Here is a 70,631-nt window from a genome sequence, read left to right on the forward strand (position 1 = left end):
GGAGCAACGCAGCGATTCTTCCTCTATCTTGAGGACAAGCTATGTCCGGATTCCTGAGCTCTCTAAGCCGGATAACCGTCTATGGGAGGACATGGCCCAAGCTCTAAACCTAGAATCAGACAGCGGGCCAGACCTATTGGGCAACAAACCGGAACCCGAACTTTCAAAATCGGAAATTCCGCCGCTCCCGGGTCTCAGATCGGGTCAGGGTTCGGACCTAAATCTACCCACCCACCCAGACATAAGTGATATTTCCCACATTAGACAAGAGCCCCAAGAAACAGTACATCACTATTGGGCCAGATTCCTCCTTGTAATGAGCAAGGTCAGGGACTGTCGCGAGGAAGACGCAATTTCATTCTTTTGCAAAAATTGCACGGACAAGGGAATCCTCAACGCCATAAGTCGTCGTGACATAGCACACTTCGCTGACTTGGCGGCCATAGTACAGAAGTACTGTGCGATGGAAAGCTCCTAGAAAACCCAAACAAAATTCTGGGATCCTCCGGCTCTCACTAAAACCCCCGTTCGAATTAAAAGGGTGTACTCTCATAAATCACCCGATCCAATTACAAAGAAACAAAAGCCCACTACAGGGCGTGGAACCGTACTGGAGGGATGGCTCAACGGGCCATGAAAAATTCACAGTACAGCGGATACCATACCAACACACAGCCTTAGAGCATGTTGGGTACTCCGGCAGGTGGCCAAGAGTGGTGAGGATATCCTCATCAACAATACCGCAGAGCACCATCCCGTGGAGAACAACAATACAGTATTGACAGTCTTCGAGACCTTCACCTCAAATAATAGGCATAAGCGAGCACTCCGCAGCCTTGCCGAAGTCTGCCATGTAGCAACAATAAATCCATGGAGCGACACGGCTATCACCTTCAATACAAGTGCTGTTGGAAATATGCCCTAGAGGCAATAATAAATGGTTATTATTATATTTCTTTGTTCATGGTAATTGTCTATTGTTCATGCTATAATTGTATTGTCCGGAAACCGTAATACATGTGTGAATACATAGACCACAAAGTGTCCCTAGTAAGCCTCTAGTTGACTAGCTCGTTGATCAACCGATAGTCATGGTTTCCTGACTATGGACATTGGATGTCATTGATAACGGGATCACATCATTAGGAGAATGATGGGATGGACAAGACCCAATCCTAAGCATAGCATAAAAGATCGTGTAGTTTCGTTTGCTAGAGCTTTTCCAATGTCAAGTATCTTTTCCTTAGACCATGAGATCGTGCAACTCCCGGATACCGTAGGAGTGCTTTGGGTGTGCCAAACGTCACAACGTAACTGGGTGACTATAAAGGTGCATTACGGGTATCTCCGAAAGTGTCTGTTGGGTTGGCACGGATCAAGACTGGGATTTGTCACTCCGTGTGACGGAGAGGTATCTCTGGGCCCACTCGGTAATGCATCATCATAATGAGCTCAATGTGACTAAGGCGTTAGTCACGGGATCATGCATTGCGGTACGAGTAAAGAGACTTGCCGGTAACGAGATTGAACAAGGTATTGGGATACCGACGATCGAATCTCGGGCAAGTAACATACCGATTGACAAAGGGAATTGCATACGGATTGATTGAATCCTCGACACCGTGGTTCATCCGATGAGATCATCGTGGAACATGTGGGAGCCTACATGGGTATCCAGATCCCGCTGTTGGTTATTGACCGGAGAGGCGTCTCGGTCATGTCTGCATGTCTCCCGAACCCGTAGGGTCTACACACTTAAGGTCCGGTGACGCTAGGGTTGTAGAGATATATGTATGCGGAAACCCGAAAGTTGTTCGGAGTCCCGGATGAGATCCCGGACGTCACGAGAGGTTCCGGAATGGTCCGGAGGTGAAGAATTATATATAGGAAGTCCAGTTTCGGCCACCGGGAAAGTTTCGGGGGTTAACGGTATTGGACCGGGACCACCGGAAGGGTCCCGGGGGTCCACCGGGTGGGGCCACCTATCCCGGAGGGCCCCGTGGGCTGAAAGTGGAAGGGAACCAGCCCTTAGTGGGCTGGGGCGCCCCCCTTGGGCCTCCCCCCATGCGCCTAGGGTTGGGAACCCTAGGGGGGAGCTTCCCCCTTGCCTTGGGGGGCAAGGCACCCCTTTCCACCCCTTGGCCGCCGCCCCCCCCCCAACCCTAGATGGGTTTTGGCCGGCCCCCCTCCCAAGGGGGCCTATATAAAGGGGGGGAGGGAGGGCAGCAACCTACAGCCTTGGGCGCCTCCCTCCTCCCCTACAACACCTCTCTCTCTCGCAGAAGCTCGGCGAAGCCCTGCCGGAGACCCGCTACATCCACCACCACGCCGTCGTGCTGTTGGATCTCCATCAACCTCTCCTCCCCCCTTGCTGGATCAAGAAGGAGGAGACGTCGCTGCACCGTACGTGTGTTGAACGCGGAGGTGTCGTCAGTTCGGCACTCGATCATCGGTGATTTGGATCACGGCGAGTACGACTCCGTCATCCACATTCATTGGAACGCTTACGCTCGCGATCTACAAGGGTATGTAGATGCACTCCTTTCCCCTCGTTGCTAGTAGACTCCATAGATGCATCTTGGTGAGCGTAGGAAAATTTTAAATTATGCTACGATTCCCAACAGTGGTTTCAGAGCCAGGTCTATGCGTAGTTACTATGCACGAGTAGAACACAAAGCAGTTGTGGGCGTTGAGTTTGCCAATTCTTCTTGCCGCTACTAGTCTTTTCTTGTTTCGGCGGTATTGTAGGATGAAGCGGCCCGGACCGACCTTACACGTACACTTACGTGAGACAGGTTCCACCGACTGACATGCACTAGATGCATAAGGTGGCTAGCGGGTGTCTGTCTCTCCTACTTTAGTCGGAACGGATTCGATGAAAAGGGTCCTTATGAAGGGTGAATATAAATTGGCAAATCACGTTGTGGTCATACGTAGGTAAGAAACGTTCTTGCTAGAAACCTACAAACCACGTAAAAAACTTGCAACAACAATTAGAGGACGTCTAACTTGTTTTTGCAGCAAGTGCTATGTGATGTGATATGGCCAGAAGATGTGATGAATGATATATGTGATGTATGAGATTGATCATATTCTTGTAATAGGAATCACGACTTGCATGTCGATGAGTATGACAACCGGCAGGAGCCATAGGAGTTGTCTTTATTATTTTGCATGACCTGCGTGTCATTGAATAACGCCATGTAAATTACTTTACTTTGTTGCTAAACGCGTTAGCCATAGAAGTAGAAGTAATCGTTGGCGTGACAACTTCATGAAGACACAATGATGGAGATCATGATGATGGAGATCATGGTGTCATGCCGGTGACGAAGATGATCATGGTGCCCCGAAGATGGAGATCAAAGGAGCATGATGATATTGGCCATATCATGTCACTATTTGATTGCATGTGATGTTTATCATGTTTTTGCATCTTATTTGCTTAGAACGACGGTAGCAAGTAGGATAATCCCTTATAATAATTTCAAGAAAGTGTTCACCCTAATTGTGCACCGTTGCGAAGGTTCGTTGTTTCGAAGCACCACGTGATGATCGGGTGTGATAGATTCTAACGTTCGAATACAACGGGTGTTGACGAGCCTAGCATGTACAGACATGGCCTCGGAACACACGCAATACACTTAGGTTGACTTGACGAGCCTAGCATGTACAGACATGGCCTCGGAACACGGAGGACCGAAAGGTCGAGCATGAGTCGTATAGAAGATACGATCAACATGGAGATGTTCACCGATCTTGACTAGTCCGTCTCACGTGATGATCGGACACGGCCTAGTTAAACTCGGATCATGTTTCACTTAGATGACTAGAGGGATGTCTATCTGAGTGGGAGTTCATTAAATAATTTGATTAGATGAACTCAATTATCATGAACTTAGTCTAAAATCTTTACACTATGTCTTGTAGATCAAATGGCCAACGTTGTCCTCAATTTCAACGCGTTCCTAGAGAAAACCAAGCTGAAAGATGATGGCAGCAACTATACGGACTGGGTCCGGAACCTGAGGCTCATCCTCATAGTAGCCAAGAAAGATTATGTCTTAGAAGCACCGCTAGGTGATGCACCAATCCCACAGAACCAAGACGTTATGAACGCTTGGCAATCACGTGCTGATGATTACTCCCTCGTTCAGTGCGGCATGCTTTACAGCTTAGAACCGGGTCTCCAAAAGCGTTTTGAGAAACATGGAGCATATGAGATGTTCGAGGAGCTGAAACTGGTTTTTCAAGCTCATGCTCGGGTCGAGAGATATGATGTCTCCGACAAGTTCTTCAGCTGTAAAATGGAGGAGAACAGTTCTATTAGTGAGCACATACTTAGAATGTCTGGGTTGCACAACCGCTTGTCTCAGCTGGGAGTTAATCTCCCGGATGACGCGGTCATTGACAGAATCCTCCAGTCGCTTCCACCAAGCTACAAGAGCTTTGTGATGAACTACAATATGCAGGGGATGGAAAAGACCATTCCCGAGGTATATTCAATGCTGAAATCAGCGGAAGGGGAGATCACAAAAGAACATCAAGTGTTGATGGTGAATAAAACCACCAAGTTCAAGAAGGGCAAGGGTAAGAAGAACTTCAAGAAGGACGGCAAGGGAGTTGCCGCACCCGATAAACCAGTTACTGGGAAGAAGTCAAAGAATGGACCCAAGCCCGGGACTGAGTGCTTTTATTGCAAGGGAAGTGGTCACTGGAAGCGGAACTGCCCCAAATATTTAGCGGACAAGAAGAAGGCCGGCAACACCCAAGGTATATGTGATATACAAGTAATTGATGTGTACCTTACCAGTACTCGTAGTAGCTCCTGGGTATTTGATACCGGTGCGGTTGCTCATATTTGTAACTCAAAACAGGAACTACGGAATAAACGGAGACTGGCAAAGGACGAGGTGACGATGCGCGTCGGGAATGGTTCCAAGGTCGATGTGATCGCCGTCGGCACGCTACCTCTGCATCTACCCACGGGATTAGTTTTAAACCTCAATAATTGTTATTTAGTGCCAGCTTTGAGCATGAACATTGTGTCTGGATCTCGTTTAATTCGAGATGGCTACTCATTTAAATCCGAGAATAATGGTTGTTATATTTATTTGAGAGATATGTTTTATGGTCATGCCCCGCTGGTCAATGGTTTATTTTTGATGAATCTCGAACGTGATGTTACACATGTTCATAGTGTGAATACCAAAAGATGTAAAGTTGATAACGATAGTCCCACATACTTGTGGCACTGCCGCCTTGGTCACATTGGTGTCAAGCGCATGAAGAAGCTCCATGCAGATGGACTTTTGGAGTCTTTTGATTACGAATCATTTGACACGTGCGAACCATGCCTCATGGGTAAGATGACCAAGACTCCGTTCTCCGGAACAATGGAGCGAGCAACCAACTTATTGGAAATCATACATACCGATGTGTGTGGTCCAATGAGTGTTGAGGCTCGCGGAGGATATCGTTATGTTCTCATTCTCACTGATGATTTAAGTAGATATGGGTATGTCTACCTAATGAAACACAAGTCTGAAACCTTTGAAAAGTTCAAGGAATTTCAGAGTGAAGTTGAGAATCAACGTGACAGGAAAATAAAATTCTTACGATCAGATCGTGGTGGAGAATATTTAAGTCACGAGTTTGGTGCACACTTAAGGAAATGTGGAATAGTTTCACAACTCACGCCGCCTGGAACACCTCAGAGAAATGGTGTGTCCGAACGTCGTAATCGCACTCTATTGGATATGGTGCGATCTATGATGTCTCTTACCGATTACCGCTCTCATTTTGGGGCTATGCTTTAGAGACTGCCGCATTCACTTTAAATAGGGCTCCGTCGAAATCCGTTGAGACGACACCATATGAATTATGGTTTGGGAAGAAACCTAAGCTATCGTTTCTAAAAGTTTGGGGATGCGATGCTTATGTCAAGAAACTTCAACCTGAAAAGCTCGAACCCAAATCGGAAAAATGCGTCTTCATAGGATACCCTAAGGAAACCATTGGGTATACCTTCTACCTCAGATCCGAAGGCAAGATCTTCGTTGCCAAGAACGGGTCCATTCTGGAGAAGGAGTTTCTCTCGAAAGAATTGAGTGGGAGGAAAGTGGAACTTGATGAGGTGATAGTCACCCCTTCCGAACCGGAAAGTAGCGCAGCGCGGGAAAATGTTCCTGTGGTGCCTACACCGACTGGGGAGGAAGTTAATGATGATGATCATGAAGCTTTGGATCAAGTTACTGAACTTCGTAGGTCCACAAGGACACGTTCCGCACCAAAGTAGTACGGCAACCCTGTCCTGGAAATCATGTTGTTAGACAACGGTGAACCTTCGAACTATGAAGAAGCGATGGCGGGCCCGGATTCCGACAAATGGCTAGAAGCCATGAAATCCGAGATAGGATCCATGTATGAAAACGAAGTATGGACTTTGACTGACTTGCCCGATGATCGGCGAGCCATAGAAAACAAATGGATCTTTAAGAAGAAGACGGACGCGGATGGTAATGTGACCATCTATAAGGCTCGACTTGTCGCTAAGGGTTATCGACAAGTTTAAGGGGTTGACTACGATGAGACTTTCTCACCCGTAGCGAAGCTGAAGTCCGTCCGAATCATGTTAGCAATTGCCGCATACTATGATTATGAGATATGGCAGATGGACGTCAAAACGGCATTCCTTAACGGCTTCCTTAAGGAAGAGTTGTATATGATGCAGCCAGAAGGTTTTGTCGATCCTAAGAATGCTAACAAAGTATGCAAGCTCCAGCGCTCAATCTATGGGCTGGTGCAAGCATCTCGGAGTTGGAACATTCGCTTTGATGAGATGATCAAAGCATTTGGGTTTACACAGACTTATGGAGAAGCCTGTGTTTACAAGAAAGTGAGTGGGAGCTCTGTAGCATTTCTCATATTATATGTGGATGACATATTATTGATGGGAAATGATATAGAATTCTTGGAAAGTATAAAGGCCTATTTGAATAAGTGTTTTTCAATGAAGGACCTTGGAGAAGCTGCTTATATATTAGGCATCAAGATCTATAGAGATAGATCAAGACGCCTCATTGGTCTTTCACAGAGTACATACCTTGACAAGATATTGAAGAAGTTCAGTATGGATCAGTCCAAGAAGGGGTTCTTGCCTGTATTGCAAGGTGTGCAATTGAGCACGGCTCAATGCCCGACCACGGCAGAAGATATAGAAGAGATGAGTGTCATCCCCTATGCCTCGGCCATAGGGTCTATTATGTATGCCATGCTATGTACCAGACCTGATGTAAACCTTGCCGTAAGTTTGGTAGGAAGGTACCAAAGTAATCCCGGCAAGGAACACTGGACAGCGGTCAAGAATATCCTGAAGTACCTGAAGAGGACTAAGGATATGTTTCTCGTTTATGGAGGTGACGAAGAGCTCGTCGTAAAGGGTTACGTCGACGCTAGCTTCGACACAGATCTGGATGACTCGAAGTCACAGACCGGATACGTGTATATTTTGAATGGAGGAGCAGTAAGCTGGTGCAGTTGCAAGCAAAGCGTCGTGGCGGGATCTACATGTGAAGCGGAGTACATGGCAGCCTCGGAGGCAGCACAGGAAGGAGTCTGGATGAAGGAGTTCATTACCGACCTAGGGGTGATTCCCAATGCGTCGGGCCCAATGACTCTCTTCTGTGACAACACTGGAGCTATTGCCCTTGCGAAGGAGCCCAGGTTTCACAGGAAGACCAGGCATATCAAGCGTCGCTTCAACTCCATTCGTGAAAGTGTTCAAAATGGAGACATAGATATTTGTAAAGTACACACGGACCTGAATGTAGCAGATCCGTTGACTAAACCTCTCCCTAGGGAAAAACATGATCAACACCAGGACGCAATGGGTGTTCGATTCATCACAATGTAACTAGATTATTGACTCTAGTGCAAGTGGGAGACTGTTGGAAATATGCCCTAGAGGCAATAATAAATGGTTATTATTATATTTCTTTGTTCATGGTAATTGTCTATTGTTCATGCTATAATTGTATTGTCCGGAAATCGTAATACATGTGTGAATACATAGACCACAAAGTGTCCCTAGTAAGCCTCTAGTTGACTAGCTCGTTGATCAACAGATAGTCATGGTTTCCTGACTATGGACATTGGATGTCATTGATAACGGGATCACATCATTAGGAGAATGATGTGATGGACAAGACCCAATCCTAAGCATAGCATAAAAGATCGTGTAGTTTCGTTTTCTAGAGCTTTTCCAATGTCAAGTATCTTTTCCTTAGACCATGAGATCGTGCAACTCCCGGATACCGTAGGAGTGCTTTGGGTGTGCCAAACGTCACAACGTAACTGGGTGACTATAAAGGTGCATTACGGGTATCTCCGAAAGTGTCTGTTGGGTTGGCACGGATCAAGACTGGGATTTGTCACTCCGTGTGACGGAGAGGTATCTCTGGGCCCACTCGGTAATGCATCATCATAATGAGCTCAATGTGACTAAGGCGTTAGTCACGGGATCATGCATTGCGGTACGAGTAAAGAGACTTGCCGGTAACGAGATTGAACAAGGTATTGGGATACCGACGATCGAATCTCGGGAAGTAACATACCGATTGACAAAGGGAATTGCATACGGATTGATTGAATCCTCGACACCGTGGTTCATCCGATGAGATCATCGTGGAACATGTGGGAGCCAACATGGGTATCCAGATCCCGCTGTTGGTTATTGACCGGAGAGGCGTCTCGGTCATGTCTGCATGTCTCCCGAACCCGTAGGGTCTACACACTTAAGGTCCGGTGACGCTAGGGTTGTAGAGATATATGTATGCGGAAACCCGAAAGTTGTTCGGAGTCCCGGATGAGATCCCGGACGTCACGAGAGGTTCCGGAATGGTCCGGAGGTGAAGAATTATATATAGGAAGTCCAGTTTCGGCCACCGGGAAAGTTTCGGGGGTTACCGGTATTGTACCGGGACCACCGGAAGGGTCCCGGGGGTCCACCGGGTGGGGCCACCTATCCCGGAGGGCCCCGTGGGCTGAAAGTGGAAGGGAACCAGCCCTTAGTGGGCTGGGGCGCCCCCCTTAGGCCTCCCCCCATGCGCCTAGGGTTGGGAACCCTAGGGGGGAGCTTCCCCCTTGCCTTGGGGGGCAAGGCACCCCTTTCCACCCCTTGGCCGCCGCCCCCCCAACCCTAGATGGGTTTTGGCCGGCCCCCCCTCCCAAGGGGGCCTATATAAAGGGGGTAGAGAGGGCAGCAACCTACAGCCTTGGGCGCCTCCCTCCTCCCCTGCAACACCTCTCTCTCTCTCTCGCAGAAGCTCGGCGAAGCCCTGCCGGAGACCCGCTACATCCACCAGCACGCCGTCGTGCTGTTGGATCTCCATCAACCTCTCCTCCCCCCTTGCTGGATCAAGGAGGAGACGTCGCTGCACCGTACGTGTGTTGAACGCGGAGGTGCCGTCCGTTCGGCACTCGGTCATCGGTGATTTGGATCACGGTGAGTACGACTCCGTCATCCACGTTCATTGGAACGCTTCCGCTCGCGATCTACAAGGGTATGTAGATGCACTCATTTCCCCTCGTTGCTAGTAGACTCCATAGATGCATCTTGGTGAGCGTAGGAAAATTTTAAATTATGCTACGATTCCCAACAATCCTCATCAACAATACCGCAGAGCACCATCCCGTGGAGAACAACAATACAGTATTGACAGTCTTCGAGACCTTCGCCTCAAATAATAGGCGTAAGCGAGCACTCCGCAGCCTTGCCAAAGTCTGCCACGTAGCAACAATAAATCCATGGAGCGACACGGCTATCACCTTCAATGCAAGTGACGAACCTAAATTCCGAACAGCCCGAGCACCAGCCGCCCTGGTCCTTAGTCCAATTGTGGATGGCTTCCGGCTTACTAAAGTGCTCATGGACGGCGGTAGCGGACTAAACCTCATCTACGAGGAGACCCTTCGAAAAATGGAAATAGACAGTAGCCGCATTGAGCAAAGCAGCATGACCTTCAGAGGAATCATCCCTAGTCGGGAGGCACGATGTGCTGGCAAAATCACACTAGATGTGGTATTCGGCACGCCGGAGAATTATAGGTCCGAAGAAATCACATTCCAAGTGGCCCCCTTGAATAGCGGATACCACGCCCTTCTAGGGCGGGAGGCATTCATGATCTTCCAAGCTATACCCCATTACGTGTACATGAAGCTCAAAATGCCCGGACCCAATGGAATCATCACTCTAGCAAGTGATCCGGACATAGCACTCTGTGCCAAAAATAAAATAGCCGCACTGGCCCTCGAGGCGTTATCCGAAGCCCTCGTGGCTGAGGAATTAACTACGCTGCGCTCCACAGTGAACAGGGACGGCGTGATACTCGATAAAAGATCCAACTCCACCTCTTTTAAACCAGCAGATGAAATAGTCAAATTTCAAGTCCATCCAACGGACCCTACAAAAACAGCATCCATCGGGGCACAGTTAAACCCCACAGTAGACGCCGCACTACGGGAGTTCTTGCGCGAGAATTGGGACATCTTCGCCTGGCATCCTTCAGACATGCCAGGAATCCCACGCAGGCTGGCCGAGCATAGCCTTAACATCCTAAAGGGATTCAAGCCGGTCAAGCAAACTCTTCGGCGCTTCTCTGAGCCTAAGCGACAAGCTATTGTTGGAAATATGCCCTAGAGGCAATAATAAATGGTTATTATTATATTTCTTTGTTCATGATAATTGTCTATTGTTCATGCTATAATTGTATTGTCCGGAAATCGTAATACATGTGTGAATACATAGACCACAACGTGTCCCTAGTAAGCCTCTAGTTGACTAGCTCGTTGATCAACAGATAGTCATGGTTTCCTGACTATGGACATTGGATGTCATTGACAACGGGATCACATCATTAGGAGAATGATGTGATGGACAAGACCCAATCCTAAGCATAGCATAAAAGATCGTGTAGTTTCGTTTGCTAGAGCTTTTCCAATGTCAAGTATCTTTTCCTTAGACCATGAGATCGTGCAACTCCCGGATACCGTAAGAGTGCTTTGGGTGTGCCAAACGTCACAACGTAACTGGGTGACTATAAAGGTGCACTACGGGTATCTCCGAAAGTGTCTGTTGAGTTGGCACGGATCGAGACTGGGATTTGTCACTCCGTGTGACGGAGAGGTATCTCTGGGCCCACTTGGTAATGCATCATCATAATGAGCTCAATGTGACTAAGGCGTTAGTCACGGGATCATGCATTGTGGTACGAGTAAAGAGACTTGCCGGTAACGAGATTGAACAAGGTATTGGGATACCGACGATCGAATCTCGGGCAAGTAACATACCGATTGACAAAGGGAATAGCATACGGATTGATTGAATCCTCGACACCGTGGTTCATCCGATGAGATCATCGTGGAACATGTGGGAGCCAACATGGGTATCCAGATCCCGCTGTTGGTTATTGACCGGAGAGGCGTCTCGGTCATGTCTGCATGTCTCCCGAACCCGTAGGGTCTACACACTTAAGGTTCGGTGACGCTAGGGTTGTAGAGATATATGTATGCGGAAACCCGAAAGTTGTTCGGAGTCCCGGATGAGATCCCGGACGTCACGAGAGGTTCCGGAATGGTCCGGAGGTGAAGAATTATATATAGGAAGTCCAGTTTCGGCCACCGGGAAAGTTTCGGGGGTTACCGGTATTGTACCGGGACCACCGGAAGGGTCCCGGGGGTCCACCGGGTGGGGCCACCTATCCCGGAGGGCCCCGTGGGCTGAAAGTGGAAGGGAACCAGCCCTTAGTGGGCTGGGGCGCCCCCCTTGGGCCTCCCCCCATGCGCCTAGGGTTGGGAACCCTAGGGGGAGCTTCCCCCTTGCCTTGGGGGGCAAGGCACCCCTTCCCCCCTTTGGCCGCCGCCCCCCCTTGGAGATCCCATCTCCCTGGGCCGTCGCCCCCCCCAGGGGGCCTATATAAAGGGGGGGAGGGAGGGCAGCAACCTACAGCCTTGGGCGCCTCCCTCCTCCCCTGCAACACCTCTCTCTCTCTCGCAGAAACTTGGTGAAGCCCTGCCGAGACCCGCTACATCCACCATCACGCCGTCGTGCTGCTGGATCTCCATCAACCTCTCCTTCCCCCTTGCTGGATCAAGAAGGAGGAGACGTCGCTGCACCGTACGTGTGTTGAACGCGGAGGTGCCATCCGTTTGGCACTCGGTCATCGGTGATTTGGATCACGGCGAGTACGACTCCGTCATCCACGTTCATTGGAACGCTTCCGCTCGCGATCTACAAGGGTATGTAGATGCACCCCCTTCCCCTCGTTGCTAGTAGACTCCATAGAAGCATCTTGGTGAGCGTAGGAAAATTTTAAATTATGCTACGATTCCCAACAGCTATGGGAGAGAAGCTAGCCAAGTTACTGGAGGTCGGATTCATTCGGGAAATAAAACATCTGGACTGGCTAGCAAACCTGGTGATGGTACCAAAGAAGGACAAATGCTGGCGCCTATGCGTCGACTTCAAGGACCTTAATAAGGCTTGCCCAAAGGATCCCTTCCCCCTCCCTCGCATCGATCAAATTATCGACGCTACCGCAGGACACGACTCATTGTGTTTCCTCGACGCATACTCCGGATACCACCAAATTAAGATGGCGGAGTCCGATCAAGCCGCAACGGCATTTATCACTCCATACGGCCCCTTCTGTTTTAACACCATGCCTTTCGGGCTCAAAAACGCCGGTGCAACCTATCAACGCATGATTCAGACATGCTTGGAGACACAGATTGGCAAAACAGTGGAGGCATACGTAGATGATGTGGTCATTAAAACCAAACACATCGAATCCTTAATAGACGACTTGAGGCTCACGTTCGATAATCTCCGAACATACGACATCAAGCTCAATCCGGAAAAATGCGTCTTCGGCGTGCCCGCCGGAAAGCTCTTAGGCTTCATCGTCTCTAATAGAGGAATCGAAGCAAACCCGGCTAAAATCCGAGCTCTGTCATAGTTGGCTATACCAACAGACCTCAAGCAAATCCAGAAACTAACTGGATGCGTGGCTGCTTTAAGCCGCTTTATCTCCCGATTAGGAGAAAAGGCACTACCCCTTTATCGCCTCCTACGACGCACCGAACACTTCGAGTGGACGGATGCGGCCACGGCCGGATTAGAAGAAATAAAAGCCATTTTGGCCACGAACTCAATCTTGGCCGCACCTAACGTCGGCGAACCAATGCTGCTATACATAGCGGCAACACACCAAGTTGTAAGCGCAGTCCTCGTTGTCGAACGAGAGATGGACGGACATAAGTTCCCGCTTCAAAAGCCGGTATACTATGTATCCACTGTCCTCACTCCATGCAAATCACGGTACCCACATTATCAAAAGATAGCATATGCGGTCTTCATGGCATCCCAGAAACTGCGACACTACTTTCAAGAGTGTTCAATTACGGTGGCCTCTGAAGTGCCACTCAACGACATAATAAACAACCGTGAGGCCAAGGGCCGGATTGCTAAATGGGCTATTGAGCTCCTCCCGTTCGACATAATATACAAACCACGACGAGCCATTAAGTCACAAGTCCTGGCTGATTTCGTCGCCAAATGGACAGAAGCCAAACTCCCTAAAGAGTACGGCGCGTACTCCAACTGGATTATGCACTTTGAAGGCTCTAAAATGCTGGCTGGTCTGGGGGCCGGCGTCGTCCTGACGTCCCCCACCGGAGATACAGTCCAATACGTACTCCAAATACTATACACAAATTCTAACAACGCGGCAGAATACGAGGCCTTGTTACATGGTCTCCGGATGGCAGTCTCCATGGGCATTCAACGCCTGGAGGTGCGTGGGGACTCGAACCTCGCAATATCTCAAATAAATGGAGACTTCGACGCCAAGGATCCAAAAATGGCAGCTTATCGCAACGCCGTCCTCAAAATGTCAGCTCGATTCGAGGGGCTCGAATTCCACCATGTGGCTCGAGAAAACAATCAGGCAGCGGATGTCCTCGCCCGCATCGGCGCTAAGCGCGAACCCGTCCCACCTAATATCTTCTTGGAAAGGCTATTTAAACCATCCGTGGTATGGGAAGGGGAAACCGGTAATAATAGTCCGGACCCGGCCACAACGACAGATACCGAACACTCTGACATAATTGGAGGCTCTGCCACCGAAATAACACCTTCCGCCCACGTAATAATGGCTGTCATCGCCCCGTGGACAGAACCATTCCTGGCCTACCTAACGAGGCAGGAACTACCCGAAGACCCAAACGAGGCGCGCTGCATTGTGCGGCGGTCTAAAGCCTATAAGGTCCACGAGGGAGAGCTTTATAAGAAAACGCTACCGGAGTCCTTCAAAGGTGCATCTCCGAAGAAGAAGGACGGCAACTTTTGGCAGAAATTCATGCTGGACTTGGCGGCCACCACGCCGCAGCTCGGGCCCTTGTAAGCAAGGCCTTCCGTACAGGTTTCTACTGGCCGACGGCCCGAGCAGACGCACAGGACCTCGTTCAGCGTTGCGTCGGTTGCCAGCTTTTTGCAAACCAAAGCCATATGCCGCCTACCGCTCTCCAAACAATCCCCATTACTTGGCCCTTTGCGGTCTGGGGGCTGGATATGGTCGGACCCCTTAAAGGGGGAAGCCATAAGAAAAAATACTTATTGGTCATGGTGGATAAATTCACCAAATGGATAGAAGCCAAACCAGTTAAAACGGCCGAATCCGGACCAGTGATAGACTTCATATCTGGTGTCGTACACCGTTACGGCGTCCCCCACAGCATCATCACCGATAACGGCTCGAACTTTACAGCCGACGAGGTAAAACTTTGGTGCAGCAACATGGGCATCACGCTCGATTATGCTTCTGTCTATCACCCGCAAACTAACGGTCAAGTCGAACGAGCAAACGGTCTTATCATGAGCGGCATCAAACCCAGATTAGTGCGATCCTTGAAGGAATCCAATACGCACTGGGTAGAGGAGCTCGACTCCGTACTATGGGGACTGCGGACCACGCCAAATCGCACTACCGGATACACACCGTTTTTTATGGTGTACGGCGCAGAGGCGGTACTGCCCTGCGACATAATTCATGACTCACCTCGAGTGCGCATGTATGAAGAGAAAGAAGCCGAGCTTGATCGGCAGGACAGTTTGGACGCCCTGGAGGAGGAGCGTGACGTGGCAAAAGCCCGTTCCGCATTCTATCAGCAACAGGCTCGAAGATATCAAAGCAGAGAAGTACGGGCCAAAACTTATAATGTTGGCGAACTCGTTCTACGCCTACCGGAGAAGAAAAAGAACAAGCTCAAGCCCAAATGGGAAGGTCCCTTCGTTATTGACCAAGTTCTGACCGGTGGAGCGTACCGTGTGCGGGATGCATCGGACAATCGACTCGAGCCAAACCCATGGAACGCAGCCAGGCTCCAAAGATTCTACGCCTAGCGCCGGACTCGATGTTCGTCTCCTTACCTCTGTCAATTTTTTGTATATGCGTTATCTGTCTTTTCTTTATTTCTTTCTTACCCTTTTTTCTTCAAGGCCTTAAAAGGCTAAAATGTGTCTTGACTACACAATCTTGACGCGCTAGTTGCGCCCATGATACCTGGGGGCTTCTTATACAGAAGCTTAATATAACTATCTTCCGGGCTCTATGCCCCACACATGTGTTATCCTTCCGCATGGACCTTTTTTCGCCATTATATGCATTGATATGACTTAAGTTTTGGCCAAGATGGGTTGCCTGGCTCTTGTATTTATGCCCTACGTTCCCGTTAATTCGGCTAGGGCATAAGGGGAGCACCTCTGCGATTGTTACTGCCGGGTCAGCCGGATGTGTACCTCAGACTGGGTGAAGCCGAAAGCTAGCGTTCTTAAGGGAATACTCGGTCGGTGAACAAAAGATGACCTTTACTTATTGTAAACACATGCCCCCAGATGTTTATATCCCGCGTCTCATTTCGTAGCTCGGACATGCACATTAGGGCATGCGTACCCAGGGAAAGGAACCCTTAACGGAACTATTCTCCCTGGAAGATGTTTCTTACTATCCATGTAATATAACATAGCTAGTTGGGTACTTGTCTGTTCAAGCACTTATGACCCCTACGCCTGGTTTCCACGCATACCCCGGTTTCGACATAACTGAGCGGGTATTCGGATACACTCTGGACTGTCGGGTCCAGAGGTCGAAGCGAAAAGGTCCGCCATGACAAATGATTTACAATCCGGCTAGGGACAATACATGTCACTTGAAGTACATAGTCACTTAGACTGACTAAATTCTTCTTCTATACCATCCAACAGGACGTCTAGCCTACAATCCTGTTGGGAATACTTTGTGGCTAATTCTACTTGGTCATACACCAAACTGACAGGGATCTCTTTCCCATCAGGCCCCACAGGTCCGACCTCGGCCATGTGGTTCGGGTCAGCCTTGGTATATCGCGTCTTCACCATGGCCCAGGCTTCCCTCGCACCTTGTCGGCAGGCCGATATCTTCCATAATCGGAAGCGCCGCCGCGCTCCCTTGAGCTTCTCTATAAGCTCCCCCATGCCTCATGGCGGGGAGGCGGATGGCCACAAGGCTTGGGCAATACCCTGCATCACCTGCCGAACTTGTCCGTGCAGTTGGGAGAGCTCTGGCAGAAGATCACCCGCAGACCCGGGCATCTCCTCCGCGGGACGACCCGTCAGCATACCTGCAGACATAACTCTGTTAGCCGGCTTCTTCGCCGAACTCTCTAAAATTTCGTTCAAGCACTTACTGAAAATGCCGCGTCGAAGCCGCTTATTCTCCTTCACGGAGTCAGCAAGCTGGGCTCGAACATCTTTCAGTTCCACGCCCAGCTAGATATTGGCGTCTTGGAGATCGTTTTTCTCCCGCCTAACTTGCGTAAGCACGCGCTCACTAGCCTTTAGCTGTCGTAGAACATGTTGCTCATCCGGATTCACTCCGGGATCATCTGCACAATCTATTGTTAGATTTGCACGCATACCGCATACTACCTGGTACATGACATTCTTTGCAATGAAAACAAGTGTTACTAGAGGGGGCCTTCTCGGACTCCTTCACCGCGGCAACTGCGGCTTGAAGCTGGGCTTTGCACTCCTCCAGCTCTAGAGACAACTCGGTATTCTTCTCCGTAAGAACCTATGCAAACAATGATCCTTAAATCAGTTGTGTCAACTGCTTCAAGTCTCAGGGGCTACTGATATACATAATTATTAGATTTCCTTACCCGTATATCTTTCACATACTGGTCCGTGGCTCTGGCAAGACCACTTTGAGCAGCTCGGATGTACGCGTCTCCTGAGTTGAAGGCATCGAACGCCTCTTGGGAGAAACAAGCGTCACGGAGTACGGCCCGGCGACGCCTGTGATTCATGGCGCTCTCCACTTTGGAATTTGTAGCGGATAGCCTATCCGCATCCTCTGTAGGAGGGACATCCGGCGTTGGCCCTATGTTAGCGTCCATGTCCGGCTCTGGAGCTCGACTGGTGGAGGCGTGACCGGCAACCTCTCTGAATATAGTCCGGCGAGCGTTTTTCCTACCAGGAAACATGGGCGTTATTATATTTTAAAAGACAACCACCACGGAGCGGGATTCTCTTTCGTACCTCTGCGACAGCGTCTCAGTCCTGACCGCCTTCCTTTTAAGCCTACCCGGCTTCGGTGCCCCTTGTTGACGAGTCACTGCGGGTTCGTCATGGCGTCCCGAGGGCCTTCCCAGTAAAACACCATATGTGTGTGGTAGGTGAAGTGCAGAAAAAGGGATCCTTCTTTGAAGTCAGGGCTCCGGTTTTACTTACATGCGAGGCGGGGAGTAGTCCAGGATAATCGGCTATGATAGCCACCAAGGTACCGTCACAGCTCAACTGATAGAACGTTCTGTCGATGAGCTCCACAAATGTGTCTGGATCTTCCTCAAGTCCGGGGTCAAGGGCCCGGTCAGGGTCCTCTGGTTGTGGAGACGGGCTGTGGACCTCCCTCACGGCTTTTCGCAGTTCCTGTTATGAAATAACAAGGTAAATATTTATGACAAAGAATGCGGAAAGGACTGGAGTAGAAAGTAGCAGCTCACCCAGCTTGGGGGTTGTACATGGAGAATCCGTCCCGTGGCTTGATACGGGCGAACTCCTCTTCTTCTCCTTTATACAAGTCGGCCAGTATCTTCGCTAGTGCAGCGATGGAGTCCGGACCTTTACAACCGCAGCGGGTGGCGTCGTCTTCCCCATTGAAGTGCCACATGGGTTGTCCCCGATATTGAAGTGGCTGCACCCCCCGCATTATGTATATGGACATAACCTCGGTTATTGTCAATCCTGATTTGACCAGCATATCTATCCGGCCCATCAGATAAAGGACTTCCCTGTTATCTTCTTCCTGGGGGCTCCGAGGGCGCCAGCTGTGGCGTTTCTTCAAAGGGGCGTTGTCGAACTCAGGAAGGCCCATCCGAATAGGATCTGGAAGGGGGCGTCCTCCATATAAAACCACTCCGAAGGCCAGTCTTCGGACGTCTTCTTCGGTGTACCGGACAGGTATCCGGTACCGGCGATGCGCCATATTTCGGCTCTGCCCACTTGATATAGTGACCCCTTCTGTGTACGGGGCACGAGGCAGAATAGCCTCCGCCATAGCTCAAAATGAGCTTCGCAGCCCAGGAACAGCTCGCAAAGGGCGACGTAGCCAGCGATGTGTAGGATGGAAGCGGGGGTAAAGTTATGCAACTGGAGGTCGTAGAACTCCAGGAGCCCGCGGAGGAACGGATGGATTGGGAATCCAAGTCCCCTTAGTAAATAAGGGACAAGGCATACCTGCTCCCCCTTGGATGGGTTGGGGGAGCTCTCTGCTTGCTCCCCGCCATTATAGGTGGCGAGCCCGGCTCGAACGGGAACCATATACGCTGGCAGGAGAAATCCCTGGGTCTGTAACTTTACTAATTGGCTGTGAGGGACGGAACACCTCTTCCAATCGCTGGGCTTAGGGCTACGGGAGCGAGAGGAGGAGCTGCGATGGCCGGCCATGTTGGAATGGATTTTGCCAGGCGCGCTCCGATGGATACTCGATGTGGGAGGGTGGTGTGATCTGGATCTAAGAATCCCCGTCTCTTTAATAGACGGTTTACTCACATGGCTAGGGTGGCAAATGTAAAAATGTCCTGGCTTCTCGCATTCGCTCGACACGTGGAAGATAGCCATTATTAGGCATGGAAGCCAAGGAGTGCAACATTTATGGGAAGCCGGACACTACTCAACGGGTACTCAGAATTTGGAGAAGAACCCGCCTTGCAATGCCGAAGACAATCTGCGCGCCGGACTCATCATCATTGAAGCCTGGTTCAGGGGCTACTCAGGGAGTCCTAGATTAGGGGGTCCTCGGATGGCCGGACTATATACTTTAGCCGGACTGTTGGACTATGAAGATACAAGATTGAAGACTTCGTCCCGTGTCCGGATGGGACTCTCCTTGGCGTGGAAGGCAAGCTTGGCAATACGGATATGTAGATCTCCTCCCTTGTAACCGACTCTGTGTAACCCTAGCCCCCTTCGGTGTCTATATAAACCAGAGGGTTTAGTCCGTAGGACAACAACAATCATACCATAGGCTAGCTTCTAGGGTTTAGCCTCTACGATCTCGTGGTAGATCAACTCTTGTAATACTCATATCATCAAGATCAATCAAGCAGGAAGTAGGGTATTACCTCCATCGAGAGGGCCCGAACCTGGGTAAACATCGTGTCCCCCGCCTCCTGTTACCATCCACCTTAGACGCACAGTTCGGGACCCCCTACCCGAGATCCGCCGGTTTTGACACCGACAAAAGCTACCCAACATAATTATCAATGTAATTTTCTTTATTGTGGCATGAATGTTCAGATCCGAAAGATTCAAGAAAAAAGTTTAATATTGACATAAAAATAATAATACTTCAAGCATACTAACAAAGTATTCATGTCTTCTCAAAATAACATGGCCAAAGAAAGTTATCCCTACAAAATCATATAGTCTGGCTATGCTCCATCTTCATCACACAAAATATTTCAATCATGCACAACCCCGATGACAAGCCAAGCAATTGTTTCATACTTTTAATGTTCTCAAGCTTTTTCAATCTTCACGCAATACATGAGCGTGAGCCATGGATATAGCACTATGGGTGGAATAGAATGGTGGTTGTGGAGAAGACAAAAAGGAGGAAGATGGTCTCACATCAACTAGGCATATTAATGGGCTATGGAGATGCCCATCAATAGATATCAATGTGAGTGATTAGGGATTGCCATGCAACGGATGCACTAGAGCTATAAGTGTATGAAAGCTCAAAAGGAAACTAAGTGGGTGTGCATCCAACTCGCTTGCTCACGAAGACCTAGGGCATTTTGAGGAAGCCCATCATTGGAATATACAAGCCAAGTTCTATAATGAAAAATTCCCACTAGTATATGAAAGTGACAACATAGGAGACTCTCTATCATGAAGATCATGGTGCTACTTTGAAGCACAAGTGTGGTAAAAGGATAGTAACATTGCCCCTTCTCTCTTTTTCTCTCATTTTTTTATTTGGGCCTTTCTCTTTTTTTATGGCCTCTTTTTTTCTCCCTTTTTTTATTTTTCGTCCGGAGTCTCATCCCGACTTGTGGGGGAATCATAGTCTCCGTCATCCTTTCCTCACATGGGACAATGCTCTAATAATGAAGATCATCACACTTTTATTTACTTACAACTCAAGAATTACAACTCGATACTTAGAACAAAATATGACTCTATGTGAATGCCTCCGGCGGTGTACCGGGATATGCAATGAATCAAGAGTGACATGTATGAAAAATTATGAACGGTGGCTTTGCCACAAATACGATGTCAACTACATGATCATGCAAAGCAATATGACAATGATGGAGCGTGTAATAATAAACGGAACGATGGAAAGTTGCATGGCAATATATCTCGGAATGGCTATGGAAATGCCATAATAGGTAGATATGGTGGTTGTTTTGAGGAAGGTAAATGGTGGGTTTATGGTACCAGCGAAAATTGCGCGGTACTAGAGAGGCTAGCAATGGTGGAAGGGTGAGAGTGCGTATAATCCATGGACTCAACATTAGTCATAAGAACTCACATACTTATTGCAAAAATCTATTAGTTATCGAAACGAAGTACTACGCACATGCTCCTAGGGGATAGATTGGTAGGAAAAGACCATCGCTCATCCCCGACCGCCACTCATAAGGAAGACAATCAAAAAATAAATCATGCTCCGACTTCATCACATAACGGTTCATCTACGTGTATGCTACGGGAATCACAAACTTTAACACAAGTATCTCTCAAATTCACAACTACTCAACTAGCGTGACTCTAATATCACCATCTTCGTATCTCAAAACAATCATAAAGAATCAAACTTCTCATAGTATTCAATGCACTTATTATGAAAGTTTTTATTATACCCACCTTGGATGCCTATCATATTAGGACTAGTTTTATAGCCAAAGCAAATTACCATGCTGTTCTAAAGGACTCTCAAAATAATATAAGTGAAGCATGAGAGATCAATAATTTCTATAAAACAAAACCACCACCGTGCTCTAAAAAGATATAAGTGAAGCACTAGAGCAAAATTATCTAGCTCAAAAGATATAAGTGAAGCACATAGAGTGTTCTAATAAATTCGGATTCATGCGTGTCTCTCCCAAAAGGTGTGTACAGCAAGCATGATTGTGGTAAACTAAAAAGCAAAGACTCAAATCATAAAAGACGCTCCAAGCAAAACACATATCATGTGGTGAATAAAAATATAGCCTCAAGTAAAGTTACCGATAGACGAAGACGAAAGAGGGGATGCCTTCCGGGGCATCCCCAAGCTTAGGCTTTTGGTTGTCCTTGAATTTACCTTGGGGTGCCTTGGGCATCCCCAAGCTTAGGCTCTTGCCACTCATTATTCCAAAATCCATCAAATCTTTACCCAAAAACTTGAAAACTTCATAACACAAAACTTCAACAGAAAATCTCATGAGCTCCGTTAGTATAAGAAAATAAACCACCACTTTAAGGTACTGTAATGAAATCATTCTTTACTTATATTGGTGTTAAACCTACTGTATTCCATCTTCTCTATGGTTCATACCCCCCGATACTGTTGGAAATATGCCCTAGAGGCAATAATAAATTGGTTATTATTATATTTCCTTGTTCATGATAATCGTTTATTGTCCATGCTAGAATTGTATTGATAGGAAACTCAGATACATGTGTGGATACATAGACAACACCATGTCCCTAGTAAGCCTCTAGTTGACTAGCTCGTTGATCAATAGATGGTTACGGTTTCCTGACCATGGACATTGGATGTCGTTGATAACGGGATCACATCATTAGGAGAATGATGTGATGGACAAGACCCAATCCTAAGCATAGCATAAAAGATCGTGTAGTTCGTTTGCTAGAGCTTTTCCAATGTCAAGTATCATTTCCCTAGACCATGAGATCGTGCAACTCCCGGATACCGTAGGAGTGCTTTGGGTGTACCAAACGTCACAACGTAATTGGGTGACTATAAAGGTTCACTACGGGTATCTCCGAAAGTGTCTGTTGGGTTGGCACGGATCGAGACTGGGATTTGTCACTCCGTATGACGGAGAGGTATCTCTGGGCCCACTCGGTAATGCATCATCATAATGAGCTCAATGTGACTAAGGAGTTAGCCACGGGATCATGCATTACGGTACGAGTAAAGTGACTTGCCGGTAACAAGATTGAACAAGGTATTGGGATACCGACGATCGAATCTCGGGCAAGTAACGTACCGATTGACAAAGGGAATTGTATACGGGATTGATTGAATCCTCGACATCGTGGTTCATCCGATGAGATCATCGTGGAACATGTGGGAGCCAACATGGGTATCCAGATCCCACTGTTGGTTATTGACCGAAGAGGCGTCTCGGTCATGTATGCATGTCTCCCGAACCCGTAGGGTCAACACACTTAAGGTTCGGTGACGCTAGGGTTGTAGAGATATTAGTATGCGGAAACCCGAAAGTTGTTCGGCGTCCCGGATGAGATCCCGGACGTCACGAGGAGTTCCGGAATGGTCCGGAGGTGAAGAATTATATATAGGAAGTCAAGTTTCGGCCACCGGGAAAGTTTCGGGGGTCACCGGTATTGTACCGGGACCACCGGAAGGGTCCCGGGGGTCCACCGGGTGGGGCCACCTATCCCGGAGGGCCCCATGGGATGAAGTGGAAAGGGAACCAGCCCTTAGTGGGCTGGGGCACCCCCCATGGGCCTCCCCCCTGCGCCTAGGGTTGGAAACCCTAGGGTGGGGGGCGCCCCACTTGCCTTGGGGGGCAAGTCTCCCCCCTGGCCGCCCCCCCCCCCCATGCAGATGGGTTCCAGGGCCGGCGCCCCCCCCCCCCCCGCCCTCCAGGGGTCCTATAAATAGTGGGGGGAGGGAGGGCAGCAACATGACAGCCCCTGGCGCCTCCCTCTCCCCTTGCAACACCTCTCCCTCTCGCAGAAGCTTGGCGAAGCCCTGCCGAGACCCCGCTACTTCCACCACCACGCCATCGTGCTGCTGGATCTCCATCAACCTCTCCTTCCCCCTTGCTGGATCAAGAAGGAGGAGACGTCGCTGCTCCGTACGTGTGTTGAACGCGGAGGTGCCGTCCGTTCGGCACTCGGTCATCGGTGATTTGGATCACGGCGAGTACGACTCCATCAACCCCGTTCATTGGAACGCTTCCGCTCGCGATCTACAAGGGTATGTAGATGCACTCCTTTCCCCTCATTGCTAGTATACTCCATAGATGGATCTTGGTGATGCGTAGAAAAATTTTAAATTCTGCTACGATCCCCAACAGATACTACTTATAGATTCATTAAAATAAGCAAACAACACACGAAAAACAGAATCTGTCAAAACAAAACAGTCTGTAGCAATCTGACATGTTCGAATACTTCTGTAACTCCAAAAATTCTGAAATAAATTGGTGCACGTGAGGAATTTGTCTATTAATTATCTTCAAAAAGAATCAACCTAAAATCACTCTCCAGTAAAAAATGGCAGCTAATCTCGTGAGCGCAAAAGTTTCTGTTTTTTACAGCAAGATCGCAAAGACTTCACCCATGTCTTCCCAAAGGTTCTACTTGGCACAAACACTAATTAAAACATAAAACAACATCTAGGCTAGATGAATTATTTATTACTAAACATGGGCAAAAAGCAAAGAACAAAAATAAAATTGGGTTGCCTCCCAACAAGCGCTATCGTTTAACGCCCCTAGCTAGGCATTGACAATTTTAATGATGCTCACATCAAAGACAAGAATTAAAGCACAAAGAGAGCATCATAGAACACGTGATAAACACATCTAAGTCTAACATACTTCCTATGCATAGGCATTTTATAAGCAAACAAATTATCATAGCAAGCAAAAATTAGCATATGCAAGGAAGAAGGAAAAATTTATACAACCATATTTTCCTCTCTCATAATAATTACATGTAGGATCATAGACAAATTCAACAAAATATCTATCACATAACATATTCTCAACATGGTCCACATGCATGCGAAGTTGACACTCTTCCAAAATAGTGGGACTATCATTAACTAAAGTCATGACCTCTCCAAACCCACTTTTATCAAAAATACCATAAGATTGAACATTCTCCAAATATGTGGGATCTAAAGTTGACACTCTTCCAAACCCACTTTCAATATTATTGCAAACACTATTATCAATCTCATATTCATCATGGGGCTTAAATAAATTTTCAAGATCATAAGAAGAATCACGCCAATCATGATCATTGCAACAAGTAGTAGACATAGCAAAACTAGCATCCCCAAGCTTAGGGTTTTGCATATTATTAGCACAATTGACATCAAGAGACTTTATAGTAAAATCATTGCAATCATGCTTTTTATTCAAGGAGCTATCGTGAATCTCTTAATAAATTTCTTCATCACAATTTTCAGATTCACGAATTTCAAGCAAAACCTCATAAAAATAATCTAGTGCACTCAACTCACTAGCAATTGGTTCATCATAATTGGATCTCTCAAAAAGATTAGCAAGTGGACGAGGATCCATAAACTTTTAGCAAGCGAAGATGCAAGCGAAAAGAAGGCACATGGTAACACAAGATCGAACGGAAGGAGGGCGAAGAAAAGGCAAAGGTTTTCAAAAATCATTTTAGAAGTGGGGGAGAGGAAAACGAGATGCGAATGGCAAATAATGTAATGCGAGGGAGAAGAGTTTATGATGGGTACTTGGTATGTCTTGACTTGGCGTAGATCTCCCCGGCAACGGCGCCAGAAATCCTTCTTGCTACCTCTTGAGCATGCGTTGGTTTTCCCTTGAAGAAAAAAGGGTGATGCAGCAAAGTAGCGTAAGTATTTCCCTCAGTTTTTGAGAACCAAGGTATCAATCCAGTAGGAGACAACGCACAAGTCACCTAGTACCTGCACAAACAATCAAGAACCTTGCAACCAACGCGATAAAGGGGTTGTCAATCCCTTCACGGTCACTCGCAAAAGTGAGATCTAATAAAGATAGTAAAGTAAATATTTTTGGTATTTTGTTGTATAGATTGGAAAGTAAATATTGCAAAATAAAAAGAACGGCGACAAAAATTGGCAAGTTGACAGGAAACTAATATGATGTAAAATAGACTCGGGGGCCATAGGTTTCACTAGTGGCTTCTCTCAAGATAGCATGTATTACGGTGGGTGAACAAATTAGTGCTGAGCAATTGATAGAAAAGCGCATAGTTATGAGAATATCTAAGGCAATGATCATGAATATAGGCATCACGTCCGTGTCAAGTAGACCGAAACGATTCTGCATCTACTACTATTACTCCACACATCGACCGCTATCCAGCATGCATCTAGAGTATTAAGTTCATAAGAATAGAGTAACGCATTAAGCAAGATGACATGATGTAGAGGGATAAACTCAAGCAATATGATATAAACCCCATTTTTTATCCTCGATGGCAACAATACAATACGTGCCTTGCTGCCCCTACTGTCACTGGGAAAGGACACCGCAAGATTGAACCCAAAGCTAAGCACTTCTCCCATTGCAAGAAAGATCAATCTAGTAGGCCAAACTAAACCGATAATTCGAAGAGACTTGCAAAGATACCAATCATGCATATCAGGATTCAGAGAAGAACCAAATAATATTCATAGATAATCTTGTTCATAAATCCACAATTCATCGGATCTCGGCAAACACACCGCAAAAGAGTATTACATCGAATAGATCTCCAAGAACATTGAGGAGAACTTTGTATTGAGAATCAAAGAGAGAGAAGAAGCCATCTAGCTAATAACTATGGACCCGAAGGTCTGTGGTAAACTACTCACGCTTCATCGAAGAGGCTATGGTGTTGATGTAGAAGCCCTCCATGATCGATTCCCCCTCTGGCAGATCGCCGGAAAAGGTCCCAAGATGGGATCTCACGGGTACAGAAGGTTGCGGCGGTGGAAAAGTTGTTTCGTGGCTCTCTCTAATCAATCTAGGGTATAAGAGTATATATAGGCGAAAGAAGTACGTCGGTGGAGCTACGAGGGGCCCACGAGGGTGGGGGCGCGCCTACCCTCCTGGGCGCGCCCTCCTGCCTCGTGGCCGCCTCACGGAGTTCTAGACTTCCACTCCAAGTTTTCTTGATTGCTTTCGTTCCAAGAAAGATCATCGTGAAGGTTTCATTCCGTTTGGACTCCGTTTGGTATTCCTTTTTTGCGAAACTCTAAAATAGGCAAAAAAACATAAAACTGGCACTGGGCCTCCGGTTAATAGGTTAGTCCCAAAAATAATACAAAAGAGCATATTAAAGCCCATTAAACATCCAAAACACATAATATAATAGCATGGAACAATCAAAAATTATAGATACGATGGAGACGTATCAATAACGGTTGCGCGAGTCCATGGAGGGCTCCACCCACGAAGGTCCACGAAGAAGCAACCTTGTCTATCCCACCATGGCCATCGCCCACGAAGGACTTGCCTCACTAGGGTAGATCTTCACGAAGTAGGCGATCTCCTTGCCCGTACAAACTGCTTGGTTCAACTCCACAATCCTGACGGAGGCTCCCAAGTGACACCTAACCAATCTAGGAGACACCACTCTCCAAAAGGTAATAGATGGTGTGTTGATGATGAACTCCTTGCTCTTGTGCTTCAAATGATAGTCTGCCCAACACTCAACTCTCTCTCACGGATTTGGATTTTGTGGAAAGATGATTTGAGTGGAAAGCAACTTGGGGAAGGCTAGAGATCAAGATTTATGTGGTTGGAATGGAATATCTTGACCTCAACACATGAGTAGGTGGTTCTCTCTCAGAAAATGTATGCTGGAAGTGTAGGCATGTTCTGATGGCTCTCCTCACGAATGAAGAGTGGGTGGAGGGGTACATATAGCCTCCACACAAAATCTAACCGTTACACACAATTCACCAAACTCGGTGGGAGCGAATCAGAAAACTCGGTTAGACCGGTTCAGTTCAAAATGTGAACGTTAGGCTTTCAGGTGGGACCGACATGTCAACTCGGTGGGACCGATTTCATTAGGGTTAGGGCATAACGTGATCTCGGTGAGACCGATTACACAAACTCAGTGGGACCGATTTTGGTAATAAGCTAACCAGGGAGTTGGTCAGGCAAACTCGGTGGGACCGATTCGCTCATTTCGGTGAGACCGAAATGTTACGAAGGGGAAACAGAGAGTTTGCATTGCGAACTCGGTGGGACCGATCGCTCATCTCGGTTAGACCGAAACGTTACGAAGGGAAACAGAGAGTTTGCAATCCCATCTCGGTGAGACCGAGATCCCTATCGGTGAGACCGAATTGATTAGGGTTTCTGGCAGTGGCTATGTCAAATGAACTCGGTGGCGCCGGATAGATCAAATCGGTGGGGCCGAGTTTGACTTTTGGTTTCAGACATATGTGGATATGAGAAAGTGGTTGAGGGTTTTTGGAGCATATCACTAAGAATTTTGAGCAAGCAAGCCATTAAGGAACACCTCATCCCTTTTAATAGTATTGGCTTTTCCTATGGACTCAATGTGATCTTGGATCACTAAAATGAAAATGTAGAGTCTTGAGCTTGAGCCAATATGTGTCCTTAGCATTTTCAGGGGTCCACATTCCTAATCCATGCCAAGCCAATCATTGAACTTTCTAAAATGATCATCTTGAAATAGCATTAGTTCAATGAGCTATATGTTGTTAGTACCAAAACCACCCAAGGATAGTTGCACTTTCAGTTCGTCTTTTTTAGATTCGACGTAGATGGCGTGTTGCCTTGTCACCCTCTTGAGGGCGTCGTCGTGAAGCTCAGGTACCTTCTGGTTGCAATGAGTCAGCGTATTCGGGCTTGCTTCGACCCTGGCGAGAAGCTTCTTCGACTCTGACGTGGGTGGTTTCGTTGGTCTCCTATATTTTACGCATGTCCTAGTTATCATCACTCTCGGTCCTAACTGTTCGCTCGCAGGATCGGAGCTCCGCGACCTAGAGCGAGAGTGCAAGCGGCCCTTTCTTGCGATATCTTGGTGTGTGTGGTGTAACTGGCCCAGTGGTTTCCTATGGAGGCATGGTTTTGCTTCGTCTGGTAGTTCCTGTAGCCTTGTCGGAGTTTTTGGTCAAATCTTCGATAGGGTACCTGGTCAGACGAGTAGATCGAATGGGAAACAAGGGAGAGTTTTAATCATGTTTAGACCCTCGTAAAAGAGGTAATATCCTACTCCTACTCGCATATATTGATTTGTGTACATGGGTTACAAAGATTGAGGCATTGAGCAATATCTTTGTGATTCTGTACCTAGCTGATCTAGCCTCAACTTATATCGCTAACGTGGTTTAGGGTTACATGTTCTAACTTCTAAATCAATTAGAGGAGTCCTCATGGGCGTCAGTCATCTCGTGGTATACTCCAAGTTTTCCAGGTCCACGTGGTAGTAGGACCATGGCCCAGGCGAACTGTCCCATGTCATAACAGACCTAGGAGGCCCCAGGATGACCTACTTGGGCGGATTCCGATAAGGTGAGGCACCCTTGGGCCGTAACAACCTCAAGCCTATTGTTAAGTGTGGCTAGTCCTTTTTTCTTGCTCAACGCTGAGTTGGTGACGTTTCCGCTCCTCTCTTTATTATCCTCTGTATTTTGATCTGGTAAGAAGGTTATCTCACCACCTTATATCGGATGGGTCATTTGGGCTATAAAGTAGGGCAAAAGCCTAATTCGAGATATGTGGTTGGATGGTTAGGAGGACAGTTGTATCTCCAGCCCACCAGAGTTCAAGTCCTAGACTTGACACCGATGCTCGCATTTTTCTGAAATTATTTCAGGCCTTTCGGCGATGTGCGTTTAGTGGAAGAGACGTTCCCGTCGACTACGAAGGCGTCTGTGGCGACTCCGTCAATCTCAAGAAGATGTGCCAGCTCAGTCTCTCGGAGGTGCTCATAGGGGTAGGGATGTGCGTGCGTGCATTCATATGGGTGAGTGTATGTGTGCATCTATGAGTGTGTGCATCTGTACTATGTTAAAAGAACTAGTTTTTTTGAAAGGCCATCATGGCTAGCTTTATTAGATCAGAACACGTTTACATCGTCTACGAGCAAACTGACAATACAGTCAGGAGGCTCGTTTAACCAACTAATCGAAGCCATATTACAATAACTATAGTTTGCTAGCACATGCACTACTTTGTTACAAGAACGAAGACAATGCTTAAACATGACCTTCCCGATCATAGATCCTAAATCCACACACTCAACGAATAAAGCTGCCGCATCATCCCACCATCTCGTCTGTCCATTGCAGTAATTGATGACTTGTAGTGAGTCCGACTCCGCATCAACTTGGTTCAGACCGAGCGAATTAGCGAACTCTAATCCATCCCTCATAGCCATTGCTTCAACAGTAATAACATTCGCTGCATGTGGGATGAATTTGCACTGAGCCGCAATAAAGTTCCCCCTGTCATCTCTAAGTACTGCAGATGTTGCACCCAGTACTTCATCTGCAAAGAACGCTGCATCAACATTTAGCTTAGTATATCGTGGGTCAGGTTTACTCCATTTTGTTTCAGGCAACTCTAGAGAACGGGATGAAGACATTTGAAAATTTCTTGCGATCGAGAGAACAGAAATTGGTCATCTCCATGATGGAGGCACGGGAGCATTGTGTGTCATTTGTCTTCGAACCCACCATAGGTACCAACTTCCAGTGCCAAGAGCTTGCTTAAAATTGACACTAGGATGTATCTGTAGGTAATTATCCGGTAATGATAGCAGGTACTCAAAAATAGCCGAGCCTGATCTATCAACATGCAATGAGTTATCGACTAGCTCGAGCATGCCCGGCCGCGCCCAAAGATCCCTTGCATGCGCACACTCAAATAGAAGATGCCTGACATCCTCCGCCTCTTGGTGGCAGATAGGGCATGCACCATTAGAATCGACATGTCTATTTGTCAGGATGGCTCGTAGTGGGATGATTCCTCATAATACTCTCCAGCAAAATACCTGAATTTTACGTGGAACTGAGCATCATCTAAATTTTTTTAAAGCTACTAGTTAGAACCATACTTTTTATCTCCCGTGAGCTTGAGGAATGAGGACCATAGCTAAGACGATTGATTTTTTTAGTGGTTTCTTTTTGTTTCCGTCCAAAGGGAAGCTACATTTTTTTTTGAGCAACAAGGGAAGCTACCTTTTTTCGCCAGTTTATGGCCCAGCTAGTACTGCAATAGAGGCCCACGAATAGATTGACCAGGCCGAATAGAGATATAGGCTTCTAAACCCTCGCCACACCTTGTGCGAGATTCCATTTCCACTTTTCACCCGAAACCCCAGCCATGGCGATCGCCGCGGATTCCACCGCCGAGCAAGCCCCGAACCCTGCTCCCCACGAGCCTTCGGACGAGCCCCGCAAGGCTCCCGACCAGCCCGACCGTGGCGAGGACAATGGGGTCGACTTCGACGAGGAGGAGGACGATGCAGAGGAGCTGGACGGGCCGCCGGCGTACAAGGAGAAGGTGAAGGCCGTCTTCCGTCGCCTGCACGCCGAGCCCGTCGGCATCCGCGTCCACGACGTCATCATCAGGGGCAATTTCAAGACCCGCGGCTCCCTCATCGAGGCGGAGGTCGCCGACCTGCTCCGCTCTGCCGGCACCGTGCAGGGCCTGGTGCGCGCCTCCAGCCATGCCAACGCGCTGCTGCGCCGCCTCGACGTGTTCGACTCCGTCTCCATCACCCTCGGCGCAGGCCCGCCCGAGTTCCCCGGTACTGCAATCGTCACCATCCAAGTCGTGGAGGCGGCCAGACCCTACAATCGTGGCATCTTCTTCTTCCCCAAGAAAGAGGTGAAGATCTCTGTAAAATTGCAACGCAAGTGCCTTCAGTTTGTTATTTCTTCCGTTAGCGATGTGTTGGTCAGATGAAGTGCTGCTGAATTAGTTTGGATTCGTTGCTGCTACTATGTGTGTACTGTAGTTTAATTATTGCATTGCATTGCTGGCATGTTCTAAACCAAGGATGCTCAAAGTGGCCACTTTTTACCTACATTACCAATTATTGCATTCGTTACTGCTAGACAAGAATTAGAGGTAACACTAATCAGTAGTCATGTGCTGTTATTTGGTGTATGAATAGGAAATTTTAATGCTTGGAGTCTTACTTTGGTTGCTTTCGTGTGTTCGTTTATCACCTAAGTTAGCATACGCCCTCTCGAATGAATACATCTATTTATCTTAATAATTATGTAGGATTTGGATAGATTATCAGACACAACCATTTGGTGGTGTGGCGACACTCAATTCTTCATCGCTATTTGAGAACACTCAATTGGTTACCATTTTATTATCTTGAGTGAGGCATACAACTGTGAACCATCTCTTATCCAAGAAAACCACTTAACTATTGTTGGTAAGGAAACATATATTTTGACGGTTGACCTACAGCATAGTAAATACACCGTATTATGTGACGCCATTCTAGTCAGAAAACAGAACCATGCAAACATCTTTTTATTTGGGTAAAATAGGTAAATTGGTTTGTTATGTGATGTCATTCTAATGTCTAGTATACGCTTAGTGTTAACAACATAAGAGCAGAAGATTGCATTGGAGGTCTTGAGTAATATGTGCCTTCTTTTTTAACTGCATTCAGTATCTGAAATGTTTCCGGGAATGATGCTTATATTATATTCAGGTAATATCATGGCCAGTTGAAGGATGGTTCATGTTGAAGAACCTATTTGGTTATGGGGACATGTGGAATGTTTCAGGAGAATATGGTTGGGATCAGTCATCAAAGATAGACATTGGAGTGTACCTGCCAAGATTGAAATCAATACCAACACCTTTGACGGCTCGGGCATCAATCCTTTCCGAAGATTGGCTGAAGTTTTCATCATACAAGCAGCGTCTTCTTGGCCTTAAGTTTGGTTTGCTTTCAACCTGGCACCATAACTTGTCTTACGATCTGGCATGGCGTACCTTAACTGATCCCTCACAAATGGCATCAGAATCCATAAGGAGGCAGTTAGGACATAATCTGCTTTCTGCACTGAGTTATGCATATAAAATAGATAAAAGAGATTCAGAATTCCGGCCAACAAAAGGATATGCATTTGTCTCAACTTCTCAAGTTGGCGGTCTATGGAAAAATGGGCTAAGATTCTTCCGCCAGGTTCTTATGCAACCAACTTCTCGTGGTTAATCTTCCATGCAAAGTTTATGCCTACTTTACCTTCATTGCGTTTCTGCTTTCTAATATGTCAAACATTGAAGAGGAGCATTGGCGCAGCGGTAAAGCTGTTGCCTTGTGACCATGAGGCCTTGTGACCATGAGGTCACGGCTTCGAGTCCTGGAAACAGCCTCTTGCAGGAATGCAGGGAAAGGCTGCATTCAAAAGACCCAAAGTGGTCGGACCCTTCCCTGGACCCTGCGCAAGCGGGAGCTACGTGCACCGGGCTGCCCTTTTTAATACGTCAAACACTCACTACTTACTGTTTATCTGCTTTTTATTAGCTGCACTGTAAAGTAACCTGTGAATTAAATCAAGAAAAAGAAGCCTAAGTGTTAATTGTGTGTTTTGCTACTGCCTAGCGAATATCACCTAAGCGCACAGTTCAGGTTTATTTTTTCATCAAATAACGCGCAAAATCCAGGAATGTGCTTTATACTTTATACCAGCATTACCATTTCATTGGAATATACTGTTAGATTGAATAATCCAAGAGTGATGGAAACCCTTACCACAAGGAATAAGTAATTCCCTGTAAAAAGATGGATGTACAAAAGAGTGACTGTGCAAGACCCCGGTATTTAATGCAAGTAACATCTGTTCTCTTTGGTTTTAACAAATTCCGTTTGGCAGTGGAAATGTAGATTGTAGAATATATTGCAATTGATCATGTTACCAACAACTCTCATTGTTTGTGAGTGACTTGTTTGGGAGAGATTGCCAGTGGAAAATAATTGGAAGTTCAATAAGAGATGGATATCAAAACTTAGCATGATCTTAACTGAATAATTTTGACATTTAACTATTTGGAAGGACTGTTCTAATGGGTCACGGTCCTGAAGACAACTTTCAAATTCTTCCTCACACTTATAGCTTCACATCCCAATAGAGAACATAACCAACCATCCGAGCTCATATTATTTGAAATTAAGCCATCGGAAGTCATATTATTCTTCCTCAGACGTATAGCTTCACATTCCAATAGAGAACATAAGCAACCATCGGAGGTCAAATTATTAGCACTTGAGGCATCAAATTAGTCAACTATCCGATTACTGCGCCAAGAGCAGCTGAGTACTCGCCACCTGGTGGTGGAGCCAAAGGTTGGGCCGGGCCCCAGGCCAACCTAGGGCGGACATGATAAACAATGTCAAACAAATGCTACCATCGTCGTCAGGATTCCGGCTTTACGACCCAGGCCACGGGTTGGCTTTCCCGGGTCCTATCCCCCTCCTGTCGCCACCCATTAGCTAAATATAACTGCAGTATATATACGTACTCCCTCCGGTCCCAAATATAAGTCTTTTTAGTGTTTCCAACAAGTGACTACATACGGAGCAAAATGAGTGAATCTACACTCTAAAATATGTCTACATACATCCGTATGTTGTAGTCCATTTGAAATGTCTAAAAAGACATATATTTAGGAACAGAGGGAATACCATTTAAGCATTGCTGATTTTGCTTTGGGCAGTACCTGTCATGGTTTGTTGACTGGCTTCAAATAACCTTACCAGTGTCAATATGCAGCAATTAGAAGTATTTGAGGCTTCTGGTGTTAGGACCCCGATTCCAAGTCACATCGATCTAGCCTGTAACACCTCATATCACTTTGCGGCCTCCCGCATGGTATTCCCACGGGTGTCGCCTTACCATGGCCCGGGACCGTTTGCGCCTTTTGGCTCACGTATATGACAGTGTCGCTAGCATCCATATGACAGAGAACCCGGGCCGACATGGCTAGTCGTGAACCCAAAGCGGCACTAACGTATGGGGACAGGCATACATGAATCAACATCGAACGTGCCGGTCAGCAGCGTGCGAATCCGGGTTGTAGCACTGGGCTAACAGGACTCCGGGAACCCGGGCTGTAGCAGGCTAGGCAGGACTCCGGATGTCACCGCGTGACATTTCCCCGAAGGGACAGACACAGGAACGAAGTGAATCACATGCCGGCCAGTCAAGTGTTCCGGAGCAGTAGTGCTGGGCTAGCAGGACTCCGGTGAACCGGGCTGTAGCGGACTACTATGGCTCATGGAAGCACAATACTACATTTCCCCATAAGAGAGGCTACCAAGGATAAACAACTAGGTTGTCTGATCCCACACATACCAAGCATTTCAATCATACACACAATATGCTCGATATGTGTAAATACAACATGGCATCACAACATAACTCTACGACTCAAGTATTTATTCATTAGGCTCCGAGGAGCGAGATATTACAAACATGGGTCTCTCGACCCAGCATTCAGAGCATACAAGTCAAACACATGCGGAAGCTTAACATGTCTGAGTACAGACAACTATAAATGAAAAAGGCTAAGAAGCCTGACTATCTACTAGATCCTGCCGAGGGCACAAGATCATAGCTGAGGTAACAAGCTAAACGTCGAAGTCCACGCGGAACTACTAGCGAGACTGAAGTCTCTCTGCAAAACATAAAATAAGCAAACATGAGTACAAATGTACCCAGCAAGACTTACATCAGAACTATCTACATATGCATCGGTATCAACAAAGGGGGTGGTGGAGTTTAACTGCAGCAAGCCAGCTTTGACTCGGTGGCTATCCTGAACTACGACTGCAAGCAACTCTTTTGAGGTGGCGCACACGAGTCCACATATTCACCATATCAATACACCACTATGGATCCGCTCCCGTCTCCCTACGAGAACGCCATCCATAGCACTCACGCTTATCTTGCGCATTTTAGAGTATCCACTTTCACTTGTCTATGAACTGTTATAGGCAACCCAGAAGTCCTTTACCGCGGACACGGCTATTCGAATAGATCATATTAACCCTGCAGGGCTGTACTTCGTCACACACGCTCTCGCCACTTACCACCATGTACATGTCGTGTACCTCGGCAACCTTCAAGCGGAAGCCTGGCGAGGGAGTCGGCCACAGCCTACCTAAACACTCAAGTCTCTAGTCCAGGTTTATCGCCTATTCAGGTTCCATCCGCAGGGAGTCCGGCCGAGGTTTCCACATACGGCCCGGAACGATGTGTGCAGGGTTCCCGAGACACCAAACGGGCGACTCGGTACACCGGGCCACGAGCCTACCGCATCACAACCCACCCCTTGGTCAGCGCTGTCCACGGCCTCCAGCTTACTACAAACACCAGAAACTACTTGCAACTCCTGGACGGAGGACAAGGGTGATTAAGAAGCCGAGAGGGTCCATTGGTTTCGGGCCCAATGCGTGGTAGTAACTGTATCATGGATCACAAACACAGAACTCAGTTCCTGAGGACGGCTTCAATGAGACAACCCACCATGTACTCCTACATGGCCTCTCACCGCTACCTTTACCAAATCGTGTTCACACACTTAGCTCACACACAGTAGGACATGTTCATCACCATTCCAATTCATCCCCGACGAATCAGACCCGACTCAACTCTAAGCAGTAGCAGGCATGACAAACAAGCATGAATGGGTAGGCACATCAGGGCTCAAACAACTCCTACTCATGCTAGTGGGTTTCATCTATTTACTGTGGCAATGACAGGTCATGCAGAGGAAAAGGGGTTCAACTACCGCAACATGTAACAATTGAATCGATTGTCCTAATGCAGTAGAAGAGAGCAGGAGCGAGAGAATGGGATTGTATCGGATTGAACAAGGGGGTTTTGCTTGCCTGGCACTTCTGAAGATATTATAGTTCTTCATCGGTGTCATCGATCACGTCATCGGAGCATCGGCTACTGAGAGGGGACGGTTACCGGCAAACAGAGAAGGACACAATCAATGCAATGCGACCATATGATGCATGGTCATGACATGTCAAGAATGTTATGATTTACACTAATGCATCTAGCAACAGTTTAAATGAGGTCCATATGAACTAAGGGTTCATATGCAAACTCCATATTTAGCATTTATAATGTCATTATCATGTTTTCACCTATACAGCAGGTATAACTTAGTTTGACATGCATGAAAATGATACAGATGGATAGATTGCATTTTTCTGATCATTTTTCATATATAAATTATTTCATTCTGAGCTACGGTTGATTTTATATGATTTTTAGAAGTTTATACTATTTTCTGGAATTTTCTGAATAATAATAAATCCAGGAAATGAGTTATTGCGTCAGCACTGCGTCACTGTGACGTCAGCAGGTCAACAGGGTCTGGTCCGGGTCAAACCTGACCCGTGGGACCCGCACGTCAGTGTGACAGGGCAAGAACAGAGGCTGACCAGTGGGGCCAGGTAAACGGCCACGTCAGCGTAGTCAAACTGACACGTGGGGCCACTGGACTTAGATTAATTCTAACTTATTTCGTTAGCTGGTTAATTAAACAGGTGGGGCCCGACTGTCAGTGGGTCAGGGGGTGGTTACCTAGATGGTTAGGCAGCTAATGACGGGTTAACCGGCGACTACTCGCCGGCGCTAAGCAGTGCACGGCGGCGATCGCCGGCCGGCCGTTTCCGGCAACGGCTGGTCGTGCGGGTGGGTTCGCTGGGACGCCCACAGTGTGGCGTGTCCAGTGGTGGTCGTTGCAGCCGCCGGCGTGGGGTCTAGCGACGGCAGCGACGAGCGGAGCGGCGGCCGTGTTGCGGTGGTGCTCGGCCATGGGGCTGCGAGTTGCTAGCGACCCAACGGAGCGGCGGGGCATCATCAGTGTTACACCCGAAGCACGATGGGCAGCGGTGCAAGGCGGAACGAGCTCGGCATCAAGCAGAGCATCGGCCATGGCGGACGGCGGCGCTCGGTCGAAGGGGGCCACGGCTAGAGGATGAAAACGAGAGGGAAAACAGCGGGAGATGATGCGGGGGCTCACGTTGATCTCGCAGAGACGCTCAGAGTGCTCGGGGAGGTCCTGTACGCGACGAAATCGACGGCGGCGATCCACGGCATCGAGGAAGAAGACGGCGTTGAAGGCCGCTCTACAGGGCGTCCGGGCTTGCGTGAGTCATCGAGGAGGAAGAGGCTGTCGTGGCGGTCTTTCAGAGCACGGAGAGAGATCGAGGGGGAGGCTGTGGCTACGGTGGTGCTCGTCGGCGGCGACGGCTGCGCTCGGCGCGGGTGAGAGGAAGGGGGGCAGAGGGGAGAGAGCCACGGGGAGGAGTGAGAGGGGTCCGAGGCGTCCAGGCATCGCGCTGGCGTCGTCTAGGCGCGTCGAGGGGGAGCCAGGCAGGCTGGGAGGGAGGAGGTGGCCGGGGCGCATGCGTTCGCGCGTCGGGCACGCGCCGTCCTCCTGGCAGGGGGAGGAAGACGACAGGGGAGGAGGAGGTGGGCTGGGCTGGCACAGGGCCAGGCCAGGTGGGCTGCACAGTAGGTAGGTCCAGGTAACTTTCTCTCCCTTCTCTTATTTGTTTTGGTTCAGTTTTTCTATTCTGCTTTTCTGTTTTTGATTTAGTAATAATACTAAACCATTTTTAAAACTCCTGAGAAAATTTGTGGGCACTTTTAAAATGTTTACTAACAGCCCTCAAATGTTTTCAGAATTATTGAAGCATTTAACATATTTGTAGCCATTAAATGCTCCAATTCAAATACTTATGATTTAATCCAAAAACCTGAAATGACCTTGGGAAAATATGCACCACATTTTGTCAGAGGTTTTCACCAATTTCAAAAATGATGGACTTTTCCTGAAGTCACTTGGGTTTATTGGAAGTGATTTTATTTGAGCCTATTTGAATTTATTTGGTGCTAGGGTTTGGTCAGTCCCCATTTCAAGTTTCTGAGAATTTAAACATGATGCAAGATGATGATGCAATGACAAGCAAGGCCAAGCTAGGGCTGTGACATCTGGTATCTACTCACGGTTGGATAAATCAGTGTTCAGTTCATCTTTTTGATCTATCATGGATAACTTATGTTGAGTAATGCATTAGAAACCAATGCATATATAGGTTACGAAAATTATGTATTAGAGTTTTAGGTACCTAAATTATTGCCATTTTTTCGTCATCAATACTTGTGTTTGGAGATATTTGGTCCGACTTTACGTGACCCAGTTCACATGGCAAGTTTTGTTTCGATTTGGGAAGATAATTAATTACTGTCCTTGTTAGGATATAGAAGAATTATTGCTCGTTTTTTGGTAGTGCTCACTATTTATTGATGAGTTCTGTTTACCATGCACAATGTGATTTGAGATTTTCTTGGTAGGAACTCCTTTTGTTCTTTTCACATGAGTGGTGAACATCCAAAACTTCCATCACTCTGTTCTGCTTACCATACGGATTGCTCACTTACCCTGTTGTCCATCAGATTATTTATTATAATAATTGGTGAGTATTGTCATGAAAGCTGTATATAGTAAAGAGCTACACCCAGGTGTAGCTTCTTCGATTCTTTATATCTCTGTTAAGAGTTCAGTCTTGGTGTCTCTGCTGTGGATGTTAGTACAGTTCATCAAAGAAGCACCAGTTTCACTATGACTGGCTCGCCGGAAAGAAGGCCAGGTGCTTGTATTCTCAAGGACTTGGACTGGAAAGGAGGAGAGTTAATAGGATTAGGAAAGAGTTCAGTTTAATAAGGAAAGATCTAATAAGTCTAATTGTATTGTCCTATTAGGACTTACGAGAGGTCAAGGGCCTGATCATCCACTATATAAAGGTGGCATGTATTTTATCTACGTTTGGGACAGGCAATAACAGACAATCTATTCACTCAAAGTTATTCTAGTTTCAAACTATGTCTACCCAGTCACCTGTAGCCATGCTGGCTATTATCTTCAGCATGGTAGTTATCCATTGCGAATCAAGGTCCACAACAGTCTTGGTCATTTCTCTCATTCTCTTTTGTTGGTTTTGGGTCGTGGCCCTTGGTTGGTGCGTCATAACTATCTTTCATCATGAAGGCGAATATCACCTTATTCGAAGTTCCAGAGAAAGTTGGCAACCTTATGGCCAACCTTAATCAAAGCCATATGAATTGTACGGTTGTGATAGGTGTGGAAGTAGTGGAACCAATCCTTGTAATGCAATGCTACAGCACATTTGAATATAGGTAGCAAAGAGCGCTTGCGCTCCAACTCAGACCAATCAACTTGACACCTGCATATCACTATGAGGGCCATGCCTGTTAGCACAATACCCTTGCCTCAAGGCTTTGTTATAGACAGTGTTTTCTAAATAGAATGAGGCAGAAGGAAGCATCCGAAAAGGATGGAAACCTAAAAGTTTGTAATTTTGTCAAATGAGTTTCCAGATAGAAGTATGCCTTGTGAATATTTTCTCACCAAACATCACTCTTTTCTTTGCTGCAGGAGTTTGATGGTCGCGGCGCTGTTCCACTCGGTTTTTGCAATGCTGCCCTTAATGTTGGCATATCAGCAGGGGTGATTCTACCTTTGAGCAGAGGATTTATGGAATTGTCTTCACCTGTCCCTGATAGATTTTACCTTGGAGGTCTTTCTTCCCCTGTATGCAGCCTTGGTGTGATATCATCTCTGTTGGGTTTCAAAACAAGAGGAGTTGGCCCATCCGAACCACGGAGATCTGTCCCAGGCGAGTCAGACGCTGCTGCCTCTACAGGGAGGGATTACTTGGGAGGCGATCTTGCTGTTTCTGCATTTGCTGATCTATCCTTTGATTTGCCCCTAAAGCTGTTCAGAGATAATGGAATTCATGGTCATGCATTTCTTTGTGCTGGAAATCTTGCCAAGTTATCTGAGGGTGAGTTTAAGAATTTCTCATTCCCTGAGTTTCGGCGCACATTCAGAAGCTCTGCTGGTGTTGGCATTGTCTTTCCAACCTCACTTTTCCGGATCGAGGTATATTTTGAGACCTCAATCTTTCATTATGTGATCCTTAGTGTTTGTTAGGTGACTAATCCATGCTATTGGGCTTCATTGTTCCAGTTAAATTACTGCCATATCTTGAAGAAACATGAACATGATCATGGAAAGAGTGGAATTCAGTTCAGCTTCTCCTTGGAGTAGATGTTAGATAGTGGAGCAACATTTTTGACCTGTTGAAGAATATTGCGTCCTATTGCACTGAACCATTTATCTTCGTTGCTGAGTCAGCTGTTTAACAAGTACTCCCTCCGTCTGAAAAAGCTTGTCCCTCAAATGGATGTATCACCAAGTTAGTGTTAGACTCATCCATTTGAAAGACAAGCTTGGGACAAGCTTTCTCGGACGGAGGGAGTAGGAGACTAGTTGATCCGTCATCCGATATATTTGACATCTCGTGGTATGATCGAGAACTGGAAGGGTGTTGGGTGCTGTATTAAATTTATTCGATTTCACGGTGTTGCCATGTTTTGAAGTTGTCTTATTGGCTCGGTAGAGATTACGCTGTTGCTTTAAATTGTGATGGTTGGTACTGGATAGAATATTACATGCTGTTATGTTGGCAGGAGTTTTACACAATGGAGTTGGGAGGCCCTGCTACTTGTATGCATGCTTTTTATTCTGACCATTTTGACTGATATGTGTGTGCTCTATAGAATAGTGCGTGTTGGCTAGTGTTGAGTGGTGCAAGTCTGAAGAAAAGCTCCAGTGTCAGGCTGCGCAAACAGCTGGTGAACTGAGCAGAAATCAGTTGCACATCTCATCAGGGTTCTTTGGTTTCTCAGGGTTTTTGTTTTGTTTTGAAAAAGCTATCTGTTTCTTGTTTCCCGCACCTCAAATGCACATGAAGCCTCGTTGATATGTTGATTCATCTGATCCACTATGGTCATGGTCACTCTGTTTGCTACTCCCTCTGTCCCATAATATAAGAGCGTTTTTTAACTAGTAGTTAGGTTTGTATTGTACATTTGCACTACATAGTTGATCATGTGGTAAACTGCTGACATGGTCGAAAAGTCTGTTCATTCTACATCAAACGACCAATAATTGCAGAAGTTCCAATTTACATGCTATCACTAGATCATGTCGTCGTATCATCATGGCAGGATCTACAGGTCAGGAAGGGTTGGGTGTCGACAGCCTTCATCGGGACTTCTCAAGTACAGTGGCCAGGTAGGCGTCCAGCTTGTCGTTCTGCTCCCTGGCGACGAACCTGATGCAGATGGGCGGCGTGACGCCGTACCTGGCGAGCAGCGCGTAGGGGATGGAGAAGAGCCCGTCGCCGCAGATGAGCCCGGACGCGAGCACCGGCCCGAACGCCTGCGCGCCGTCCCTGTCCGACCTGGTCCACAGGTAGAGCACCAGGCTGCCGACGCACATGTCGATGGCCACCGCCGGCACCAGCAGGAACGACATGGCCATGCCGGTGACGCTCGGGATGAAGTTCCTTGCGCGCCACTTGTAGTGCGCCGCCGCCTCCCGCAGCGCGCACACCGCCAGCGCCAGCACGAAGAAGCCCACGCTCATGCTCAGGCAGTGCCGGGGCAGGTCCAGGTCGCCGACGCCGACCACGGCGATGGCCCGGTAGATCTTGGCCAGCGGCACCTGGTAGATCTTGTTCCCGGCCTCCTCGTAGAAGTGGTGGAACACGGTGAACACGGCCGGGTTGACGACGCAGCCGATGCCGGTCCCGATGACCTGGCTCACGAAGAGCGCGCGCGGCGAGGTGAGCGTCAGGTACCCGGTCTTGAAGTCCGACATGAAGTCGGAGGCGGTGGATACGACGGACGAGACGACGCCGCAGATGACGAGGCTCCCCACCACCCCGCCGTTGCCGTACCCGATCCACGACGCGAACAGCAGGATCACCAGCTTGCTGTACTGCGCCGCGAAGTTGGTCTCGGCCACGCCCGTGCCGTAGGCGTTGCAGAAGGCCAGCAGCGGCGCGAACACGTACGCCGTCGCCACGTGGTAGTGCCGCACCTGGCCGTAGAGGTGCGGGATGGCGACGGTGGACAGCAGCGCCAGGGCCGCGTAGCCGCCCATGGCGAGGGTGCCCGGGACGTGCTCCCGGAGGAACACCTGCGTCCGGCGCCGGTCGTCGAAGCTGAGCACGTTGCGCGGCACCGCGTTGGCGTCGGAGAAGGACCGCAGCGCCTCCGCCGCCTCCAGCTGGTGGTGCCGCATCGTCTGCAGGGTCCTCACCATGATCACCACCAGCTGGAAGATGCCGTCGCCCAGGATCATGCCTATGGCGCCAAACACCTGAAATTACATCACCAGTCGAATAGAGCGTGCGTGCATGTGCTCCACGTCCAAATCTGTTGGTCGATCAGAAACTACGCACCTTGTAGCCGTTGATGCCACGCAAGCTGCCTTCCTGGAGATCGGCGGCGTACCAGCTCCCCTCTTTGGTTTCGATGTAGGGCCACATGAATCCCCAGGAGACGATGGCCCCGACCAGCATCGAGATGTTTATCAGGTAAGGGCTGATCATCCCGACGCCGACGTATGTTCCGTTCAAATTGAGGTAGAAGCTGAACGCATCACACAGCACAAGTAGCTTTCACTGATCATCTCTAACAAGTAGTTCTCGGTTGGATTGCGACATGTAGAATGGATGGATGGATAAGTTACCCGCGATTGAAGGCGGCAAGCCCAAATGAAGGGAAGAAGGTCATGCCACAATGCGGTCCGCCGGAGTAAAACCATTGGAAGATGGACACGAAAAAGCTTCCCAGGCACGACTGGATCATCAGAGACACTTGCTTCCTGTGTTATGAAACCAATGGATTACTCAACCCAGCATTATCTTATCTTGTTGCTTGCTACCGGAGTTGAGCAGTAGCTAGGTTGATGTGATTGATTTAGTAGCTCCGTGCGTGCTTACTTTGCTTGCATGGCTCCGTAAGGGGTGTGGAAGCTGTTGATGAGGTGAGCCGTAGCTGAGCCGCTCGGGAACGTCAGCCGGTGGCGGATGATCATCGTCTACACGTTAACCGGCCAGCACAGTAGGAATGCATCAGAAAGAACTTTGCCAGAGCTATAATTAGGTGCAGTGCGCGTACGGTTCAAGTTTTATCTCATTGGCGGCGCACGTAGGTTGGTACCTTCCTCATGGGGATAATGGCGAGAATTCCGACGAAGCTGATGAGAAAGTAGAAGGCCATAATCCGGGGTAGCGTCGGCTCGCTGACGTTTCTGCCGTGGACCTCGCCGGTGTTGATCTTCTCCGCCGTCCTATGGTCCATGGCGAGCAGGTACGACCCGAACCCTCCTAATCAGTTAACAACGCCGCAAACACACGCGAAATCAAGGGACCGGCCGACCGAGCAGAGGAGATTCATGGTCGACGATCGAGGCGTACCGCTGTAGGTCATGCTGGCGCAGGCGACGACGCAGGTCTGGACGACGACGTTCTCGTGGCGGGTGAAGGGCTCGTAGAACACGCCGAGCTTGTCGAGCAGGCGCGTCCACGCCTTGAGGAGGAAGAACCCCAGCAGGCCGGCGGTGATGTTCAGCGTGGGGACGATCCCCGACGTGAACACCAGGTTCATCATGACGCCGCTGAAGGCCGCGCCCAGGACCAGGCTCGCCACCACGGCGCGCGGCGTCACCTGCTCCGTCCATGGCGGGATGGTCTGCTCCTCGAACGCGCGCTCCGTCGACGGCCCCTCCCGCGGGTCGCCGATCGGCTCCATCGATTATCGCCCCACACGCCTGCGAGCCAGTGCCGGCCTCTATCGCCCAGGTTGTGCATGCATATGCATGCATGCACTTGACTATTTGGGAATGGAGGAGGGACGAACGAACATGAGGGATACATCGTTTGGGTTACTATTATTGACGTGATATAGAGAGTGGCCTGTCCAAGCAGGGACAGAACCTTCTTCATACTCCCGGAACAAAATTACAGAGGGGGAGCAATATAGAGAGTGGTTTCCATCGTTCGTGATTGCTCTGAGACCCGGGCTACTTTTTAGGTTGTCAAAATTTACCTGGTTTGAAAATGTTTCGTTCAGTTTTTGTCTTGTTTCAACGTGTATCATCATGTTTCGTTGTGCACCAATAAAAAGGAATGCACTTGTTCTAAATCGGGTTTGCTGATACACGGTTATACACAATGAAACATTAAGGTATACTTTGAAACTGGAAGAAAAACCCAATGTAACTATTTGAAACAAGACAAATTCTGAAAACAACAAAAAAGTAGCATGAATCTCAAAGCAATCACGGATGCTTGATCCATGCACAGAGTATCTCCTGCACAGTAGAATAGCTTTTCTCTATATATGTGAAAAATATTTATGCATTGTTGTTGTAATGAAAAACAATCATAACATGGCATTGTCCAAATCAACGAGACTGCGGAGTATCCTGCTCTTTGTTGAGCGTGTGCATTTTGTCAGACACTCAACAAAGGCCCTCCTAAAACTGAGTGCAGCGGAAAAGCACTTGGCACAAAGCCAACACTCACCAAAGCCTTGCCTTTGCGAAGTGCAGACTAGAAAACATTACAATGAGCCGGGCACTCGGCAAAATCGGGGGCACGTGTCCCTGACGGTCGACAGAGAGTTGCCAACGTTGTCGTGTCTCTCGGTACAAGCTGGTTTACATAGGAAACTCAGATATATACAATAAATAAAAAACGGAGACGAACTTTTGATCCACATTTAAACCGCATGTGAGGACTGAGTGTTGGACTATAAATTTTCGGCAAAAAAGGACTATAAATACTAGTAGGAGGCACGTGCAGTGCACGTGGTGTCCTGATCAAACTGCATTTGTTCCTGTATAAAATAAATCTCTGTTTACACGATTGATACTACAAAAGCTAGCCACAGAAGATCTTGAATGAGAAATTTTCTAGTAGTCGTCATCACGTGAGGATGTGTAAGGTGTGCAAGTAGGCGTGCAATGTCTCGATAGTTCCAGAAAAATCACATCCACCTCGTTTTGGCGCGTGACTGGATGGAGCGAATCCAGGTAAGTACAGCCGTTGGAACACTCAAGTTTGCTATGATAAACGATAGGGATTCACTCTATGGAAGAAATCAACGGCTAGGAAATGCCTCTGCGTCAGGATCGTGGCTAATCCAAGTTTAATTTTTTTTTTTTGTACTATAGGAGTAGAGATGTTGTGCACTTTACTTTATCAGCGTCATCTTCTTTTAAAAGAAAGTAAAAGACTTGCCATTTTCCCAAAGAGTGTGGCGGGCAAAACCAGCGCCACACTTTCGGCGAAAAATTCTACTACAAAAGACTCTCTGCGTTGTGGCGAGACTAACCTTCGTCGGCAACCAAACAGCCGCACCTTCGGCGTGGCGAGGTAAGTCCGGCAACCAAACAACCCCTAACTTGTCCGATTAATTGGCAGAAAACCAGGCTAAAACCGATACAATCCAACCCATAGCATGGACACCATGGGCCAAGTTGGCCACCGACATGAAATACAAAGCTGGAAAAAAGAAAGACACCTGCCGAGGAGTCGAAAGCGTCATCATCATCACCGGTTGTCTCTGAACGGGCGACTCCGACTTCGCCATAGAGCTCCAACATCGAAGCCAGCCTTCAAACAATTGCATAGAAGCCACGACGACACATGCCAACAGAAGGCCACATGGGCGAGCAACCGACAACTCTGACTTTGACGACGAGCTTTGCGAGGGAAATATGCAGGACTTGTGACGACCGTGCCCTCCAGAAACGGCCACTGAGCGCCAGTCCTCATCGCTACCTAGGCATGCTTCACCACAGCTCCGAGTTCAAAGCAACCAAGTAACCCATAGAAGAGCATCTCGGACACACCAGGAAGAACCGACTACCGAAGTCCGCGCCATGATCCAAGCTCCTCTCGATGCCACCATCGTCGCCAAATAGAAAGCAACGCCCCGCCCCAGCAAACAACACGGCGAATATGTCGCCATCCACCCGTCTCCCAGTCATAGTCGGCTTCGAGTAGATGCCCCCAAGGAGGAGAAAGACGCGAAGACGCCTCCATCACCCGATCCAACGGATTTGAGATTTTCCTCCGGAGCCAAAGCCATGGGGAGATAGAGGAGCACACCTCCACGACAACGCTTTCTAGAAAGATCGTGGCACCTGTGGGCGCCGCCATTGCCTGCGCCGATGAAGACCGGAGCAAGGATTTCTCCTGGAGTTGCGCGGACCCCCTATCGCCACCGACCACCGACCACTGACCAGATCTTTTGAATGAAGTGGATTCAAAATTTAAACCTTTTTTATTAAAAGAGAAAAGTTCAACACAAAAAAAATGAACGGATTGTGCCGCAAGCCCGTAACATAACAGATCGAGAGGACTGTGATATGAACAAGTCAGTACTGTGTTTGAACGAGTATCCCAAACATGCAGTTAAAATTAGCAACGTGCCGTAGCAGATGGAGATGCATGCAACTCCAAAAAAACAAGATCGGGGCCGAACGACGTGTTGAGAATGTTCAGAATCTTAAACAAACAAAGATATGTCTCCAGCGTTACCTCGAGGGCACGCCCAAATTCCTAACGAGACCCGATCACCGGAGTACAGTATAAATCAAGCAGGTAGCACAGCAGCGTCCCATATCTAAAGCAAGAAGCAAGCCCCACTCCCTTGTGAGCGAAAGAGCTAGCCGCAGCTACCAACAATGGCCATCCCGGCTAAAGCCAGCAGCTCCTTCTCCGTCGCCTGCCTCTTGGCCGCCATCTTCCTCCTCTCCTCAGCCCCACGGAGCCACGGCGGCAGCATCGCCATCTACTGGGGCCAGAACGGCAACGAGGGCACCCTGGCCGAGACCTGCAGCACGGGCAACTACGCCTTCGTCAACATCGCTTTCCTCTGCAGCTTCGGGTCGGCCCAGGAGACCCCGCAGCTCAACCTGGCGGGCCACTGCGACCCCTACTCCAACGCCTGCACCAACCTCACCGCCGACATCAACCTCTGCCAGTCCAAGGGCGTCAAGGTGATGCTCTCCATCGGCGGCGGCGCCGGCGGGTACACGCTCAACTCCGAGCAGGACGCCGCCGACCTCGCGAAGTACATCTGGGACAGCTTCCTCGGCGGGAGCTCGCCCAAGCGGCCGCTCGGCGCCGCCGTGCTCGACGGCGTCGACTTCGACATCGAGGGAGGGAACCCGGACTACTACGGCGCGCTGGCGGCGCACCTCAAGGCCTACGGCGGCAAGGGCAAGGGGGGCAGCAAGGAGGTGTACCTGTCGGCGGCGCCGCAGTGCCCGTTCCCGGACCAGTGGGTCGGCAAGGCGCTCCAGACCGGCCTCTTCGACTACGTGTGGGTGCAGTTCTACAACAACCCGCCGTGCCAGTACGTGCAGGGGGACACGGCCAACCTCATGGACTCGTGGAAGCAGTGGACGTCGGGGGTCCACGCCAAGTACATCTTCCTCGGGCTGCCGGCGGCGCCGGCGGCGGCCGGGAGCGGGTTCATACCGGCGGGGAGCCTGGAGTCGCAGGTGCTCCCAGCGCTCAAGGGCTCCAGCAAGTACGGAGGGGTGATGCTGTGGTCCAAGTTCTACGACGACCAGGACGGCTACAGCTCCGCCATCAAGAACGCCGTCTGATGATGATCGATCTCATTCCTGCACGGCCCGGGTTATGGGAGCCGACAGTGGTGTGTATATAGTTGTGGCGCATATGGTCTGGCGACTGGCGTAGTTAATTTATCTGTGCGCACAGCGGGATTTATATCGAATAAAAGGATCTGTCACCTGTACAGTGTTCTGCTGCTGGACTTACAGTCAACATATATTAAATCATACTCCGTAATTCTGACGAACGCGCCAGTCATTTTCAAATGATACAAGACTAGATATGTGGCCGAGGCACTCTCAAATAACACATGGATCAACGACATCAGATGTACACTTCCTGTCCAGGCCATTGGAATTCATGGACCTGTGGCGTCTTTGTCTCGTACAGGATGCTGCCCTGCGGCAGTTTATTCAATTGGCCAAGCCAGTGCTATGAGCGGCCTCGTTTGCCTGGCGATGAACAAAATGAAGCTGGAATACATCATGTGTTCAGCACCCCAGAAGAGGTTGCTCCCATCAAAATATGGCAGAATCAAGTTTGCCCATACATACATTGATACAAGATCCACAGTGAAATACATGAAGACGACAGTTTCTATTTCTTGTATTGGCATCCGAACATGAGCTCGTTTACACAGCAGAGGAACCAGAAACAAAAATGGACAACAAAAGAGAAGCGCCGCGGTTCTCTTCGCTGTCGTGGACGATTATACAAGCCATGAAACGTCCTTTTATCATGTAACTTATTCTTCTCAGTCTCATACTGCTGCTGTACATGGTCACATGGACTTCCTTAGATAACCATCGTATGGTATTTCAGATAATTATCGGGTGATATTTCGCAGACTTGTTGAACCAATAACTTAGCCAACTGATCCCTCCAGCTTCAGGTTCATTAGTGCATCCACCTCCTGGGCAAACTCGTAAGGAAGGTGTTCAAAGACGGCTCTACAGAACCCACCTATCATGGCTGCAACGGCCTTTTCATGATCAATCCCTCTTTGCTGAAAGTAGAATAGCTGATCCTCGCCAATTTTGGATGTGCTTGCCTCATGCTCAACACGGCCACTAGTGCAACCCACCTGTTGCCACGAAAGTTGGGTCAAAATCATACTATAAATGAGGTTTTCTGAGGAACTATTATTGAAATGAAGGTAAGCAAACCCCTGGTATAACTACTTGTCAGAAAGAACCGTTGTTAACACATAGAGCTCATGCCAATACAGTACAGGACGCACACTTATGCAAGTGCAGTATGAGATACACATGCAGCTTAGGCATGCAGAACATAGGAGTTGTTGACCCCGATATTCATGCAGCTTATGCAAGTGGTTGCATAAGTTAGAATAAGAATAAGCATGACAATGCACACGTGTCCCTTGAGATTATAGGGACATCAGATGAAGTATCAAGATTAACCGCTAGACCTAATTGAGTAATTCAGCCAGCTATAGAAGTCTATTTAGCATGGATGTATATGTAAGATTCTCGAAGTGCACTAGTAAAAATAATAAAAGATACTCCCTCCGTTCACTTTATAAGTCGTTTCAGACAACTGAAATAGAACTGTTTTGCACTGTGTCTGAAATGCTACAACGCCTTATAAAAGTGAACGGAGGTAGTAATTCATATAGTATTTGCTTAGTAGTATATCTGTATATACCTAAAACAAAGTAAGGTGTGAAGGAGAACATTATGAAATGCAGCACTGCACTTCCCATAATGCCTATTAAACTTGTCTTGACTAATGATTATATGGCTCATATGCCTTATCAGTCTTAACCATAAAACTTGCATCAATGAGTTGCAAAGTTTCTCTCACTCCAAGTCAATGCAAGAATTTCTACCTTATTATTTCTTCCATCATTATCATGACAACTTCTGAGTGTGCTTTTAGTATGCAAATGACAGGAGTGTTTATAAGGTTGCACAGATCAATGCTATATCAAGATACTGATACCTTCTGAGTTCCAGTACACATGGGAGTTTAATTCAGAATTAGGCAGAATACCATTAACATTTATCTTGCATGTCTAAAACTTAAATGGAGAGAAATTTAATTTTACGCTAGGAATTGTTATGGTTCAGCCTGGGAAGAGTTTGAAGACCAGCGGCAACACATGCCCTCAACTAGCCCCTGCAGGGCATGATCCCTCTCGTGGTAAGAGTAAAGGCCCTTTATATAGCAGATATTGAACTATTTTTTCGAGAAACCGCATGAGAGCGTGCGTTTCATTTCAAGAGAGAGTTGTAGTTACACTCCTCCTAGGAGGCGTGCGTTTCATAGCAGATATTGAACTATTGTATGAAGAATTTAATAAATTAAGAGTTCTACTTGAATGATCGATGATTCATTGCTTGACTAAAGAGTTGCACAACTGCCCTTTATATAGGAGACTGACTTATGCACAAGTCAGAGCACAACTCAAACTCTTCAGACCCATAACTCTATCAAAGTTTTGGACTCTTCCTAGTCTAAAGACCCATCTATATCCAACAAGAATACTTCTCTTACTGTCTATCCCTTAGCCTGCCCTATCCTGTGCCTTAACGGATATGCACACATGAGGCTGCTATCGCACACGCACACATAGGCTGAGTCCATGTTGCTGCTGCCGGCTTGTCACATGACCACTGCGGAAACCACCCCACATAACAAATGGTACCCTCAACAACCAGATTACCAAAGCTACTTAATTCCGATATCATGTCAGCACATAGTTTTGCCTCAAATCGTATATACCATATGTACCACAGAGATCCCAACTCTATATGTACTTCGACACTTGATAGTAACTAACCACAAATTAGTCACAGAGACAGAGCCTGCCCTATGACAGCAATCGAACTTTGCGTGCCAAACTAACCTAGGACAGAAAAAAGGCCCTTTATATATCAGATATTGAACTATATCTATATGAGCAATTCAATAAATTATGAGTTCTAACTAAATGTTCAATTATTTGTTGCTTGCTTAAAGAGTTACACAACTGCCTTTTATATAGGTGACTGACACAACCACAAGCTGGAGCACAACTCAAAACTCTTCACAGAACCATAACTCTATTTTCCTAATTTAATTGGGCTCTTCATAGTCTGAAGACCCATATGTATACAGCATGAATACTTCTCTCAAGACTATCTCTAAGCATGCCATATCCTATGCATTAAAGGATGTGCAAACATGAGGCTTCTATCGCACACATAGGCTGAGTCCATGTTCTTGCTGTTGCTGGTTGTCACATGGCCACTGTGCAAACAGCCCCATAACAAATGGTATCCTCGAAAAACCAAATTACCAAAGCTCCTTCATTGCAACATCATGTCAGCAAAATTTTGCCTCAAATCTTATCTACTACGCGTGCAACTGAGGTCCCAATTCTGTGCGTGTTTCACCACTTAACAGTAACTAACCGCAAATTAGGCACAGACACAGAGCATGGCAGCAACTGAACCTTGCATGCCAAACTAAGATAAACAAACATGTAATTAAGAAGCAGAAAGTACCTGAATGGTCGGATAGGTGTTGGCGGCAGCGTTGTCCCCAATCAGCAATGAATCACACTGCGAAGAATTATAAGCATTCTCTGCACCTGAATTCATCTGGACCAGCCCACGGTAGCAATTCCTTGACTTTCCTGCCGAGATACCTTTGGATATAATCCGGCTGCGTGAATTCTTCCCCTTATGGATCATCTTTGTCCCTGTATCGGCCTGCTGGTAATCCTTGGTCAGTGCTACGGAGTAGAACTCTCCAACAGTGTCGTCCCCAACAAGCTCCACACTTGGGTACTTCCAGGTGATTGCTGACCCTGTCTCAACCTGTGTCCATGAGATTTTCGAGCCACGCCCCTTGCACCGCCCCCTCTTGGTCACAAAATTGTAAATGCCCCCTTTGCCCTCCTCATCGCCGGCATACCAATTCTGCACGGTGGAGTACTTAATCTCGGCCCCTTCTTCGCACACAAGCTCCACCACCGCGGCGTGGAGCTGGTTGGAGTCATATGCTGGAGCTGTACAACCTTCTAAATAGCTAACCGTGCTCCTCTCATCAGCCACAATCAGAGTCCTCTCAAACTGCCCGGTCTCCTTGTCGTTGATTCTGAAGTAGGTTGATATCTCCATGGGGCAGACCGTATCCTTGGGCACGTAGCAGAAGGATCCGTCACTGAACACGGCTGAATTGAGCGCGGCATAGTAATTGTCACCGGGCGGCACGATGCTCCCGATGTAGCGCTTGATGAGGTCCGGGTACTCACGGATGGCCTCGGAGATGGAGCAAAATATGACGCCCTTGGCCATGAGCGCCTCCCGGTGGGTGGTGGCGATGGAGGTGGAGTCGATGACGGCGTCGACGGCGACGTTGGAGAGGCGCTTCTGCTCGCCGAGAGGGATCCCGAGGCGGTCGAAGGTCTTGAGCAGCTCGGGGTCGACCTCGTCGAGGCTGTTGAGCTTGGGCTTGGTCTTGGGCGCGGAGTAGAAGCAGAGGGACTGGAGGTCGACGGGCGAGTAGACGTTGTCGCTCCAGGTGGGCTCCGCCATGGTGAGGAAGCGGCGGTAGGCGGCGAGGCGGAAGTCGAGCATCCAGGCCGGCTCCGCCTTGAGCTCCGAGATGCGGCGGACGGTGGCCTCGGAGAGGCCCTTGGGGATGGAGAAGGACTCGAAGTCGGAGACGAAGCCGTACTTGTACTCCCGCTTGAGCAGGTTCTGCAGCGCCTCGGCCTCGTCCGCCGCCGGGGACGAGGGCGAGGGCGACGGCGACGGCTTCTGCGGGCCCGTCTGCACGGCCACCACCGAGAGGCGGCCGCGGCCGCGCGCGTCGACGCGCCGGCGTGGCCCCCCGGACGGCCGCCCCGCCCCGAGCCTGGCGGTGAGGGCGCAGGGCCCGAAGAGGGACGTGGAGGCGGAGGCGGAGGCCGCCATGGTCGGTCGCGGCCGGCGAGGCGGAGGCGGAGGCGAATTTGGGAGGGGTGGGATGAGCGGCGGGGAGAGGAGAGGAGGAGGAGACCGTGAGATGAGAGAGAAACGAGGGGGGAGCCCCCGTCCGTTGTTGACAGGGAGAGGCACGGGCGTATGGTCCGCGCGCGCCGCTGGGCCCGGTGGCTCGGGCGTGTGTCCACGGCGTTGGCGAACCAGGTCCAGGGAGAACCGCGCTGGAGGAAGAGGGGTCGTGTGGCGGCCGAGCGGCGGAGCACGGCACCGGATGGGGTTCGCGACACGTGGCTTTTCCTGGAGAAGCGCTGGAGAACACAGATTTTTCATCCGTTTTTTCCTGCCGCAGACGGGACGGACACACCGAGGATGGGCCCGGGCCGTCCAGATGCGATCCGACGTCGCAGAAGCCCGGCGGCTAGCCCGCGCGGGCGGGCCCAACGGCCCCCCGTTAACTCGCCTCACTCATCGCACTCGCTCCCGTGGCGTTCGCATCTCGTGAGTCGTCTCGCCATGGCCGCGTCCTCCCTGCTCCGCTCGCTCTCCCGCGTCTCGCGCCGCGCCTGCGCGCCCGCGTTCTACGGCCGCGGCCCGTTCTCGCCGCTCTCCACCGCCGCGGCGGCTGCGGCGGCGGACGCGGGGGATGCTGCTGTGCTGCGGAGGGGGCTGGCGGGGCTGGGGCCGACGGTCAAGGGGGAGAAGCCGCGGGTGGTGGTGCTCGGGACGGGGTGGGCGGGGTCGCGCCTCATGAAGGACCTCGACACCACCGGCTACGACGTCGTCTGCGTCTCCCCGCGCAACCACATGGTCTTCACGCCGCTGCTCGCCTCCACCTGCGTCGGCACGCTCGAGTTCCGCTCCGTCGCCGAGCCGCTCGCGCGCATCCAGCCCGCCGTCTCCCGCTCCCCCGGCTCCTACTTCCTCCTCGCCCGCTGCACCGCCGTCGACCCCGACGCGCACACGGTGAGCTTATTCCTGGGTTGGTTGGTGAGAGGCGCCGCGCGCGTTGATCCTGTCAAACGGGGGTCGCTTTTACAGATGTGGAATTTGTGTCCCCGAGATTCGTGGAAGGGGATGATACTGTGTGCGCAGTCGTGCTTGACCTTTTCTGATGTCCATAACCACGTCCGATCTTTTTGGGTTTTGGATGGAGAAAAGGAAGAGGAATCTGCGCTTTACTCCCATTCAGCAGCTGCTGCATGTCAAATAGCCTAGCTCTATGTAGTAGCGGGCTAGCTATATGTTAATGGAACGAGAGAGACGGAAAAGTTGTCACCAGCTCCCACTCATTTATGACTTTGTGGATATTTTCTAACTGTACTAGTACTAGCTTAGAATTCATCTCCCCTAGGCCAAAACTCTTTAACACGGGGAAGTCAGCTGCAGAGAAAAGGCAAACTTGTTTATATTCATTCATCACACGCCAGGTCTTCTGTTCCTTACATATTCACACAGTATGCACATGAGACTTCTATATCATTTTGGCTTGTTCATGCAGTAGCATCGAGTAACTTTGCTTGTTCAGGAGTCTGTCTAATAGAAGATTCACTCTGCAACTTATTGGACAGTTCCTGTTGGCTTTGTGCCTAACACTCCTGAGCATCTCTATCACTACAGGAGGGAATTGTTCTTCATAATTTTGAAGGCTAGACATTTACTTAAGAGGGATTTGGCATATTACATTATTTTTTGGGGGACAACATGAGCATTTCTCCCCACAGCTTTTACATCCATTTATTCAGACTCGTTTGATTTCAGATTGATTGTGAGACAGTTACTGAGGGTGAGAAAGATACCTTGAAGCCGTGGAAATTCAAGGTTTCGTATGACAAGTTGGTCTTTGGATGTGGAGCTGAGGCATCGACTTTCGGTATACGTGGTGTTACTGAACATGCAACCTTTCTTCGGGAAGTTCACGATGCTCAAGAGATCCGCAGGAAGCTCCTTCTGAATCTGATGCTGTCTGATGTACCCGGTATGGTAGCAGCTCAATATGTATCTAATTACCCTTCTGGCACAGTCATCAATTATTACTTTCGCACTTTGTTGTCTCCGTATAATGGTATTTTTTTTACTTAAGTCAAGTGGACACAGTTGCGTGTACTTTTTGTTCGATGAATTTTGGACAAATCTATGTCATCTCTCATATGCTTCATTACCGTACTTTTTGTTCAATGCATTTTGGGCAAATCATTTTTTATGTCTCATATGCTTCGTTCTCAGAATATACCTTGTGTGCACAAACATTTAATACCCATTTGGTTATCGCTTATGGGTCAATGCTATTTTGTTAAACAGGCATATCAGAGGGTGAGAAGCGCAGGCTATTGCACTGTGTTGTTGTTGGAGGTGGTCCAACAGGGGTTGAATTTAGCGGGGAACTTAGTGATTTCATCATCAGAGATGTGAAAGAACGTTACTCACATGTGAAAGATTATGTCCATGTGACCCTGATTGAGGTTTTTGTTGTCGATTTTCTGATTTGATCCCTACTCTTGTTGAATTTGGGGCTTAGCAACTGGTATTCTGCTTTCATTTCAGGCAAATGAGATATTGTCATCCTTTGATGTTCGCCTCAGGCAGTATGCTATAAACCAACTAGTTAAGGTCAGTAATCTTTGTTCGGTATCTTTAGCCATCATCAACCAATACTTGGGGACCAGTAGATTTTCAAATAAGGCATTCAGATCGCCCCATGATATACATAGTTTTTGTTTTCGGGAACATGATGTACATAGTTGGTAGTTGTAATAGCTGTGTATCATTCTCTCCCATGTCATTTGGAATATGAATATAACCTGCCCTTGCATGGTCATCGACCAGTCAGGTGTTAGACTTGTACGAGGAATCGTGAAGGATGTACAACCTGACAAACTAATCCTGGACAATGGAGAGGAGGTTCCTTATGGTTTGCTGGTATGGTCTACTGGAGTTGGTGCTTCATCATTCGTCAAGTCATTGCCATTTCCTAAGTCCCACGGAGGAAGGTATAATTGATTGGTAGGACCTTATAATTAATTTACATAGTTTATTTATTGGAGGGGGCGGGGGGTATGTCGCCTGTTGCCTCATGTGTAAATCCTAGGATTGTTAATAGGTTATGTGCTGTTTGCAGGATCGGTGTAGATGAGTGGTTACGTGTTCCTTCTGTCCCAGATGTATTCGCTGTTGGTGATTGCTGTGGATTCCTTGAAAGCACTGGCAAGGAAGTTCTCCCAGCCTTAGCTCAGGTAATTTCATGAACTATCTTGACGCAGTTCAAGAGTATGGAAGCATTTTGTCAAGTTACTATCTCAGAAAAAAATGGGGCTTATTAATTGTTTCCTCTTTCCTTAAGTGCAATAGAACTGGGTGGAATAGAAACATAGCATAAAATAAAATTGAACAGATGGTTATACATCCCATCAAATTACAGACACTTGGGTTGTTGGGCATGACATAAGATTTTGCGATGTGGGTAGATTCCTTCAAGCCTTTGCGATGCTGCATATCAGTCATGCATTCTACTCCCCCCGTCCCATAATATAAGAGCGTTTTTAACACTACACTAGTACCAAAAGCGCTCTTATATTATGGGACGGAGGGAGTATGATTTTGTTCCCCACTTGTACTCCTGAACAGGTTGCCGAGCGGCAAGGCTTGTACCTCGCTCGCCTGCTCAACCGTGTGATGAAATCTGGAGGAGGGCACGCAAACTCCCAGGTCGAAGTCGATCTAGGTCCAAAGTTTGTGTATAAGCATCTAGGGAGTATGGCAACCGTTGGAAGGTACAAAGCTCTGGTAGACCTGAGGCAAAGCAAGGTTGGTTGCTCCTCCGTTCTTTGTGAATCTTTGCAGTTCACTAGACGCTCAGGAGTCGAACTGAGCGTGTGTTTTTTTTCCTATTCGCAGGACTCGAAGGGCATATCCATCGCAGGATTTGCAAGCTGGTTCATCTGGCGCTCAGCGTACCTGACTCGTGTTGTCAGCTGGAGAAATAGGCTCTATGTGGCTATCAACTGGCTGACCACGATGATATTCGGCCGTGACATAAGCCGTATCTAGGGTATCTACCTGTAGATCTCTGGGCTCTGAACTGTATGAGTCCGATACAATATATAGGCCACGAACACTAAAAGAAATATAGGTCTTGATCACATTCCATCTTTTTTTCCCTCCTGCTCCTCTCTTTATCCCTTTCAGACTTGTCAGCCACGTGAGTTCCAAATGCACAATCTTTTTTTTTGTAAATTATGAATAAATGAGATGCAATTTGATGATCTTCAAGTTACTTGGTGTGTACACGATTGAATACTTATGTAACTGTAGTTTCTTTGCTCAGGAATGAGTGATTGGTCTCCAAGAACCTTACTATACACATTATAAACGTCCGGCGAATAAATGCAAAACCAAGATAATGGAAGATAATATCAGGAAGACTACACGAACCATCAAATGAAACAATGCCATAGTCAGGTGTTTCTCTAGAGGTTACATTTCCAGTTTGTTGTTTTCTCCTTGCAATAGTATACCACGTTTTAACTTGCTCTCATGAGAAAAAGAACTTCTATTTCATCGTCTGCTAGCGAAAAACATTGCAAAAATGATGAGTTGGCTTGCCGCCAGAACTATCAGTGAATGAAATATATGCTTTTGAGAGTAACTTATGTTGGAGGATAAATGAGCATAAAAGATCAGGCCTGGCTTCTCAAGCAACAAAGGCAATATTTCCATCCATTTTCTGGGTATTTCATATACCATCATATATAACCTCTCAGTTTGATACTTTGATGACCAGAGTTTCTATGAATTATAAGCAGTCGACAGAAATCTCATTGCTCTGAATGCACATTTTGGCATCCAATCAACAGGGGAAATTTCATCCCACAACAACCCTCCACATTTGGCTTGACCAACAGTTTGACAGACTAAAGAGGTACAACAGGCCCCAGGAGGACTAAACAGAACCATTCTAGTAAACAAATGGAAAGGGAAAGAACATTGTTACACTACAACACAGCGGATACCATCCAAAGAAACGAAATGGAATAACTGGAATCAGCAACATTATCAAGTTCAAAGAAACTCCGCGACCGAGAAGGTCTACATCCTCCGCCTCTTGTTGCGCTGTGGGGGGGCACCATCCACATCTAAAGAAGCCAACGCACTGCTCCTCCCCCTCCTCCTCAGGGTTCTCGAAGAACCTGCGTTGCTAGGCTCTCCCACCGTCTCAGAAACACCTGCATCCCCCTGTATCACTGCAATGGTGCTCGAGTTTGATGCTTGGTCTGTAGAAGGTGCTGCACCAACATGGGTTCCGTCAACTGTTGCCTCGGGATTCAAAGGGTTCGACGATGAAGCAGATCCTCCGTATTGGCCAGGTGTAGCTAACCTTCTAAGGTATGAAGCAGATGCTCCGTGTTGGCCAGGTGTAGCTATCCTTCTAAGGTCACTCATGGCAGTTGCCAATCTTTCTGTATTTGCAATGCCAATAAGAGTAAGCCGTTGCAACAAATCAAATCCTTCTGGTAAAACCGGGCCTGAAGCATCTCTAGGTGCATCTGGCGCACTATTTCCAGGTAGACCACTATCAGGGGCAACAAAACCAGCATCAGGAGAGTTATCTACCTCGCTCAGCAACCGTCTTGCTCTCATCCTTGTGGTCAATCTACTTAGGCGGCCAGTGTGCGGAGCAATGTCACCTGTTTCATGCACAGCTGGTTCAGACGGGCCTTCGAATCTACTCACACTGCTCATGATCTGTTGATCAAGAAGGCGCCTCCACGATGACAGTATCCCATGTGCGTCGCCAAGCCTTCTTGACATTGGACGTAAGTGCTGGAACTGCTGCCGGAAACTTTCAAGACGATTCCCATGTGGCCTTGGTGGGATTGTAAGACCTGGCTGCTTGCCTTCATCCGCAGCCTTCTCTGCATCTGAACAAGAATTCCCTCTACCATAGATAGGAGTGATATTCGCCTCCGTCACCTCGCCCTTGCAGACTGGGCATTCCTTGTGGTTGGAGTAAACATTAAGCCATTGGTATAAGCAAGGCCAGCAGAAGAGATGGCCACAAGAAGTGACCACCGGCTCTCCGGCCATCTCAAAGCATATGTTGCACTCAAATGTGGCGACGCTCTTGCCCCGCTCCTCCGACTCCTCTGAGGCACCTACTTCCACTCCATTGCCGGTTACCTTATCATCTCCAACGACATCAATTGTCGTCTCATGATGTGGCACCGGCACTGCTGCATCATGATGCCCCAGGGGTTGAGCCTCGGAGCTGAGCGGTGGAAGGTCCGATCTAAACCGCCCGGTGGGCCTAGAGCGGAGCCACCGGCTTCCTGTCTGCTCAAGCAGCTGCCTGTACCTTGTTGCGGCGTCAGGGAGAAAGGAGGAGGAGGCCGTCGATGAAGACGGGCGGTCCTCCCAGAGAAACTCGCTGGCTCGCACCAGCGATGGCGGGGGGTGGAAGCCGAACCCGATGTCGTCGGGGAGCTCATGGATGACCGGCGGCAGAGGCGGCGCGTACGGTAGGTGCGCGTCCTCGGGATGGTACGAGGAGTACACCTCCGGCGGCGGGGGAGAAAGGCCGGCGCGAGACGGGGAGTAGGGGGCGTGCGGGGGCTCCGGAGGCGGAGGGGCGTCGACGGAGGCGGCGGAGGAGGAGGGCGAGGAGGGCATCGGGGTGCTGAGCGCGAGGTCGGAGCCGAGGTCGGAGCGGCGGGACCGCGGGGCGCGGGGGAGGCCGAGGTACAGGTTCAGATCCATCCTCCTGCTACTTCCCGCAGCCTCATCGGCGTCCATCCGCCGGCGAGGCCCCGCCCCAGCTTCCTCCGGGTAACACCAGGTCGCCTCCTCCCCACCTTAGCATGGCAGGGCGGCGCGAGAGGCAAACCCTATGTCGGGGAGGTGGCGCGGCGCGGTGGGGCGGCTCGTCATGGATGGGTTTGCCGTGGCGCCCCCACTCCGGTGCTGTTCCAGAGGATTGGAAGGCGGCAGCGGCCGCGGCGGCGGCGGTGGCGGTGGAAGGACGCGGCCTCGCCCGGGGTGGAGGGGCTGGGCGGAGGCGCGGGTGGGGGTGGGGGTGGGGATGGGGAGGCGCAGAGGAGGAGGAGAGGGAAAAGGTAGCAGCAAAGCGGTGCGGGGGAGAATTGCCTTTCTATTGCCGACTATTCTCTATTGCCTAACCGCGGAAGAACAGCATGCTGCGTCAGGTTAACAGCTGGTTGCAAACCGCTTAACCGTAGGCCTGTCATCGACAGCTGTTTCTTTACCAATTTACCTCGAGTGAAAAATATAGCCATCTAGCTAGGCTTGCAAACACACTCCATGGCGCGGGCACAAAGAGGAAGAAGAAGGGAAAAAATAATAAAAAAGAAAAGGGGAGTAGAAAAGGAAGGCCGCGACGGAGCATGTGGATGTCGGTGCAACAAACCTTCACGTGCGTTGCCCGGACCATACACAGGCACGGCAGCAAGGAAGCAAGCCAGATCAAGAAGACCAAGACAAGCCAAGACAACAAGATAACACTAAGAAGAAACCTCACTTGCCGGGCAGGTGAGCCTAGTAAGATGCAATCGAGCTAGTCACCAGATGCGAAGCCTACCAGTTCCACTCCAAGAACATCCATCAACCTGCTCAAGCTCTCTAGACAATTCCTTTGTCCTGGCCATTTTGGTCTGGGGGCTTGACATCTTGGGCCCCTCCCCCCATGCTACCGGGGGCTTTGAATTCTTGTATGTTGCAATCGATAAGTTTACAAAGTGGCCGAAAGTGGAGCCTGTGACCGCACAATCAGCTATCAAGTTCTTGAAGGGATTGGTATGCCGATTCGGAGTACCCGCCAGAGTCATCACTGATGACGGCACCCAATTCACAAGTCGCGCTTTCATGCAATAGTTCAAACCCTCGGAAGCAAGGTTTCATTTGCCTCTGTTGCCCATCCCAGGAGCAATGGACAAGCTGAGATGATGAACGCTGAAGTGCTGCGGGGCCTCAAACCAAGAACTTTCGACAAGCTGCGGAAGTGCGGCAGGCGCTGGATTGATGAGCTGCCGGTGGTTCTTTGGTCCCTCTGTACGACACCAAATCGAGTTACCGGTCAGACTCCCTTCTCCCTAGTCTATGGGGCAGAAGCAGTGATCCCCACGAAACTCATATACAGGTCACCTCGAGTATTTGCCTACGATGAAGTAGAGCAAGAGCAGCACCGGCATGACGATGACGTGCTCCTTGAGGAGAACCGTCTCCGGATTGCCACGCATGCTGCACACTACCAGCAAGCCCTGCGTCGCTATCACAGCCGCAGGGTTCATGCCCGGAGCCTTGAGGAAGACGACCTTTTCCTAGGCGTGTTCAGTCCGCCAAGGGTGCAAACAGACGCCGAAGTGGGAAGGCCCTTACAGGGTAGTACGAGTCACCAGACCTGGCGTAGTCCGTCTGGAGACCAAAGATGGCATTCAGTTGCAAAACTCATGGAACATTGAGCATCTTCGCAAGTTTTACCTGTAAGGCACGGCTGTCGGGCCCTGCCCGGCAGCCACCCTTTTGTACAAGCCTTGCTGATGCGCATGTAACCCTTTGTACAAAGCCAGACGCAGACCCTGAGCACAGACAATAAAACGAAGCGCTGCCCCCCCCCCCCAAAAAAACTTGCATGCATGCATAGCATAATATGAACATGCCATGATCATGTAGATGAGGTCATATGTTGCTTTGTTTCCCCTATGCACTAACTGCAGGGCTCTTACCGTGAATTTGATCCCGAAAAGAAGGAACGGAAACGAGCTTACATATCAGTCCTCGGCAAGCCAAACAGATAAGTTCCCTCTCATCCATACATGTCTATGTAAGAAGGAAACTTGTGCATAGAGAAACGTCGTCACCTCCGAAACATTTGTGCTCACATTCTTCGACCTGAATGTTGCTTCGGTCGAGATGGTCGTAGTGGCTCTTGCCGGAGAAGGTTCGACAAGGGACCGGTCCCCTTTCGTAGTTTGAGCCCGGCGGGCCCAACCCCGCGTCAACAAGCGGAAGGTGCCCGGCGGGATAGCTTGCCGGAGGAAACTTGTTTACCTAAAAGTACAGAGGCGTTCCTCCTCTGCATGGATATGATACATGCACAAGTGCCCGGCAAGACCGTCTTTTTTCATTAATATGCGGATAAACGAGTACATAGCTTACAGAGTACAAACATGGATAGAAGAGGTTACATATTTGAAACTAAAATTTGGCAAATGCCTACATATTTTAGATTGAAAAAAAGATTAGTGCCCCGTAATCCCTTTCTTGTCCATCTCCTCTTAGGAACTAAAGTGGGAGGAGAAGAGGGCAAAAGGAGTGTCTGGGCAGAAGCCCAGCCTGACCCCGTCGGAGCCCATCGGAAGCAGCCTGACAAGATCGGGAGTGGCGAGGCTGCGAAGAAGGGAGACGGGGAGAGTAGCCGGGCAGTGTCCTGGCCACCGCCACTGATACGTCTCCAACGTGTCTATAATTTTTTATTGTTCCATGCTATTATATTGTCTGTTTTGGATATTTTATATGCATTATTATGCCATTTTATATTATTTTTGGGACTAACCTATTAACCGAGAGCCCAGTGCCAGTTTCTTTTTTTCCTTGTTTTTGAGTTTCGCAGAAAAGGAATACCAAATGGAGTCCAAACGGAATAAAACCTTCGCGATGATTTTTCTTGGACCAGGAGACTTGGAGTGCAAGTCAGAAGAGCCACGAGGCGGCCACAAGGGTGGAGGGCGTGCCCCCTACCTTGTGGGCCCCTCGGTGACCCCCTGTAACACCCCTAGTGTCATGCTACAGTAACCCTCTGTGATTAAGATAATCACTTTTCTAAGCAGTGCTTGATCACCTTTGACTCAAATATCATTTGAAATCCCACTTTGGAATCTAATTCAAATTGCAAGTGAAATTTGAAGTTGCACAAAAATTGCTGCAAAATAGTTCATCTTTTAGCCAAAATTCCATAACAAATGATTGTTAAGGAAAACAACATCACCTCCAAGCCAAGATGGACTATAGCAATTACGACAGTGCCATTCCAGCACTTTAAAATGCTATTCCAATTATGAAAATTCCAAATGGATTCAAATAATTCCCAAGCTTATGGTGGCAGTGCACCACTGACCCTAGTATTTGTTTTCACCAGTGGCACATTTTTGCAAAAGATAATTAGTGCAAAAGAAAATGCAAAGGGCTACTGTTAAATGGAAACAGAAAAGAATTAAAGGAAAAGTAAAGGGCCACTGTTAGCTGGGCCTTAGTGCACAGTGTGCACGCCCAGCCCAACAGAGCCGTCGACGCCTCCCTCCTCCCGGCGTCACCTCGCACGCCCGCGCCCGAAGCTGTTCACCGTCGCCACCGCACCCGCTAGCCGCCCCGCGTCGCTACAGGCCGTCGGGGTGGATAAGATCTCCACCGTGGCCTCCCCTCTCGTCATCCTCATCCATTCGCCCCCGCGCGCCTCTCCCTCTCTCGTTTCCCACCTCACCCGAAATGCTCGCCGCCGTCGCCGCTCGATTCCGTGGCCACCGTGCCTCCCGCGCCTCGATCTGGAGCTCACCGTCTTCCTCGTCATCGTCTATGTCGCCTACGCCATCGGGATCGAGCCGAGCAGCTCTACTCTGACCGGAACGAGCTCGTCTTCAACCTTCGGATCGCCGACGTTCGTCGCCGATTCCGGCTACCTCGCGCCCTCCCCGAGCTCACTGCCACTCCCTACGGCTCCGCTGTGAGCTCCCGCTTCTCCTCCCCCTCTCCGTTAGCTCGCCCATGTTTCGTAGCCGCCGATGCCATCGACGACCGAACACTCCGCCGCTCGCGCTTGTCGCCGGCGTAGCCACGGTGACCTTTGGGTTCCGTGCGTGCCACCTTCATACTCGTCGCGTCACGTAGAGGCCGCCTGGCCTTTTATTTGCTCGCTATCGCGCCCGCATCGCCAATGGTCATCGCTCCCGAGCGCCGCCGTCTGCCGATGAGCTCGCCGTCGTCGCTACAGTGCTCCTCCGGCCACACCTCCGCCGCAGATCGCCTCTCCGTCGCACGCGCTTTCCAAAGTGCCCACGCGCGACCCTCCCCGTGCCCTGTAGCGCGATCCCGACGAGGTCCCAAACACCGCCGCCGCCTTCACTCGTCGCCGGTGCTGTTTCCGGCAGCTCCAGCTCCAGCCGGCCTCACCACGCGACATGGCGGGCTCTCCCCGTTCGAACGCTCCCGCCCGCGCCCATTTTGGCCGCCGGACGGCGAATCCCGACGCACGGCCGCGCCCTCCGCCGCGGATTTGGTCGCCGGAGCTAGCTCCGGCACCACCGTTGACCTGGCCGGCCGGGGCCACACCCTCGGTCGCTGAACCGTGGGCCCTTGGGGCCCGGCTGTCCTGTTGACTTCGGTCAACTGCTGACTGGGCAGGCCCCAGCCACTGACGTGCGGGCCCCACCACTTATTCCTCTAACTAAAATGTTTTAATACTTAAAACTGATTAGTTTAGCTAATTAGTCTATGACAGGTGGGGTCCAGTAGCTAATTAACCTAGATTAGTTAGTTTAATACACGGTTAGACTAACAGAGGCTGACATGTGGGTCCCACTGGACCCACAGGCCAGGTTTGACCTGGTCAGCCGCCCTGCTGACTACTGATGTCACTGTGACATCATGCTGACGCAATAAACCCTTCTGTTAATTTATTTAATTCAGAAAATGTTTAAAACTTAGAAAATTCATAGAAATTAAACCGTAGCTCCGATGAAAATGTTTTCTACATGAAAGTTGCTCAGAAAATCCAACGTTTCCGAATACGTGGTCTGTTTACCTGTCAGATGCCTCTAACTATCTGAACATGGAACATTCCCCCTCCGGTCATCTGTCTGACACAGGTCCGGAACCGGGAATACCTTCCCGGTTGAATTCCCCCTTCACATTTATCGTGTAGCCATACGTTAGGTCACACCCGGCACATCATATTGCCTTGTTATGCTTTGTGATGCTATGCTTGCTTTATATTTATTGTTTCTTCCCCCTCTTCTCTCCGGTAGACCCCGAGACCGATGCCGCCCCTGTGATCGAATACGTCGACGACGACCCCCTCCTTGCCAGAGCAACCAGGCAAGCCCCCCCTTTGATCATCCCGATATCGCCCATTCCATTCTCTCATGCTTGCATTAGATTTTGCTACTGTTATTGTTTGCTCCTATTCTGATGCATAGCCTGCTTTTGTAACCTGCTCATTGTTACCTACCTGCTTATCCTAAACTGCTTAGTATAGGTTGGTTAGTGATCCATCAGTGACCCCCACCTTGTCCTTGTTGCCCCTGTTTCATCATTGAAGACCCGATCAACGGGATCGAAGACCAGGCCCCGGCACCGCACATCACTTTCCCCTTAGTTGCTCGACACTACTGGGTTACTATCGAGTGCAGAGGTGAGACCTCTACAGCACTTCTGATGTTAACCCTGTAGTGTAGCTATTCGGTCGTGGTCATCGGGGGTGATTCCGCCTTAACCACTTCCGATATGACTCTGTCGTGCAACCCCTCAAGTGTGAACCTCGGGGGTGGTTCCTCTTACATTCACCTTGATGATTACATCGAGTGGAATTCGCCGGGGGTGATTCCTCGGGTTTTCCCCTTGATGTTTGGACACACGGATACTTGGACTTTACAGTTGTTTCTTGGAAAGGCGGGTCAACCCTGAGGGGTACCCGCGAGTGATGTGGAGTCGGGTTGACCTGGAAGGTGCCCGCGAGATACTTACGAGGCGTGGCCGGGCATTCTTAGCCCTTGCCGCAAGTCCTCGAGATGGGGCAACGGGGTCACATCTTTCGTGAGTCTCTTCTTGTTACCGCGTGCTCCTAATCCACTACGATTTGGATATTTGATCCGAGGGGCCTCTGGCCTGATAGCACTAACCATCACGTGGGCATAGTATGGGCGTTCTGCGTCGTATACATCAGCCGAAGCTTTATAGACGTCAGCGACTGAGCGGCGCGCGCCGGGTTGGACTGGTAAGCTCCTGCCTTTTTTAAGGAGGTATCTAGGTCTGCTCACCGGCCGCCCATGCAATATGCAGGAGTTCCCGGGGCGATGGCCCATGACCCCTGGGGGCATAGGTTTAGTCCGGTGTGCTTGACCTATCTATTAAGCCTAGGTCGGGTTGCGGCGTATAGATTGGCTGAGGCCGGGCATGACCCAGGAAAGTGTGTCCGGCCGGAGTTAATCGAGCGTGGTGGGTAAGTTGGTGCACCCCTGCAGGGAAGAAAACATCTACCGATAGCCTGTCCTACGGTAACGGACACTTGGAGTTCTATCCCGATCGATACAACTAGAACTGGATACTTGAGATGAGACATGGATATGAGAACTGGATAGTATGGCTCTGGGATTGCTTTCTCGTAGGGAGTCGAGAAAGGATCTCTGGTCGAGGTTGATAACACTACTACTACTTTACTTTATGCTACTCTACTCCCTCTTGTTGCTGCAAGATGGTGGTTTCCAGAAGATGCTAGTCTTCGATAGGCTAGGCTTTTCCCTTCTCTTCTGGCATTCTGCAGTTCAGTCCACATATACAGCCCATTTCATTGATACCGATGCATATGTAGTGTAGATCCTTGCTTGCGAGTACTTTGGATGAGTACTCACGGTTGCTTTGCTCCCCCTTTTCCCCCTTTCTTCTTCTTTCCGGTTGATGCAACCAGATGTCGGAGCCCCACTACAAGAAATATGTCAACTAGTGACCTTCTGTCAGTGACCCTGGAAGAATTGGTCATAGATCTATGACCATTTCAGACCAATTGGTCAAAAGCTGTTCGGGGGGCTCCAAACCCTAAACTATAACGACCATTTTGGTCAGAAAGGTCGTAATTTCCTTACATGAAATGGTCATAAAGCAGATAGCACTGGTCCGCTGCCTTATTTCTAGCTGATCACGACCAATATAGATGGTCATAACCTTGTAAATTGTGGTGGGTTGCTATGACTAGGCACCACCTCATCAGTTTTGCCTATGTGTCATGTCCATGTGGCAATTTTTGCCCCAGGTTGTGAAGCAACCTATATTTCTGTCATTCCCAAAATTCCAAAAAAATCTCATAAATTCTTTGGGTCATATGTTCATCAAATATGTAAAAAACCTTCCTTGCCTAGTTCAAAAATAATTCAACAATATTCATTTTCCTATTCTGTTCAGAACAACACTTTGTGAAGGAAGTACCACTTTGGCATGTCCAAATAGTATCCATTTTCTACGGTGCTTTCCTATGCCCAAATAACCATCCTCCACCAAATGCCAGCTCAATCCATTCATTATTTTGAGCCCAGCTTCAACATTCGTATTTATGTCCAGTGTGGTACTTTGCAAAGCAAGTACCACCTAGGCTCCTCCTTTTGAGCTGAAAATTTGTGAAGACGGTCTTCTTAGTAACTGATCATCCTCAGCCAAAACTCACGCCCATTAGCCATGTACATTTCCCGTACCGCTAATCAAACACTTGGCTGCTAATTCATGTTTGAGCATCGATCGGTCTCCTCGTGAGAATCTTATGTTGTAATTTTATTCCTAGCACCTACCTGGGGAGTGCCCAACCCACTAGACATGCCTAGGCCGCCCAGAACACATGGCAACACCACGGTCACGCGGTGACCACGCGACGAGCATGCGAGTTTACGCGCTCTAGAGTTGGGGCCCTCGGCCACCGCCCAAACCTCGACGTATCGCCACCAAACCATGTATTTATGATTAAATAGGTACTTATGTAACTAGAAATGATTTTTGGAAAAAATAAATAGCAAACTATGAGGCAGCTGCAGTTCAAATTTGACCTGCTTCCAGCTGAATCGGCAGAAATTTGTCTTTTTCACGAGAGGTAGATCAAAACTTTTTACACCCAACTATTTTATCAATTGTGCATTAAATATGTCCTAGTATTTTAGAAAATTGATTTGGTCCAATTTTGCAACAATTATTTGGGAGGTCCTTCACAAAAAAACCTCCTTTTGGGCACTCGAAAAATGGAAAATGGTTTTCTCGTCCAAAGAAAATGAAAACTTCCTTAGGCAATATTGTTTGCCATTACAATATGCACCCTTGTGCACAATATGAGATCATTTGAACAAACTATGCCATGAATGTGGCCATAAGATTGATCATTTGGCTTGAAAGCCATTGATCTCCACACGTGATAGCTCGTTTCTGAGAACACTTTCTTAAAATAATTGCCGTATTACAAGTTTGTTATTTTTCCTGGGAACTTGGCCACATATAATGACACAATGCGAAGGTTTCCCAATTATTTGAATTTTTTTGAATTTTTTATGCCCGTTTCAAAATGCGGTCAAAACGGCGGGAATGACCGTTCCTAGCTAGTGGTTGAATCTTGGATTTTTTTTTGGTGTTTCTCTGATTAAATAGATACTTATGTACCTACAAATGATTTTTGGAAAAAATAAATAGCAAACTACAAGGCAGCTACAGTTCAAATTTGACCCGCTTCCAAGTGAATCGGCGGAAATTTGTCTTTTTCATGAGAGGTGGATCAAAACTTTTTACACCCAACCATTTGGTCAATTGTGCATTAAATATGGCCTAGTATTTTAGAAAAATGATTTGGTCCAATTTTGCAACAATTATTTGGGAGGTTCTTCACAAAAAAACCTCCTTTTGGGCACTCAAAAAATGGGAAATGGTTTTTTCGTCCAAAGAAAATGAAAACTTCCTTAGGCAATATTGTTTGCCATTCCAATATGCACCCTTGTGCACAATATGAGATCATTTGAACAAACTATGCCATGAATGTGGCCATAAGATTGATCATTTGGCTTGAAAGCCATTGATCTCCACACGTGATAACTCATTTCTGAGAACACTTTTTTAAAATAATTGTCGTATTACAAGTTTGTTATTTTTCCTGGGAACTTGGCCACATATAATGACACAATGCGAAGGTTTCCCAATTATTTGAATTTTTTTGAATTTTTTATGCCCGTTTCAAAATGCGGTCAACACAGCGGGAATGACCGTTCCTAGCTAGTCGTTGAATCTTGGATTTTTTTGGTGTTTCTATGATTAAATAGATACTTTTGTACCTATAAATGATTTTTGTAAAAAATAAATAGCAAACTATGATGCAGCCGCAGTTCAAATTTGACCCGCTTCCAGCTGAAACGACGGAAATTTGTCTTTTTCACCAGAGGTGGATCAAAACTTTTGACACCCAACTATTTGGTCAATTATGCATTAAATATGGCCTAGTATTTTAGAAAAATGATTTGGTCCAATTTTGCAACAATTATTTGGTAGGTTCTTCACAAAAAAACATTTTTGCCACAAGAAAAATGATTAAAAATATATAGAAAGATAAAAAATGCATGGAAATTGGTGATCATCCATAAAATGGGGTCTAACTTGAGTGAAAAATTTGGTTGTGCCATTTTGCAAAATATTTTGATAGTTGCTTCACAAAATTCCCCTAGTTTTAGTACTTACAAACTATTTTAAATCAAAAAAATTCTGAACCAATCAGGGCTCTTCTCACGGATCACCCCACTATAGTCGATCTGAACCGTCCGCATCCGAAGGATCCAACGTCTATCATTCACCTCTCAGGTCATAGCGACCCAACCCAAACCCTAGCAGCAAGCCAATCCCCCTCTCCCCCTCTCCCGCTGCCGCCTGTCTCTCCCCCTCTCCCCGATCCAGATCTCTCCGTCGCCGCCCAAACCCAATCTCCTGAGTGCGGTGCCGCGCCCCTGCTTTGCCCCTCTGCATCACCCGCATCACCTGGCACCATGGCCTCCTGCTTCGCCGGATCAGGGTGCCACCACCGTGCGGGCCCCGACCCCGCACCCCACGGCGGCCGGAGACGATGGCGAGGAAGGGCTCGGTCCCCTGACGAATCCTTCTCCCTCCATGCCCGCAAGCCTCAATCTCATCGACCCAACGCCCAGGCCCAGCACGCGCTGCCGCCATGGACTCCACCGCGGGGACGGATCTGGGAAGATCGTGGGCGTGTTCTACCAGGGCGAGGATGGGGAGCACAGCCGCCGCCTCCTCGCGCTGCTCGCCACCTCCCTCACCGTGCTCGACGCCATGCAAGGTCCGCCTCTCTCTCCTCCTCCTGGTCTCTCTCTGTTGCTTGGTTTGATTTTGCTGATGCGGTTTCCTTCCTCCCCTCCCTAATGCATGCGCGCAGGTGCACAGCCTAGTAGGAGACCACGGCTCCATCTACTTCTTCCGTTGCTGTGTGGTCGACGACGACGACGACGCGGCCGTGCGGTCGGTGCCCTCTGAAGCCGCTCGCCCGGGCTGTGCCGTGCCGGAGGAGGGGTCCAGGTCCGGGCCTCACCAAGATCAATCGTCGCTGGAACTCGGGGGGACAAGATGGACGTGCCTCTGCTGGTCCCCGAGCTCCCTCCTCTCGATTCTTCCTTGTGCTACTCAGGGCCGCTCAGTCCGACTCTGCGGACGTAGGTGAGCCACTACCTTCCCCCTCCTTTGTTTTTTCCAGTGCTCTTTCTGTCCATGCCCGGCCATCGAGCCCTGCTCTTTGTTGTCTGTCAAGCTTCTGTTCGACAGAATACCTGCAAGCTGCTGCTAATCACTTGCACTTGCTA

General features: G+C 48.6%; 6 protein-coding genes across 6 annotated transcripts; 3 read left to right on the forward strand and 3 right to left on the reverse strand.

Moving 5' to 3' along the window:
* The first annotated feature begins 30,519 nt into the window (after nt 1–30,519).
* LOC109783116 (uncharacterized) lies at nt 30,520–41,505 on the forward strand. The gene is made up of 4 exons (XM_040404398.2): nt 30,520–31,401; nt 32,249–32,728; nt 40,027–40,533; nt 40,621–41,505. Exons 1-4 carry the CDS (start codon nt 30,895–30,897, stop codon nt 40,699–40,701), a joined length of 1,575 nt encoding a protein of 524 aa, XP_040260332.1. The 5' UTR covers nt 30,520–30,894; the 3' UTR covers nt 40,702–41,505.
* A 77-nt stretch (nt 41,506–41,582) lies between these two features.
* On the reverse strand, nt 41,583–44,258 carry LOC109783117 (probable metal-nicotianamine transporter YSL18). Its single transcript, XM_020341719.3, has 6 exons — nt 43,925–44,258; nt 43,668–43,834; nt 43,448–43,545; nt 43,195–43,329; nt 42,905–43,094; nt 41,583–42,822 (listed from the first exon to the last, which is right to left on the reverse strand). Exons 1-6 carry the CDS (start codon nt 44,256–44,258, stop codon nt 41,701–41,703), a joined length of 2,046 nt encoding a protein of 681 aa, XP_020197308.1. The 3' UTR covers nt 41,583–41,700.
* Nucleotides 44,259–47,128: 2,870 nt separating this feature from the next.
* Nucleotides 47,129–48,240, forward strand: LOC109783122 (acidic endochitinase-like). The gene has a single exon (XM_020341724.4). The coding sequence runs from the start codon at nt 47,203–47,205 to the stop codon at nt 48,130–48,132; it is 930 nt and encodes a 309-aa protein (XP_020197313.1). The 5' UTR covers nt 47,129–47,202; the 3' UTR covers nt 48,133–48,240.
* A 384-nt stretch (nt 48,241–48,624) lies between these two features.
* On the reverse strand, nt 48,625–53,231 carry LOC109783119 (uncharacterized). Its single transcript, XM_020341720.4, has 2 exons — nt 51,610–53,231; nt 48,625–49,184 (listed from the first exon to the last, which is right to left on the reverse strand). The coding sequence occupies exons 1-2, from the start codon at nt 53,023–53,025 to the stop codon at nt 48,966–48,968; spliced, it is 1,635 nt and encodes a 544-aa protein (XP_020197309.1). The 5' UTR covers nt 53,026–53,231; the 3' UTR covers nt 48,625–48,965.
* Nucleotides 53,232–53,404: 173 nt separating this feature from the next.
* Nucleotides 53,405–57,304, forward strand: LOC109783120 (internal alternative NAD(P)H-ubiquinone oxidoreductase A1, mitochondrial). Its single transcript, XM_020341721.4, has 8 exons — nt 53,405–53,997; nt 54,793–55,009; nt 55,333–55,493; nt 55,576–55,641; nt 55,858–56,021; nt 56,150–56,264; nt 56,656–56,835; nt 56,926–57,304. The coding sequence occupies exons 1-8, from the start codon at nt 53,548–53,550 to the stop codon at nt 57,076–57,078; spliced, it is 1,506 nt and encodes a 501-aa protein (XP_020197310.1). The 5' UTR covers nt 53,405–53,547; the 3' UTR covers nt 57,079–57,304.
* A 586-nt stretch (nt 57,305–57,890) lies between these two features.
* LOC109783121 (uncharacterized) lies at nt 57,891–60,199 on the reverse strand. Its single transcript, XM_020341722.4, has one exon. The coding sequence runs from the start codon at nt 59,818–59,820 to the stop codon at nt 58,117–58,119; it is 1,704 nt and encodes a 567-aa protein (XP_020197311.3). The 5' UTR covers nt 59,821–60,199; the 3' UTR covers nt 57,891–58,116.
* Between the last annotated feature and the right edge of the window lie 10,432 nt (nt 60,200–70,631).

The sequence above is a fragment of the Aegilops tauschii genome, chromosome 3 (genome assembly GCF_002575655.3).
Source record: "Aegilops tauschii subsp. strangulata cultivar AL8/78 chromosome 3, Aet v6.0, whole genome shotgun sequence".
NCBI classification, from domain to species: Eukaryota; Viridiplantae; Streptophyta; class Magnoliopsida; order Poales; family Poaceae; genus Aegilops; species Aegilops tauschii.

Bases quoted from the DNA above. Each gene is read 5' to 3' on its own strand.
- LOC109783116 (XM_040404398.2), top strand. From the start codon at position 30,895: ATGGCGATCGCCGCGGATTCCACCGCCGAGCAAGCCCCGAACCCTGCT. The intron at 31,402-32,248 runs GTGAAGATCTCT...TATTATATTCAG, and splicing joins TCTTCTTCCCCAAGAAAGAG to GTAATATCATGGCCAGTTGA. The intron at 32,729-40,026 runs GTTCTTATGCAA...TCTTTGCTGCAG, and splicing joins GGCTAAGATTCTTCCGCCAG to GAGTTTGATGGTCGCGGCGC.
- LOC109783117 (XM_020341719.3), bottom strand. From the start codon at position 44,258: ATGGAGCCGATCGGCGACCCGCGGGAGGGGCCGTCGACGGAGCGCGCG. The intron at 43,095-43,194 runs GTAACTTATCCA...TGATGCGTTCAG, and splicing joins CTTGCCGCCTTCAATCGCGG to CTTCTACCTCAATTTGAACG. The intron at 42,823-42,904 runs GTGCGTAGTTTC...ATGTAATTTCAG, and splicing joins GTGGCATCAACGGCTACAAG to GTGTTTGGCGCCATAGGCAT.
- LOC109783122 (XM_020341724.4), top strand. From the start codon at position 47,203: ATGGCCATCCCGGCTAAAGCCAGCAGCTCCTTCTCCGTCGCCTGCCTC.
- LOC109783119 (XM_020341720.4), bottom strand. From the start codon at position 53,025: ATGGCGGCCTCCGCCTCCGCCTCCACGTCCCTCTTCGGGCCCTGCGCC. The intron at 49,185-51,609 runs GTACTTTCTGCT...TCGTGGCAACAG, and splicing joins ACACCTATCCGACCATTCAG to GTGGGTTGCACTAGTGGCCG.
- LOC109783120 (XM_020341721.4), top strand. From the start codon at position 53,548: ATGGCCGCGTCCTCCCTGCTCCGCTCGCTCTCCCGCGTCTCGCGCCGC. The intron at 56,265-56,655 runs GTAATTTCATGA...ACTCCTGAACAG, and splicing joins TTCTCCCAGCCTTAGCTCAG to GTTGCCGAGCGGCAAGGCTT. The intron at 56,836-56,925 runs GTTGGTTGCTCC...TCCTATTCGCAG, and splicing joins TAGACCTGAGGCAAAGCAAG to GACTCGAAGGGCATATCCAT.
- LOC109783121 (XM_020341722.4), bottom strand. From the start codon at position 59,820: ATGGACGCCGATGAGGCTGCGGGAAGTAGCAGGAGGATGGATCTGAAC.